The 72,089-nt window shown below is 43.1% G+C and overlaps 1 protein-coding gene across 1 annotated transcript; it reads right to left on the bottom strand.

The window, feature by feature from the left end:
* Positions 1-24,635: 24,635 nt before the first annotated feature.
* On the bottom strand, positions 24,636-70,962 carry Gnl3l (G protein nucleolar 3 like). The gene is made up of 16 exons (XM_048336022.1): positions 70,848-70,962; positions 67,975-68,044; positions 51,957-51,997; positions 50,549-50,656; positions 49,337-49,453; positions 48,236-48,319; positions 47,534-47,669; positions 45,225-45,328; positions 40,558-40,702; positions 37,423-37,510; positions 36,784-36,958; positions 35,105-35,247; positions 34,705-34,841; positions 32,444-32,571; positions 28,708-28,930; positions 24,636-25,002 (listed from the first exon to the last, which is right to left on the bottom strand). Exons 2-16 carry the CDS (start codon positions 67,991-67,993, stop codon positions 24,920-24,922), a joined length of 1,731 nt encoding a protein of 576 aa, XP_048191979.1. The 5' UTR covers positions 67,994-68,044; positions 70,848-70,962; the 3' UTR covers positions 24,636-24,919.
* Between the last annotated feature and the right edge of the window lie 1,127 nt (positions 70,963-72,089).

Here is a 72,089-nt window from a genome sequence, read left to right as displayed (position 1 = left end):
GGAGCAACTAATTGCAAGCAATGGAAAAATTCAGAAATGAAAGGCAGTTCTAAATAAGCTAAAATATCATGTTAAGTTCAGTGCATGTAATATTTTCTTTATTTTGGACATCCAAAGAAGTTTGCAATTTGTATTGAAGAAAAACTATGTTTTCTTTGCCCTCAACCAAATAAATGCTGAATATTTAAAGAATATTAGTTGGTAGTATAACCCTTTCTGTATCCTGCTTGTGGCGCCCACACTGCAGGCACTGCCCTTGCCAGGCCCTCTCCCTGTGACCAGAGCACACTGAATGCCTTATTCTCCATGTGCTGTCCATCAGAGCTAATATTCAGTAGTTGTTCACTATGCCCAGCCTGGTACTCGATACCACATGCAAGATAAGCTGAGTCCATGATAATACTGAAAGCACAGAATTGACAAATTCCAAATATGAAATCCATGAAACATCTAGCAGACTGTTGGAACATAGCAAATACTTATTGGAAACCTTTTATTTATTCAGTTATAGTCCCTGTGTTTCAGAAAGCTGTTACCAAAGATTTTCCCTAGGATTGCAAAGTACTACTGGCTTCTGGGAAAACTCCCTTAGTCTGCATTCCAAAGTAAATGATTTTTCTTCCGTATGTACAGGAAATGCATAGGATGGATGGAAAAACTCAGGAGGAGATAATACAGGAAGATATGAAAAGTCTGGTCTCCAAGTAAGTTCATCTATACTTTTACACTTACTCAGGTTTTTTTTTAAAGTTTTTAGTGGCATTGGGATTTGAACACAGGTAGAAGCACTCTACCACTTGAGTCACAACCCACTTAAACTGTTTAATTATAAGCCAAGCACAGGTGGTTCATGCCTATAATTCTAGCTATTCAGGAGGCTGAGATTTGAAGATCATAGTTTGAAAATAGCCCAGCCAGGAAAGTCTATGAGACTCTTATATCCAGTTACACACATGCGCACACACACACACACACACACACACACACACACACACACCAGAAGTGAAGCTGTGGCTCAAGTAGTAGAATAGTAAGCCTTGAGGGAAAAAACAGCTCAGGGACAACATCCAGGTCCTGAGCTCAAGCCCAGGACAAACACAAAAAATGTTTTATAATTGGGCACTAGTGGCTCATGCCTGTAATCCTAGCTACTCAGGAGGCTGAGATCAGAAGATAATGTTTGTTTGTTTTGGCCAGTCCTGGGGCTTGGACTCAGGGTCTGAGCACTGTCACTGGCAATCTGCCTCTAAGCCACATTTCCAGCCCAGGATCGTGTTTTGAAGTCAGCCCAGGCAGGAAAATCTGTGAGATTCTTATTTTCAATTAAGCGAACACACAGACACACACACACAAACACCTGGAAGTGGAGCTGTGGCTCAAGTGGTAGAACAGTAGCCTTGAGGAAAAAAAAGTTCAAAGACAATGCCCAGGCCCTGAGTTTATGCCCCTCCCACAAAATATTTTAGTATAAAGCGATACATAGAGATATATAGATCTATCTAAACACACACACACACACACAAAGAGAGAGAGAGAGAGAGAGAGAGAGAGAGAGAGAGGTGGGGGGGAGATGTGGCTGTAGAAAATAGTTTTATATGGTCCTCTAAAAAGTTAAACACAGGGATTGGAATGTGGCCTACTGATAGAGTGCTTGCCTTGTATACATGAAGCCCTGAGTTCAATTCCTCAGCACCACATATATAGAAAAAGCCACAAGTGGCACTGTGGCTCAAGAGGTAGGGTGCTAGCCTTGAGCAAAAAGAAGCCAGGGACAGTGCTCAGGCCTTGAGTTCAAGCCCCGGGAAAGGGGAAAAAAAAAGGTAAGCTCATAGTTACAATAAAACCCAGCAATTCTACTCCTAGTTTACCAAAAGGAAATGAAAACTGGATCTCCAGCGCATATTCATGTATTTTCATAGCAGCACTGTTCACAATAGCCAGATGGAAACAAGCCCATATGTCCATAAACAAGTGAAAGGATAGGGGCTGGGAATCTGGCCTAGTGGCAAGAATGCTTGCCTCGTATACATGAAGCCCAGGGTTCGATTCCCCAGTACCACATATATAGAAAACAGCCAGAAGTGGCGCTGTGGCTCAAGTGGCAGAGTGCTAGCCTTGAGCAAAAAGAAGCCAGGGACAGTGCTCAGGCCCTGAGTCCAAGGCCCAGGACTGGCAAAAAAAAAGTGAAAGGATAAAAAAGTCAATATACACACATATAATAGAATATTTTTTAAATTAAATTTTATTGATAAGATGATGTGCAAAGAGGGTATAGTTACATAATAAGGTAGTGAGTACATTTCTTGTCATATCTGTTACACCCTCCTTCATTTTTCTTTCCCTTCCCCAGTTCAGATAAGCATATATACAATATCCAGTGTACCAGAATCATATACAGTGACCACAGGGGGTACGTCAAAGGAAATTCACCTAGTACATTAAACATTGATAACAGTAAACCACTAAAAGGAAGTAAAAACTGAAATATGGAAAAGCATGCATGAATCTCAGTCATCTTTGTAAAAGATACCTCACACAAAAATCCACCATTTCTTTAAAGTATTCAAAACAGATAAAAATTCATAAAGAGAAAATTCACATTGGAGATGATTAGGAGATTAGGGAAGTGGGCAATGAAAGGCTATTTTTTTCAGTAATTGTACTTGGGAGCTGTCCCTTAGTTTTTTTACTCAAAGTCTGTGCTCTACCATTTTAGCCATAGCTCCACTTCCAGCTCCTTTAGCGGCTAATTGTAGATAAGACTTTTCTGCCCAGGCTGGCTTCAAGCCTTAATCCTCAGATCTCAGTTTCTTCAGTAGCTAAGATTGCAGGCATGAGACACACACACACACACACACACACACACACTCACACACACGCACGCAAGCACACACATGCACGCCAGTACTGGGGCTTGAACTTGGGGCTGTCCCTGAGCTTCATTTGCTCAAGGCTAGTGCTCTACCTCTTGAGCCACAGCTCTACTTCTGGCTTTTGGTGGTTAATTGGAGAATATCATTTGCAAGGAAATGGATGGAACCAGAACAAATCATGTTAAGTCAGTTAAATCAAGGTCAGAGAAACATGTTCTCTGATTTGGGAAAGTTAGATCTAAGATGTACTGGGATACAATAAATTATACAGGATTCTAGTTATACACAGTGAGACCAAAAGAGGATATTGCCTTAGGAGAGAACCACAAAGGCACAATGCCCAAGTTCCTCTTCACATTTACATAAAACTATATATATATATTGAAATGAACTCCAAGATAAGGAAAAAAAGACTATTTTTCAGTTTTTAATTTTTGATGATTCTGTCTTTAACTTATGTGTGGTGTATTTGCATGTATATCTTTGGGAGGGTGGGAGAAAAACACAGAACTCAAGGGGAAACGGGTGGAAAAGTGCAGCAGTAGAGCTCACTGGACATTGATGAAAGTGAACTCTATACAATTTGTGGGTGGAGACAGGAGAGAGAGAAGGAACAGAAGACACTGAACGAAAGGAAATGTGCTCATTACCTGACTGTGTAATTGCAATCCCTCAGTACATCACCTCTACAGTAACAAGAAAATAAATTAAATGTCTAAAAAAGAGTCTTCATGGACTTTCCTGCCCAGGCTGACTTTGAACCACTATGCTCAGATTTCAGCCTCCTGAAAACTAGGATTACAGGTGTGTATTACTGGCACTTGGCTCATCATTATTTTTAAACAATTTGAGAGTAGGTTACACATAGTCTCCTTTTATTCCATGAAAACTTCAGGGTATAATTCCCAAGACAAGAAGATTAGCCTATAAAGCTACAGTAGTTAACAAAGTTATAAAATTTAACATGGAGGGGCTGGGAATATGGCCTAGTGGCAAGAGTGCTTGCCCTGTATACATGAAGCCCTGGGTTCGATTCCTCAGCACCACATATATAGAAAACGGCCAGAAGTGGCGCTGTGGCTCAAGTGGCAGAGTGCTAGCCTTGAGCAAAAAGAAGCCAGGGACAGTGCTCAGGCCCTGAGTCCAAGCCCCAGGACTGGCCAAAAAAAATAAAAATTTAACATGGATACAATACTTTTTACTTTTTTGTCACTATTGGGGTTTGAACTCAAGAGTCTCACATATACTAAGCAAATGCTGTACCCCTGAGGCATACCTTTCAGCCTTTTATTTGTGCTGGTTATTTTTAAGATATGTTCTTATTTCCTACCTAATCAACACTTGGACTGAGGTCCTCCTTTTTCTCACTTCCTACCATAGCTGGAATGACTGGTTCATTCTTCCATGTCCAGATTATTGCACTGAAAAGAAATCTTATGGGGGCTGGGAATATGGCCTAGTGGTAGAGTGCTTTCCTCCCATACATAAAGTCCTGGGTTCAATTCCCCAGCACCACATATATAGAAAAAGCCAGAAGTGGCGCTGTGGCTTAAGACCTAGAGTGATAGCCTTGAGCAAAAAGAATCCAGGGACAGTGCTCAGGCCCTGAGTTCAAGCCCCAGGACTGGCAAAAAAAAAAAAGAAATCTTGTGGACTTGTCTTCCCAGAAATACCTGGAATCACAATCTTCACAATCTCAGCCTCCCACACAGCTAAAATGATAGATATGCACCTCCATGGTGGATTAAGGAAAACAGAAATTATACAAGTACATGGAGACAGACAAGGACACTTTTTTTATTGTCTGTTGTTTTGTACAATGGGGCCTGAACTCAGGTCCTCACACTCACACTTGGATTTTTTGCTAAAGGCTAGTGCTGTACCTCCTGAGCCATACCTCCACTTCTGGCTTTTTGGTAGTTAATTGTATATAAGAGCTTCAGGGATGTGTCTTCCCAGGCTGGATTTGAAACATGATCCTCAGATCTATCTAGTGAGCAGTTAAGATTATAGTTATAAGCCACTAGCACCCAGTGATTAGGATACTTTTGGATGAAAAGTGAGCTAGCTATAGAGGAAATCAGACATTTTCAAACTGGTATAACCAAGTGAAAATGGAAAGACATCATACCAGAACACATGGGATATGGCAAAGAGAGTGCTAAAGGGTCCAAATACTCGTGTGTGTGTGCGCGCACGTGTGTGAGAGTGTGTGTGCGTGTGCCAGTCCTGGGCTTACGTTCTGGGCCTGGACACTGTCCTTGAGCTTTTTTGCTCAAGGCTAATGCTCTACATTATACTCACACTGCCAATTCTGTCTCTTTTTGTGTTTTTGGTTTTTTCTTTTTTTGTTTGTTGTAGTTTTAGACATAACAATCTCATGGACTTTCCTGCCTGGGCTGGCTTCAAACCACGATCCTCAGCCTCATCAGTAGCTAGGATTGCAGGCCACTGGCACACAGCTGCTTATGTTTTTTAATGAGAGGAAAAACTTATAGGAGGCAGGGCAAGATGGTAGGTTGGAAACTTCCCCCATATAACTCCATAAATGAGAAAACTCAGGGTAAACAAAGAAAAGATTGTATTCCAAAGAAAGCATGACAGCTGGAAAGCATAGAGAAACAGAAAGGCAACAGAGCAAAGTAGAAGACTCTAATTTGCAGCTTCAACCCTGGCTCCCTAAGGAAAGGGAGGCAAGGCAAAACCACAACCACCAAGTAGGCCAGACAAACCACAGAGATAACAGACTGACAGATCTAGCCACAGGATAAATGTACATTTCTTGCAAGCCTTAAAACCAGTGAGGAGATGAGTGTTAGTGGCCCATACTTGTAATCCCAGCTACTCAGGAGGCCGAGATCTAAGGATTGAGTTTCAAAGCAAGCCCAGGCAAAAACAGTCCATGTGACTCTTATTTCCAATTAATTTGCAAAAGGTCAGAAGTGGTGTATGGCTCAAGTAGTATAGTGCTAGCCTTGAGTGAAAAGCTAAATGAGAACACTTAGGCCCCAAATTCAAGCTCTGGGACTGGCAGAGAAAAAGAAACCAAGGAGCCAGGTGTTGGTGGCTCATACCTATAATCCTAGCTACTCAGGAGACAGAAATTTGAGGATTACTGTTTGAAACCAGGCTGGGCAGGAAAGTCTGTGAGACTCTTAGCTACGATTAACCACCAAAAACCTAGGACTGGAGCTGTGGCTCAAGTGGTAGAGCACCAGGCTTCAACCCAAATGCTCAGACATAGTACTCAGGCCCTGTGTTCAAACCCTAGGACCAGTACAAGAAAAAAGCAAAAACAAAAATTAGTGAGAGAATGTGGTGTGGCAGTAACAACTCCTGTACGTTAAGCTAGTATTGGAGGGAACAAATCCATGTTGTCACTCCCTGTATCTCTGAGCACCATAGCTAGGCTCCATCTTGGAACATGGCCTATTGTTTGAGAGGACACTGTGGGGTCATGAAAACCAGAAAAAAATCCCAGTTCAACAAGTCCAGGGGTGCTGGGAATGTGGCTCAGTGGTAGAATGCTTGCCTAGGATGTATGAAGCCCTGGGTTCAATTCTCAGCACCACATATACAGAAAAAGCCAGAAATGGTGCTGTGGCTCAAGTGGCAGAGTGCTAGCCTTGAGCAAAAAGAAGCCAGGGACAGTGCTCAGGCCCTGAGTCCAATCCCCAGGACTGCCAAAAAAAAAAAAAAAAAAAAAAAAAAGAAAAAAGAAATCCAGAGATGCCTTCTCACAGTGTCTGGGTGGAAGATTGTTATAAGAGGACGCCATGGAGAAAGAGAGGGTCAGACATAGACCCCCTGGGAATATTAAGCAAGAGGGAGCTTGGATAGTGATGAGTACAATTGTCCATGCTCACCCCCAATCGATGGTAAGAAGTAAGCCTGACCAAAGAAGGGCTCTCTTAGGAGAGGAACACAAAGGCCCAATGTTTATGTGCCTCTGATCATATAAAATAGTATTTATCAAAATGAATTCCAGGAAATGGAAGCAAAAGGTTTGTTCTTTGTTTTTGTTTTGTTTCTGTCTTATTTGTTCATTTATCTGTCTTTGGGAGGGGGGGTGGAGAGACAAAGGGTGAAGAAATGCAGCAGTGGTACTCACTAGACAATATGTTGGAAATTAACTATACAACTTGTAAGTGGAGATGGGAGGGAAAAACTGGAAGAAAACAAGGGAAGAGATGACACTGTCCAAAAAGAAATGTACTCATTACCTAACTTATATCACTGTAAGCCCTCTATGTATCACCTTTTTTAAAAATTTTATTTTTATTGTAAAGGTGATGTACAGAAGGGTTATAGTATATATCACCTTTATAATAACAATAAAAATTAAATAAAATTAAGTAAAGAAGTAAGCCTGATTCTGGATAGCCACAGAAATAGAGCTCTCAACTCTTGGCTAGTGGATTGCTTGGCCTCCAGAATCTGCCTCCTGGTAGCTAGCCTCCTGGTTGGTTGCTAGGTAGGACTGAAGGTCCTGAGCCTAGGCCCTGTGAATCACTTGGTTTTTCCCAGCCTCTTCCACCCCAAAGGGTAATTTAACTACAGGTTGGCGACTGAAAGCACAGAGAGCAACAAACAGGGTGATGGGCTCCATTCACTCTCACTCTTCTGTGCAGAAGTCGGTGCTATGTTTGTTACCATGACTTTCTGACACATTCAGGGGATGACACATGACTGGCCCCACATTCCACACGCATACAGCACCAACCTGCACATGAGGAATTCTACAACAATCTAGCTAATTTTCTTCTCTATGAGTAGTGCTGGCGATTGAGAATGGTGCCCTGAGCATGCAGATTAATGTTTGGTTAGTGAACTATACATCCAGTACAGTGTTGAGAAACTGCATTTCAACCTTGCTTCATTATTATTATAACTATTAACCCAAAATGAAAATACAAGCTGCATGCCATTGACTCATGCTTGTAATCTAGCTACTCAAGAAACTGAGATCTGAGGTTCACAGTTCAAAGCCCACCCAGGCAGGAAAGACCATGTGATGCTTATCTCTAATTAAACACCCAAAAAAACCCAGAGGTGGAGCTGTGGCTCAAGTAGTAGAGCGCTAGCCTTGTGTACAAAGACTCAGGAATAGCTCCCAGGCCCTGAGTTCAAGGCCCAGAACTGGCAACAAAAAATTTAAATGCAATATATAAGAAACAGTAGGAGCCAGGTATCAGTGGCTTATGCCTGTAATCCTAGCTATTCAAGAAACTGAGATCTGAGCGAGGAATATGGCCTATTGGTAGAGTGCTTTCCTCACATACATGAAGCTCTGGGCTCGATTCCTCAGCACCACATATATAGAAAAGGCCAGAAGTGGCACTGTGGCTCAAGTGGTAGAATGTTATCCTTGAGCAAAAAGAAGCCAAGGACAGTGTTCAGGCCCTGAGTTCAAGCCCCAGGACTGGCAAAAAGGAAAAAAAAACTGAGATCTGAGGATCGTGGTTCAAAGCCAGCCTGTGCAGGAAAGTCCATGAGACAATGACCTCCAATTAACCACCAGAAAACCAGAAGTGGAGCTATGGCTCAAAGTGGTAGAGTGTTAGCCGTGAGTTGAAAAGCTCAGGGACAGTACCCAGGCCCTGAGTCCAAGCCCCACTACTGACTAAAGGGAAAAAGAAAAGAAACTGTGGGATATAATGAAAGGGGTTCTAAGAGACGTTTATAGCCATGAATGTCTACATTAGATAATTAGAGACATCTCAGATAAATAATCTAATAGTGAATTAAAAGAAAACAAAAACAACTCAATTTCAAAATAAGTAAAAGGAAAAATAGTAAAAATCAGAACCGAAATGAGCAAAATGGATGCTAAAAGAGCAATGCAAAGGATCAATGAAACAAAGAATATTCTCTTCAAAAGAACAAACATTTTAAACCCTGAGCCAAATGAAACAAAAAGCACAAATTATTAAAAATTAGAACTGCAGGAGGGAAAAACTGGGAGAGAGCAAGGGGAAGGAGTGACATTGTTCAAAAAGAAATGTACCTGACATGTAATTGCAACCCCTCTGTGTATCACCTTTATAGGAAGTATTAAGAAATTATTTATTTAAAAATTTTCAAACTGAAAAAAGTGACATTGCATGCAATAGAACTAAAATCCAAAAGACCTTAGAAGTGGAGTTATGTCTCAAGTGGTAAAGAACCAGCTTTGAACAAAAACAAAATCCAAGCAAAATCAAGAAGCTCTGAGTTCAAGCCCAGTACCAGTACAACAAAAGAAAGGAAAAGTAAAAAAGAAATCATTTGGAGAAACACACACACACACACACACACACACACACACACACACACACACACAGTGTAAAATAGCTAAAACAACCCTAAACATAAAGAGCAATACTGGAGGTATCACAATGCCTGATTTCAGTCTACAGAGTCATAGTAATAAAAACAGCATGGCAATGGCATAAAAGCAGACACATAGGCCAGTTAAATAGAAGATTCAGAGATAAGCCTAAGCATGAACTGCCATATAATACTTGAAAAAGGTGGTAGAATGCACAATGGAAAAGGCTTCTTCAATAAATGGTGCTGGGAAAACTGGATATCTACATGTAGAAGACTAAAAATATACTACTATCTCTCACGCTATATAAAAATTAACTTAAAGGCAGGTACTGCTGGCTTATACCTGTATTTCTAGCTACTCAGGAGGCTGAAATCTGAGGAACACATATCAAACCCAACGAGGGCAGGAAAATCCATAAGACTCTCATCTCCAGTTAACCACAAAAAAAGCCAGAAGTACAACAGTGGTTCAAGTGGTAGAGTGCTATCCTTGAGCACAAAAACTCAAGGTCAGTTCCAGACCCTGAGTTCAAGCCCCAGGACTGGCACATTAAAAAATGCCAACTCAAGATAGATCAGATATCTTCATGTAAAACTTGAACTTAAGCTTTGGAACTAACTAGAGAAAAATACAGAGAAAACATTTCAACATATAAGCATAAGCAAAGATTTTCTACATAGGGCTGCATTAGCTAAGGAAATAAGAACAAGATTTGATAAATAGGATTGCACAAAATTAAAATGTTTCTGCATAGCAAAGTGAGCATTCAACAGAGGAAAGAGACAGACTAGCCCACAAAATGAGAAAAAGCCTCTTTGCCAGCCACTCATGTGACAGAGAACCAATATTCAGAATATTTAAGAAACTCAAAAAAGTTTACAAGCCGGGAGCTACTCAGGAGGCTGAGATCTGAGGATCATGCTTCAAAGCCTGTCTGGGCAAGAAAGTCTATAGGACTCTTATCTCCAGTAATCTACTCAGAAAAAGCCAGAAATGGTGCTGTGGCTCAAGTGTTCAAGGGCTAGCCTGAGCAAAAAGAAACCCAGGGACAGTTACCCAAGCTCCTGAGTTCAAGCCCTAAGACCAGCAAAAAAAAAAAGTTTACAATATAATAACAAAAAAGTTGGCAATCCAATCAATAAATTGGCATATGATTGGAACAGAAGTTCTCAAAATAAGAAGCACTATTAGACACTAAATACATGAAAAATGCTCAGTATCTTTAACCATCAAGCCAATGCAAATCAAAATAATACTGAGATTTCATCCCACCTAAGTCATAATGTCTATAATTTAAAAATAACATTCTGGTAAAAATGAGGCGGGAAAGAACTCTTATACATGTTGGTAGGAGATATAAATTAGTACAACCACTATGGAAAACAGTATGGGGGTTCTTTTAAAAGCTACAAATTGAGCTACCATAAACCTGCCATAATATACTTGGCATTTATCTAAAGCATAAAGTCAGCATGTAAGAGAGAACCCTTCATACCCATGCTTATAGATATGCTATTCATAATAGTTAAGTTACAGAATCCGCCTAGGTGGTTGTGGTTCAAAGGCAGCCCTGGCAAATAAATTCAATAGATTCTTATCTCTCTCTCTCTCTCTTTTTTAATCAGTCGTGGGGCTTCAACTCAGGGCCTGGGTCTCTGAGATTCTTTTGCTCAAGGACAGCACTCTACCACTTGAGCCACAGCACCACTTCCAGCTTTCTTCTGAGTAGGTTATTGGAGATCAAGAGTCTCACAGACTTTCTTGCCCCGGCTGGCTTCGAACCACCATCCTCAGATCTCAACCTCCCAAGTAGCTAGGATTACAGGCATGAGCCAAGGGCACCAGGCAAGATTCTTATCTTTAATTAGCCAACAACAGCATCACCTTTGTTCAGAAAAAGTCAAGCATTCAAGGCCCTGAGTTCAAGCCCCAATACCAGCACACATACAAAAAAAAATTAGGTTTCACTTAAGGATTTTTTTTACTGTGTTGTCACCCTTGCTAGAATTCCTTGTACAGGACTTCCATGGGTCACATTTCTCAGGGTCTCCTCTGAGACCCTCTGAGATCTCCTGTTAACATGTGGCTAGAAAAGCTGCAACCACTGGGGTCCATTACATATACAGGTTCTGGCAGTGAACCATTTCAGGCAAAGCAGTTAAAATTTATTGTGTATGTGTTTCGTGTTGAAATCACAAATGATAAGCACCTGACATGCATTCACTCATTGAATTCTATTAGTAAAAAACTCATTTTTTTTTTTTTTTTTTTGCCAGTCCTGGGCCTTGGACTCAGGGCCTGAGCACTGTCCCTGGCTTCTTCCCACTCAAGGCTAGCACTCTGCCACTTGAGCCACAGCGCCGCTTCTGGCCGTTTTCTGTATATGTGGTGCTGGGGAATCGAACCTAGGGCCTCGTGTATCCGAGGCAGGCACTCTTGCCACTAGGCTATATCCCCAGCCCTAAAAATCTCATTTTTAAGATGAGAGAGCTACATCATAGAAAAGCTCAGGAAAATCTCCAGAAGAACAGACAGAGTGAAAGAAACTGTGGGTTTTTTCTGATGCCATTTCTGGGGCTTGAACTCAGGGCTTAGGTGCTCTCCCTGCACATCTTTTCCTCAAGGCTAGCGCTCTACCACTTGAGCCATAGCTCTGCTTCTGGCTTTTGTTTAAGTAGCTTAGTGAGGATGAGTCTTACAGTAGGTTTTCCTGCCTATGCTGGCTTTGAACTATGATCCTCAAATCTCAGTCTCCTGAGTAGCTAGGCAAGAAACTGAGTTTTAACCCAAAAATCATATTACAGAGCTCTGCTGTTTGTCCTACACAACTTAACACTCTTCTCATCTGATTATAAATTGTATTAGTATTAAGCTACTAGTATGCTTCCACCACACACACACACACACACACGCAGGCACGCACACTCTACTACCTGCCTAATGTTATTCTCCTATTTTATTTGATTTCTGGAGGCTCATAAAATCCATGTTTTCCAGGCACTGATGGCTCACACCTATAATCCTAGCTATTCACACAGCTGAGATCTGAGGATCACAGTTCAAAGCTAACACAGACAGGTAAGTCTGTGAGACTCTAACTTCAACTAATCACCAAAATGCTGGAAGTGGAGCTTTGGTTGAAGTGGTAGTGCACTATGAGCATAAAAGCTCAGGGACATGTCAGCAGATGAATAGGTAAAGAAAATGTTGTATACAAACACAATGGAGTATTATTTAGCCTTCATTGTTAAAAAAAGGGAGGTGGGTACTAGTTGGGAGGGTGTTGGGTTAGGAAGGAGGTGAATGATAATAAATAAAATTGAGGCAGATGATTTGTATATATGAGTAGAAGAGCAAAACCTGCTGAAATAGTCTTGGAGTACGGGGAAGGAGGAGAAGGGAGAGTGATAGAGGGTATGAGAGTGATTGGAATATATTATATACAAGAGTACAAATGTCATAATGAACCATGTGACCACCCTAATGTGTGCTAATAAAAAAGAAATAAGAGAAAAAGGAGACTGGGAATGTGGCTTAGTGGTAGAGTGCTTGCCTTGCATGCATGAAGCTCTGGGTTTGATTCCTCAGCACCACATAAACAGAAAAGGCTAGAAGTGGCGTTGTGGCTCAAGTGGTAGAGTGCTAGCCTTGAGCACAAGGAGGCTCAAGGACAGAACCCAGGCCCTGAGTTCGAGCCCCAGTATCAACACAGACACACACTCCAAATTCATTTTCCATTCAAGCCCTTTGAACTTATTTCCTCTGCCTGGAATGCTGTTCTCTCAGATTTGCTGGAATTTCATCCTTCAGGTTTCTACTCAATGTGACCTCTCAATGAGACCTTTACTGACAAGTCTAATTTAAATAGAGCCCCTTCCAGACCTCACTCCTACAGTGACTCTTTTTGTGTGCTGGTCCTGTTGTAGAGCCGACTCCATCTTGATTAGGGAAACATGGTAGGAAATACTTAGGGGGGAATAGAGCTGACTCCATCTTGATTATTAGGTCAACATGACCCCAAAATTCTGCTTCTGTAAATGGCTTAATTTGTTATTTGCTCTACCCCCTGCGTCAACCTCCTACATCTGTGCCATGCTTTTACCTTTATAAACTGCTCAGGGTCATGGTGTTAGCTCCCGAGTCTGCACTGTGTCCCTGGCCGGGTCAGTTCACTTTTTGCTTCCCCAATAAATCCATCTTTTTGCTTGAGACTGTCTCTGAGTGGTGGATTCTTGGAGGGACGGGGAATCCCCTCCCTCAAACCCCATAACATTTCTTACCCCGTAACAGTCCTAGTGCTTGAACTCAGGGCCTGGGTACTGTCCCTGAGCTTTTTTGCTCAGAGCTAGTGCTGTACAACTTCAGCCACAGCACCACTTTGGACTTTTTGGAAATTTATTGGAGAAAAGAGTCTCATGAACTTTCCTCTCCAGAATGACTTTGAACTGAGATCGTCAGATCTTAGCCTTCTGAGTAGCTAGGATTACAGGAATGAGCCACCAATGCCCAGCTCAAATGACTCCTATTCTATTGCCCTAAATGATTCTTAATTATTTCTCCGATTTCCAGCAACAAGATACAATATTTTATTTAGTGTTTCATCCCCCACTAAAATGTATATACCATGAAAAGCAAAAATTTCATCTCTTTTCATGGCTAAAGTATGCCAGGTATATGATGAGTAGGTAGTTAGAAACATTTCCCATCGATTTTTTTTCCTATTTATTTTGGGAATAATTTCAAACATATGTAATTTCAAACATACAAAGTACAGAGATTCCCATATATAGCTTATCCAGAGAGTTCATTTAAGTTTCACCAACAATCAAATATGATAGCCTTGGTCAGGCATCGGTGATTCGTGCCTATAATCCTAGCTACTCAGAAGGCTGAGAATTGAGGATTGTGGTTCAGAGCCAGCTGTGGCAAGAAAGTCTGTCAGACTCGTCTCCAATAAACTACTCAGAAATAGACTGGAAGTGGTACTGTGGCTCAGGGCGGTAGAGTGGTAGCCTTGAGCAAAAAAGCTCAGGGACAGCACCCAGGCCCTAAGTTCAAGCCCCAGGATCACCACCACCACCACCACCAACAATAATAATAATAAATCAATATATGTACATATATAGTAGCCTACGGTTAAAGGTTGAAGTTTTTTGTATTCATCTACATGATTAAATATAGGTAATGTGTATTTGGCATACAGACCATAAAAGTATCATCATACACTTCACAATGAATCATATCGGGAAGCAAATGATGCCAATGTCTAATTGTATATGAAAATTGCAATTCAATATATTATATTTCTATATACACATGTATAGGCACCCTGCTCTAGTCCTGTTTGTTTGTTTTGGGTCTGAGATCCAGACTCAAACTCAAACTCAATACTGACACTTTTGCTCATTGGTCAGCACTGTCAGCTAAGCCATGCCTCCAGCCCCTCTAGTCTTGTTTTGAGTGAGGGAAGGGGTAGTAGGGAGGGATGGATAACAATGTTGAAAGGAGTGACATTGATTGAGATATATTGTAATCATAAACTGCTTGGTTTAATGGCAATTCCTTTGTACAACTACTTAAAGACAATATTTAAAAATAAGAATAAGGGGCTGGGAATATGGCCTACTGGCAAGAGTGCTTGCCTTGTATACATGAAGCCCTAGGTTCCTCAGCACCACATATTTAGAAAATGGCCAGAAGTGGCGCTGTGGCTCAAGTGGCAGAATGCTAGCAAATGCTGGCAAAAAGAAGCCAGGGACAGTGCTCAGGCCCTGAATCCAAGCCCCAGGACTGGCAAAAAAGAAAAAAGGAAAAAAAAGAAGTAACAACCTATTATAGTTACCATAGTCTATAGATTAGAAACAAAATTATAGGTGTTTCTCACACTTCAAAAGGAGAGGTTACTCAAAAATGTGAATCCCAAGACACAAGTAGCATGAAAGAGGTCTTATGGAGTTTGTAGGTCTAATGTATCAAAACTCTCATCTTGAGCTAGAGTTGTGTCCTGAGTTTAAAAATTCTAAGACAAAATAAATAAATAAAGCTTTACCTTGTATTTTTCTCAACATCAGTCCTAGAATGAACCATATTCTCAATGATCCCATTTCCTTTTAGTGAATAATTGGATAATGCAGTTGAGAAAGCAAAATTTGAGTACTGGGTATCTTCATTACTTCTGAATGTTGCTTGATCCCAGACACCTTCAGTAGATAGAGACTGGAGGTAGGTAGGTAGGTAGGTAGGTAGGTAGGTAGGTATGTACATACATACATATGTACATACGTGTGTACATACATAGACAGATGCATAGACACAGACAGACACTGATATATAGGATAGGTAGATGTGTGTCTATAGTCCTATACATAATTTCACATTTATACTTACATATAACCATATATATATATATATATAATCATGAGTTCACACTATTACTAAATTACATGCCACTCTCCTTTTAATGCTTTCCATATTTGTAACTCCCTTCCCTGACAATGAGAAATCAAGAATTTATTACCCTGAAAACATTTTCTTATTTGTTCAGCCCTGTTGTATGTAAGCAATTTCCTAAACACTTAGCATGCTACCTTGCTCCACATCTCTCAATCAGGCCTGTTTCCACTGTGCCACCAGTGTTACTTTTTTGCCTGGGCCCCAGTCCTTCTGAGCTGCCCGCCCGCTCTGTAGTCATCTTCACTCAGTCCCTGATCCCCAATGGGCTACCACCAATCTCTTAATATTTGTTGAATAATAAGAAAAGAAGCTGAACACCAGTTGATGGCTCATGCCTGAAATCCTAGCTACTCAAAAGGCTGAGATCTGATGATTGTGGTCCTAGCCATTCTGGAAAAATTCATGATTCTTATCTCCAACTAATTGCCAAAAAGCCATGGCTGTGGCTAAAATGGTAGCACAACACCCTTGAGAAAAAAAAGCTAAAGAACAGTACCCAGGACCTGAATTCAATCCCCAACACTGGCACACACAAAAAAAGCGAATGCATGAATAAAGTTATCTTGTCACATCACGTCATCCACAAAGCTGCCAACTCTGTTCAAGCCCCAGGACCAGAACATAAGAATCATAAAGGATGCAAAAAAGCAATACAAAATTTGACATCCATTTTTTATTTTTTTTAAAACTCAGAAAAATACATGTTTATGAAAATTCCAATGGTGTGTGTGTGTGTGTGTGTGTGTGTGTGTGTGTGTGTGTGTGTGTGTGTGTGTGTGTGTGTTTGTTGGTATTGTGGCTAAAACTCAGGGCCTGGGTGCTCTGCTTTATTAGCTTTTCCACTGAAGGATGGCCCTCTATTAACTTGAGTCACAGCTCCACTTCCATCTTGTCGGTGATTAATTGAAGATATAAGTTTCATGGACTTTGAGCATGAAGCTGGCTTCAAACTAGAATAATTAGATCAGTCTCCTGAATAGCTGGGATTACAGGCATGAGCCACCAGTGCCTAGCTTTCCAATGGCATTTTTCACAAAAATAGAAAAAAAAACAATCCTCAGGTTCACATGGAAAATGCAATAGACAAATCAATACTAAGAAGAACAAAGAAGCACTGTACTTCCTTACTTCAAAACACATTACAAAAGTGTAGTAATTAAAACAGTATGTTACTGACATAAAAGCAAACACATAGACAAATGGAAAAAATATAGAACGCTCTCAAATAAATCCAAATGAAAATCCAATGGATTTTCAACTGAGTTTGCAAGAACACAAAATAGAGAAAATGTTTCACTAAAAAAGTGATGCTGAGCCCACTGGTTCATGCCTGTAATCCCAGCTATGCAGGAGATATAGCTAGGAGAAACAAAGTCTGAGGGCAATTCCAGAAAGAAAGTGAGACTGGATCTGAAAAACAATGACTTTTAAAAAGCTAAGAGGGTAACAGGTGCTTGTGACTCACACCTGTATTCCTAGCTTCTCAAGAGGCTGAAAACTGAAGTTCTCTTGTTTGCAGCCAGCCTGGGCAGTAAAGTATATGAGACTTTATCTTCAATGACATAAAAAAAGCCAGAAGTGGAGGTATGACTCAAGTGGTAGAGCACTAGCCTTAAGCAACAAAAGATCAGGGGCATTGCTCAGGCCCATAGTTCAAACCCCAGAACCAGTGTGCACACGCACACACACACAGAGCAAAAAGAGCGTGGTTCAAGGGGTGTGGTTTAAGGGGCACAGCACTTGAACAAAAGCCCAAGGCCCTGAGTTCAAATCACAGTACTGCAACAAAAATAAAATATTTTCCACTTGCTCAAGATATTTAAACTGTAGAGTTGTATGAACCCTCCTTTTACCTGATAGGACACTTCACTCCAAGTCGCAAATCAGAAACTTACCCCTCTGTAAAATCTTCCCTTGGAACATTAACCCTTCCTTATCCTAGGCTACCAGAGCTTTTGTGCAAACCTCTGTTGCAATGGTAGAATATTACTGTATGTTTGTCTTTCCATTTAGACCATACCATTGACTCCTTGGAAACAGAGACCTTACCTTTTCAACTTGGCGTTCCAAGCACCTATCCCAGTGCTAGTAACTTCGTAGAGGGTTGATAAACTTGTTGAGTAAAGGAAGAAAAATAAAAATAGGCAAAGTACCTGAATAGACGTGTATGTGTGTGTGTGTGTGTGACAGAGAGAGAGAGAGAGAGAGAGAGAGAGAGAGAGAGAGAGAGAGAGAGAGAATGCACTATGTACACATGTGCTTATCCTAGGGCTAGAACTCAGAGCCTGGGCACTCTACCTTAGCTTTTTCTACTCAGAATTGGCACTGTATCACTTGAGTCACAGCTCTACTTCTGGCCTTTTGGTAGTTAGCTGGACATAAGTCTCAGTCTCACAGACCTTCTTGATTGAGCTGGCTTCAAATCTTGATCCTCCAATCTCCATCTCCTGAGTAGCTGAGAATTGCAGTAGTGAGCCAGCAGTTCCCAGCCTGATAGGCATGTTAACAGGGAAAAAGTACAAATGGCCAACAGGTATTTGAAAAAGTGCTCAACATCATTAATCAAGGAAAGGCCAATCAAAACCATAATGACATAATCACATCACAATGTCAGGGTGGCTGTTATAAAAAAGGCAAAAGATGCCAGGCACTGGTTTCTCATGCCCATAACCCTAGAAGAAGCAGACAGTGATGGCGCTACATGAGAAGTTCTGTGGATTAAACCCATTCATGTGTGAACAGTGCTCCCCACTGTGCTGGGCGCAGAGGACTGTGCTAGGCACAGAGGACTGGGGGTGAAGGGGCAGGAAGCTCTGTGGATTAAACCCGCTAGCTACCCAGGAGGCTTTAGCCATAGGCTGGGCATTCATACCCAGTCTGAGCAGAAAAGATTATGAAAAGTGGTCTCCAAAATAACATGCAAAAGCCAAGCTGAAGGTATGGTTCAAGAGGTAGAGCAACCAAGCAAGAGGAGTACAAGGCCCTGGGTTCAAACCTCAGTACTAGGGGAAAAAGCCAAAGTACAAGCTTTAGATAGGATGCAGAGAAAGAAGAACTCTTAAATACTGCTGACAGGAATATAAATTAATAAAGCAATTATGGAAAAGAATGTGGAGGTTCCTCACAAAAAATAACCAGTTAACCACCAAAAGCCAGAAGTGCAGTTGTGGCTCAAGTGGTAGAGCACTATCCTTAAGCAAAAAGTTCAGAGACAGCATCCAAGCCCTCAGTTCAAGCCCCCAGTACTGGCACACACAAAAAATAGAACAACCACTGCGGCCTTTGTTCACCCTTTGTCAAACCATTTCTTTTTTTTTTTTTTTTGGCCAGTGCTGGGGCTTGGACTCAGGGCCTGAGCACTGTCCCTGGCTTCTTTTTGCTCAAGGCTAGCACTCTACCACTTGAGCCACAGCGCCACTTCTGGCCGTTTTCTGTATATGTGGTGCTGGGGAATTGAACCCAGGGCCTCATGCATAGGAGGCAAGCACTCTTGCCACTAGGCCATATCCCCAGCCCTGTCAAACCATTTCGGTGCACCCCTTACTATCCTCCCCCCCCCATAAAATAGATGAACAAATGAGACAAAAAGAAAAAAGGAAAAAAATAGAACTACCTTGTGATCCAGCAATCCCACTTTGGGGATATATGCTCAATGGAAATATAGTATCTGTTAGTCATAATAGCCAAGATTAAAAAAATCTATATTTCTGTAGCTAGATGAAGAAAATATGGCTGCCATATGTGTATGTGTGTACACAAACAATGAATATCATTCAGTCTTAAAAGAAGAAAAATTTATCATTTGCAACAACTCAGGTAAATGTGGAAGATATGCCATATGCTCGCTGAATGCTAGTAGCTCACCCTTGTAGTCCTAGCTATTTAGGAGGCTAAGATCTGAGGATAATGGTTTGAAGCCAGCCCTGACAGGAAAGTCCATGAGGTTCACCTCCAATTAGCCACCAAAAAGCCAGAAGTGGAGGTGTAGCTCAAGTGGTAGATAGAATGCTAGCCTTGAGTGAAAAGCTAAGGGACAACATACAGGGTCAGAGTTCAAGGCCAGTACCAGCACACACATACATTAAAAAGTTGAACTTTTGCCAGACGCAGGTGGCTCATGACTGTAATTCTAGCTACTCAGGAGGCTGACATCTGAGGATCACAGTTCAAAGCCAGCCCAAGTAGCAAAGTACAAGAGACTCCTATCTCCCATTAAGCACCAAAAAAGCCAGAAGTGGAGCTGTGGCTCAAGTGATAGAGAGCTGGCCTTGAGCAAAAGAGCTCAGGGACAGCCTGGGTTCAAGCCCAGTACCCACATAAAGCATTTAAAAAAAAGAAAGCTAGCTCAGGGACAGTAACCCAGGCCCTGGGTTCAAGCCCCAGGATGGGCAAAAAAAGTCGAACTCTTACAGGCTAGTGATATAAGTAGTGGTAGAGTGCTTACTGAATGTGTGCAAGCCCTAGGGCCTATCTGCAGCACTATATACAATAAAAGCTCTTGGATATAGGTCAAAAGACACAAACTTGGAGTTCAAGTATGAATAATCTCTAGAGATCGAATGTACAACATGGTGGCTTAGTAGCATATACTTGCAATTTGCTAGGAGAGTAGACTCTACATGTTCTTACTACCCACAAATGGTTAACTAAGTAAGATGATGGGTTTTAGTTAGCTTGATACTGGCAATCCTTTCCCAATTCTTCCATTTCTATGACAAAATGCTAGCTAGCATGCTCAAATCTAAGTTCTGCAGCACAAAAAGCTGGCTAGGACACTACTTGCTCATGCCTATAATCCTATCTAATCAGGAAACAGAGATCTGAGGGTTGCAGTTCAAAGCCAGCCTAGGCAGGAAAGTCCATGAGACTCTTATTCACAGAGAGAAAACAAGCTTAACTGTGAATCAAGCATCAAGCTTAAGCAAAAAGCCTTGAGGTCAAGCCCCATTACTAGCATGCACATGTACTCATGTGCCCATTTGCATGCATGCATGTGCGTATGCATGCGAGCGCACACACACAAACACACAAACTTGAAAATGTGGAACTGAAACTTTTATACCCTGATGAGTACATCCAGTGGTAGAGTCACTTTGAAAACACTTCAATGATTCCTAGGAAGATATGAAGATATATCAAAGCACTGAACTGAGGATAGGGCTGGGTCTCAGGGGTAGAGTACTTGCCTAGCATGTATAGTCTTGGGTTCCTTCCCCACCACAACTTTAAGTAAATCATCACACTGTACACCTTGAATATGTAACTTTTATTTTTCAATTTATACCTTGAAAGCTGAAAAAAGATGGTATACTCAAAAGAGAATACTATTCAGCCTTAAAAAAGGAGTTTATGACACAATATTACAATATAGTTGAACTTTTGAAGGAAGTGAAATATGCCAGTCATATAAGGACAAATATGCCAAATAGTATAGTCACTTTGAAAACAGTTTTTAGCAGGTTCTCAAAATACATTGAACACATATCTCAACAATCCAACACTAATTACTCTAGTAAAATGAAACATAGAAAGTCACAAGACTTATGGCAGCTTTATTCAGTGCCCTCAAAAACTGGAAAGAATCCAAATGTCCCCCAACTTGGGAATGAATAAATGTTAATAAGTACATCCAAACTATAGAGCAAGTCTCAGAAATAAGAACTACTGATATGCTTAACAGCATGGATAAACCTCAAACCTATTATTCACAGCAAGTTATCCCCAAAAGTTATATACTGTGTGATTCCACTTACACGCCAAATCCTAAGGTCCACAAACAAACCAGTCCATTGCCAGAGGTGCAGGGGCCTGGATTTGACTCTAAAGTAGCAGGAAATGACATCTGTTGTGAGAAAGCTAAAGAATTGTTTTGTTCTTGTGCTGCTAATTAACACGGCTCTATACATTTACCAAAGCTTACAGAATGAGACTTATCAAAGCCAGTGCTACTGGGGGTGTGGCTCACAAGACAACTTCATTGAAGCAAGCACAAGGCACCAAGGTCAAATTCCATTAACGCAAAAAAAAAAAAAAGGTTCTGAAGCTGGGCACAGCAGCATGCCTGTAGTCCCAGCTACTGGGGAGCCTGAGGCAGGAGACTCCTAAGTTTAAGGCCAGCCTAGGCTACACAAGACTTCACTCCTTAAAAATCAACAATTAAAAACTTAATGATCTAAAACAACCTCATCCATGATTTTAGTTTTATGATATTCACACCAAAGCCAAACCATAAGGACTGATCCTGAGGATGGGGGAGCGGGGGAGAGAGCTGACTCCAAAGGGTAGAGTTTGAGGGGTTGATGAAAACATTCTGTATAAATAGATAACAATGTTGGAGTACTCCTGTGCACATGTCCAAATTCACAGAACTTAAAGAAAGGGTGGCCTTTATGCAACTTTTATCTGAATTTTTAAAAGAAAAATACTAAAGAAATTGTTTTTAGGGAGGGATTCGAGCAGCACTCCAGAGTTTGGCTGAAAAGAAATTAGAGAGGTGCTGATCTGTTCTGTGTCTCCAGCTACATCTTGTCTCTGGGACTTTGTAAACAACAGGAATTTGGAATGAACTGGCCTTACTTTATAGCCACAAAAAATAAAAACTTGGGGGTTGGGCCAGATTGGTGGTGGAGTGCCTGCCTTTTATGTACAATTCCCAACACTGGGGTAAAAACAAAAAGAAACACCAGGGGCTGGGAATGTGGCCTAGTGGTAGAGTGCTCACCTCGTATACATGAAGCCCTGGGTTCGATTCCTCAGCACCACATATATAGAAAACGCCGGAAGTGGCTCTGTGGCTCAAGAGGTAGAGTGCTAGCCTTGAGCAAAAAGAAGCCAGGGACAGGGCTCAGACCCTGAGTCCATGCCCCAGGACTGGCAACAAAAACAAAACAAATAAACAAAAAAAAGAAACACCAACTTGAGATATAGTGAGGAATAGGGGCACACACCTGTAACTCTTAACACTTGGGAGGCAGGGGCAGGAGGATCATGGGTTCAAGGACAGCATAATCTATATAGTGAAATACAGAAGAAGAAAACTTGACATGCTATTGGTAGAATATCTGGAACCTGACATTCTTACCCTGTCATGATTATTTTAGTTCTTGATCCAATTTTTCATCTTGACATTACCATCTATCAGGACACTGATAATGTGACACTGATCGTGTGAAATAAGACACCACTGAAGGAGACTCTAGAAGCATAGCTTTACAAGACACTAGTTTTTCTAAACCAAAACAGAGTAAATGCATTTAAAGGATTTCATAAAGGAGGCTGGTACATTTTGTCCATTTGTTAAGAGGGCAGCACAATGCACCCACCAGAAAACACAGGGTTCCAAATCTAAGTACATTTTGACAATATTCAGAACAGAATCCATTACTGATAGAGCTGTATCAAGGGCTTAAGGAGGTACTAGAAGCCAGCCACTGGTGGCTCTCACCTATAACACTAGCTATTTAGGAGGCTGAGATCTGAGGATCAGAGTTCAAAGCGAGGCTTGATAGGAAAGTATATGAAACTCATATGGAAGGAAGGAAGGAAGGAAGGAAGGAAGGAAGGAAGGAAGGAAGGAAGGAAGGACAAGATTGCTAGCCTTAAGCAAAAAAGCTCAAGAACAACACCAGGCCCCATGTTCAAGCCCCAATACCGGCACCAAAAAATAAAGGAAGCAATAGATTCTCAGAGCTCAGTGGTTTGTGCTCAGTCAATAATCATCTCCTATGGATGCCCCTGAATGCAGAAGGGGTCTGCCCTTCACCACCAGGACATCCTACAGCCAATGGGTTTTCAGTACTTACCACATCTTAGGATCCATCTATGTAGATGAGGGGGTAGGGACTATGAGACTTAACAAGGGCAAAGGCTGGTTTATACACCAGTCCAATTTCCCTGTGGAATTTGGGAGAAGGTGGCAAAGACAGGCAATACAATGTTTACCCCCTTCAAATGTATAAGCTCAAGCAGACACCAGGAACTGAAGCTGTGTACATGAACCAAAAATCCATGGGAAACAGACTATTTCAGTTTGGAAATACCACTGAAATACTCCCTGTGGCCTTGCTTTGTCTGGATCCCAAGTATTACACAAAAGTTTGGGTGTTAAAAGGTTGGTCACAGGGTGGCGCCATTGAGAAGCAAAGAAACTCCCATCAGCTAGAGCCTGATGGAAGACACTAAGGTCACTGGGATCATGCTCTTCTAAGCTCCCAACTCCCTCTTCCTTTTTTGCTTCTAGACCACGAGATGTTTTGCTTCACCACAAGTACCCACTGTAACATGATGCCTAACCACAGGGCCAAACCACTGCAGGCAATCAGGAATTGTGCTGTCATGACAGAAAGCTAACCCAAGGGCCTCTGGTGCTTTCCTAATAGTGTTAAGGATGTTAATTAATTATGTTTTAATGGAGTGGCTTCCAGACACTGTGTAGAGTTGGCTCATACATCCCCAACTCTAGCAGCTTCCTTGAGGATCACGCTGAATAAATGCTACCAGAACCCTCTTGAACCATGGCATTCAAATGGCACTGGATGAGACAAGGGCACACAAAGGTATGGCCAAGCAAGTCACTTGATTTAAAATGATTCCTCCAAATGCATACAAGTGACAAGCAAGTTAGGACTTGTCCCTAAGGTATCCAATGCCCCACCTATAGGCACCTTGTTTTCTATTGTCAACAACAACAAAATGAGGCCTTTAACATTTCAGCACAAGCTATCCTGGTCTGGTTTCTTCACCCTATCTCCAGACCTTTCCAGAGACAGAAAATTCATCATTGATGCACCCAATCCCTACTTACCACCCAGGTGAGACCTCTAGACTTGGGAAGGACACATGGCCAGGAGCCCACTGAAGGAATTTCTTGGTGCTCAGATCTCTTGTGGAATGGTAAAAAAAAATCCTTCTTCTGGGGATGCCCAGAACAACAAGCAGTCTAACCTCGTTAGTTGTACATTCAGCTGTCCAACATGGTTTGGTGGGAAGCCCTCATATCAGGGATAGGAGATGGGGAATATAATTGTTGGCACCCAGTCTCTGTTGATATTTAAACTCCTCTTGGAAAAGAGTAGGGATTAAATACAGGGTATTGGATTTGGCAGCTCTAGCCTCTTGGAACTCTTTACCACAGAAAATGGAGGGAACCGTGGGGAGGAGAAGATAAAGGGTGTGAAGATATTCTTCTAATATACAGGTACTCCCGGGAGAACCAATCTATCTGTATTCTCCCATCCCACAGGAATCCATGATTGGAGAGGAGGGGAGGGACATCAGCAAATCAATCTCTAGCACTGTCATCACCATTGCCAGAAAGGTCGAGGGCTGTCATCATAGAATCGGACAACTTGCTGGCGATTTTATCTGCAGAGGAAGAAATAAAGAAATCTTTTGGTATCTGGCTTGCCAGTACAAGGCCTGTCAGAGCTTGTCTGTATCTGGCTTCACTTGCACAAAGCTCTCAATGTGGCTCACATACCCCTAAAAGATTAATTACTTAATAAAACAACGGGTAGCTGGGCTCACTCCTGTAATCCTAGCTACTTAGGAGGTTGAGATCTGAAAAGGATCATGGTTGAAAGCCAGCCAGAACAGGTAAATCCATGAGACTCTCCTAGCCAATTAATCAACAGAAAGACAGAGTGGTGGGGCACTGATGACTCACGTCTGTAATTGTAGCTACTCAGGAGGCTGAGATATGGAGATTGAGGTTCAAAGCCAGCCCAGGCAGGTAAGTCTGTAAGAGTATCTCTAATAAACTACTCAGAAAAAAGCTGGAAATGGTGCTGTGGCTCAAGTGGTAGAGCACTAGCCTTGAGAAAAAAACCTCAGGCACAGCACCTAGGCCCTGGGCTCAAGCCCCAGGACTGGCACACAAAAATAATTGGAAATGTGGTTCAAGTGGAAGAACCTTAGCCTTGAACAAGAAATCTTAGTCAAAGCCCAAGCTCAGCACAAAAAAAACAACAACAATAAAAACAAAACAAAGCAAAACCATGAGCCAGCACAGGTGGCTCACACCTGGCTCACAACCAGAGGGGGGGGGGAACACAGCTGTAATCCTAGCTATTAAAAAAATGGAGCTGTGGCTTAAAGTAGAATGCTAACCGTGAGCAAAAAAGCTTAGGGACAATGCCCAGGCCCAGAGTTCAAACCCCATGACTGATTGAAAAAAAAAGAGAGAAATAAACTTGGTGGGCTAGTATAAGAAGCCACAGTTCACCCTCATAGGAACATCCATTTCTTTGTGAAGTGATCACTCCATCAGAGCTTCTATGTCAGGATTTCAGACTGTAAGTCTTGAAGTATTTTTCTGTCTTCCAAGTAACAAAAAACAGCAGTTCGTGGGGGTGGGGGGTGTGCCGGGCCTCATGCTCTTGCTTAAATTTTCTGCTTAATGCTTATGTTCTACTACTGAGGCACACCTCCAGTCCAGACTTTTTGCCAGTTAACTGTAGATGAGTCTCTTAAATTTGTCTGCCCAGGATGGCTTTGAACTGTAATCCTCAAATCTCAGCCTCTTGATTAGCGAGATTATAGGTGTGATGTACTAGCACTCAGTAACAGCAATTTTCTTCTACTGTATGAACTTAGCACTCCACCATTACCCCTGAAACTTCTCATAACAAAAAGGCAGCTCAGCAGCTCTGGAGCTTCCCTGCTCACCATTCAAACCTCCCTTCCTCCAGAAATACCTCCTGTTCCTCAGGATTCTGAGACTTCACCTTCTCCAGGAAGCCTTTTTGATGACTTCCATCTAGCCACCTCTCAGTTCCCTGGGAATCAGACTTCCTCACAGCACTTGCTGTATTTCAGAGTGATCATGCTGCACTTTTAATGTCTTTTATCTCCATTCTACTTCCTAAGGAGAGACTAGGAGTTCAAGGGCAATGCATCTCTAGATTCCTGAGACTCAGAGTAGAACCAGGCCATAAGTGAATGTTTATGAAATACTGCCTAGTTAAAATGGGGCTAGCCAGGTGCCAATGGATCATGCCTATAATTCTAGCTACTCAGGAGGATCAGTTCAGAGCATCGTGGTTTGAAGCCAGCCTAAGCAGAAATGCCAAGAGATTCTTATCTCCAACTAGCCACCAAAAAGCCAGAAGTGGAAGTGTGGTTAAAGTGGTAGAGCTCTAGACTTGACTGAAAAAGCAAAGGGACTAGCCTAGCACCTGTGGCTCCTGCCTATAATCCTAGCTAAGATCTAAGAATGATGGTTTGAAGCCAGTCTGTGAGACCCTTATCTCCAATTAACCACCCCAAAAAAGCCAGAAAAGGTGCTGTGGCTCAAATGGTAGAGCTCTACCCTTGCATTGAAAAAGCTCAGGGACATTGCCAGGCCCTGAGTTCAAACTGCAGTACAACACCAAAAAATAAAAAACAAGGCTGAAGTATGAATAAATATGTGGATTAATGCCTGCAATCTTCTTTTGAATATGGGGTTTAATGACTACAACCCTGTTTACTTACTTAACAAAATGAGCCTAACACTTTTGCAATGAGTGAAGAGTCATACAGTTAGCCTTCAGAATCCATAGGATATTTGAGACAAAACAAGTCCACCATCAATATGCAATAGTGTAGTGTTTGCATATACAATACCTGCCTCCTCCTGTATTCATCTCAAAGTTACTTAAATACTTAATACAATGTAAATAGTTGTCATATTGTGTTGTTTAGGGAATGATGACGGCAAGCAGAGTTTATATGAGCTCAGTACAGATGTAATTTTTTTCAATTTTTCTTTTGGGTTGGTGCTAACACTTGTACTAAGGGTCAGGGACTGTCCCTTGGCTTTTGCAATCAAGGCTGACTCTACCACTTGAGGCACACCTCCACTTATGGCTTTTTTTGATTAACTGGAGGTAAGAATAACATGGACTTTCTTGCCCAAGATGGTTTTGAAACAAGATCCTCAGAACTCATAAGTAGCAGGGCTGGGAATATGGCCTAGTGGCAAGAGTGCTTGCCTCATATACATGAAGCCCTGGGTTCGATTCTCAGCACCACATATATAGAAAAGGCCAGAAGAGGTGCTGTGGCTCAAGTGGCAGAGTGCTAGCCTTGAGCAAAAAGAAGCCAGGGACAGTGCTCAGGCCCTGAATCCAAGGGCCAGGACTGGCCAAAAAAAAAGAACTCATAAGTAGCTAGGATTATAGGCATGAGCCACTGGCACCTGGGTCCTTTTCTCAAATACTTTTAAGATTGTGTGGATACAGAAGCAACAGATATGGAGGGCCCACTATATATTGCATGAAGCCTGCCTGGGCATCAGAGTCTGTGAGACTCTTATCTCTATTTAGCCACCAAAAAGCCAGAAGTTGAGCTGTAGCTCAAGTAGTAGAGTACTAGCTTTGAATAAAAACGCTCATAACTATCACCTAGGCCCTGAGACCAATCCCTAAGACTGGTACAAAAAAGTTATATATGGCCTTAAAACTACCTAACACATAGAAATCACCTGATAAATGACACTATATGACATACACATTAGGCCTGTGGTTCTCCAACTGTAGTCTCCAGAAATCTGTAGGGGGTTTTGTTGTGATTTTTGTATTTTAAGTTATTAAAAAAATACTGCTACATCCTCACTGAGCTACATCTTTGGCCCTTGAAATCTGATAGTCAACAGACTCTTTTCATGATTTTAATGAAATCCACAGCTTAAGAAGCCTTGTTAGCTGGGCACCATGCCCAGGGCTCACGCCTGTAATCCTAGCTACTCAGGAGGCTGAGATGTAAGAATCTCAGTTCAAAGCCAGCCCAGGCAGGAAAGTCCATGGGACTTCTATCTCCAATTAGCCACCAGAAAACCATAAGTGGTGCAGTGGCTCAAGTGGTAGAGTGCTAGACTTGAGCTGAAAAGCTCAGAGACGGCACCCAGGCCCAGAGTACAGGACCCACAACCAACAAAAAATAAAAATCAATCAATCAATAAGAACCCCTTGTTAGTAATGGAGCCTTCTAACCCATCCCTAACCTGGAGTTGGACACATAGATACTCCCTGAGGAGTCCCCAATCTAATCCTAGGCAGGCAGAAGGGGTGGGGGATCACGCAATCCCACCTGTACGCTTCTGCATCTTCTTCTTATTCTTCAGGGCAGATGCCAGAGCCTGGCCCTGTTGTAGAGAGTCTGTCTCCATGATTCTTTGCAGCAAAGGGCGGCGGTCCACCGAGTGAACATCTATCACACCGTTGTTCTTGGTGGCATACTGGTCCACATTGCGTTTAGCCCATCCTATCTGATGACGGTTTGGATTGGTGCAATAGCCAGTGAGTTCTCCAATCTGGGAAGGAAGAGTATATGTTGAAATTCTGACCTCCAGAAAACCTCCAAGGACTCCTACAGAGCAGGCATGGACAGGCTTGGAAGAGGGAGCCTCGGGCCACTGAGAACTCAGTTCTAATTTGGGTTCCACCAGCTGCTTAGGTAGCCTCAGTCTGAGTCTGCTACTCTTATCAAATGAAATGGATCATGGGTAGTTGACATGACTTCTGCAAGAATACAACTTAAAAGGAGGATGACTCTATTAATGACAATTGGTATTATAATGATCCTTTGCTTCAAGGTTTCTTTTGGGGGGGGGGTACTGGGACTTCAACTCAGGGCCTAGGCACTGTCCCTGAGCTTTTGTGCTCAGGCTAGCACTCTACCACTTGAGCCACAGGTCCACTTCTAACTTTTTGCTTGTTAATTGGAGATAAGAGTAACATGGACTTTCCTGCCCAGGTGAGCTTCAAATATCAGCCTCCTGAGTGGCTAGGATTACAGGCATGAGCCACCAATGCCCACCTCAAGAAATGGTCATTTTCTTATCAACCCTGTCATTACCACAATCCTAGAATGAGCTTCCAATACTCAGCTCACCTGGATATCTTGTCCCATGTTTTCTGATGACATTGTGATTTGAACTCAGGACCTCATACTTCCTAGGCTCAACCAATTGACCCATGCCTCCAGCCTTCTTTATTTTTCTGGTAGGGTCTTGTGGGGTTTTTTTTGTTGTTGTTGGGCTGGTCTTTGACTGCAATTCTCCTGTCTCTACTTCCTGTACAGCTGAGATTATAGGCCTGTCCCTACTATGTCTGGCTTGTTTGTTGAGACAGGAGTCTCACTAACTTTTTGCCTGGTCTGTTCTGGAACCACAATCATCCTGGTCTATGCCCTTCAAGTAGTTGGGATCACAGTCATGAGCCTGAGCCTAACCAAGCCCAACTATCCCATAGGGTTATTTATTATTATTTTTTTTTGCCAGTCCTGGGGCTTGGACTCAGGGCCTGAGCACTGTCACTGGCTTTTCACTCAAGGCTAACATACCACCACTTGAGCCACAGCGCCACTTCTGGCCTTTTCTGTTTCTGTGGTGCTGAGGAATCGAACCCAGGGCTTCATGCATGCAAGGCAAGTACTCTACCACTAAGCCACATTCCGAGCCCCGAACTATTTTTTAAAATGCACTTTTAAAGACTGACAAGTTACTTATTTTCTTTATGTTTCACACATACTGTGGTTTGAACACAGGGCCTCATAGTCTTGCTCACAGCTTTCACTTTACCACTTTAGCACCCAGTCTAGCATTTTGCTGATTATGGAGACGGGAGTCTCATAGATTAATGTCCCAGGCTGGTTTGGAATTGTGTTCCTTCAGGTCTTATCCTCTTGAGTAGCTAGGATTGCAAATATGAGCAATCAGTGCTCAGTGCAGGTAATTATTTTAATTAAATTAGTAGCAGGCTATTCACATTGTTCTGTACTTTATTGCACCTACAGATTCCTCTTGGATATGTTCTGTGTGGTTACTTGGGGAGCTGTCCTTTGTTTTTTGTGGCTAGATAATATCTGGGATTGTTTCTTAAGCTAGGAAGAGAGGAGATCAAGCTTGTATATTAGAACAATTACTCAGAAGAAAGGTACTGGAGTGGGGGCAGGGAGTCCAGGAAGGAAACTGGCCTCTACTCAGTCCTTAAAAGAAGATATCCATTGAACTTGGGCAGCGGCAGGAATTATATTATTCCTGTCCTTATATAGTTTTGGAGATTTCCTTATTGCTTAAAGGGAATCTTTTTAAATTGCTTTAAAGTTATCTTCAAGGCTAATATTTTTACCAAGCCGGTATGTCTCAGAGCAGACAATATTTCCCAAACACGTAAGTAGTTCTGTCTTCTTTTCCTACAAGCTCCTGACTTGGTCCAGGGCCCTTAGCAAGGCCACCACATGGTACAACTCCAAGAGACTTTATTTAGGTTTCCTGTTTTGTGAACAGTGCCTCTGCCACCAACCACAGAGTTGTAGTTTTGCTCAGACCCACACCCACCTTGCTTCCCTTTCTTTCCCCTGCTCTAGTGTAGTGGGTGGTCTGGAAGCAGACTGCTTGGGTTCTAGTTTATTCTACAGCTGGCTTAGCTATGTGATCACAAGTATCTTGTTTGTCATAGCATTTTTTTTGTCCTGATACTGGGACTTACACTCATAAAGTAGGTACTATCCCTTAGCTTTTTCATGCAAAGATAGTGCTCTGCCAATGGAACCATACCTCCACTTCTGGCCTTCTGCTTGTTTACTGGGCATAAGAATCTTACAGACTTTCCTACCCCAGCTGGCTTTGAACCACAATCTTCAGATCTCAGTGTCCTGAATAGCTAGGATTATATGTATGAGACACTGGTCCACAGCCTGTCATATCATTCTTACAAGGATTAATTAATTAATACATGTGTACAGAGGAGTTAATACAGTCACATAATGCTTAGTAACAGGGATTTTGATATGAGAGATGAATTGTTAGATGGTTTTGTTGCTGTGTCAATACCCTAGAGTGTACTTGCACAAAATAAGGTAAGTTATAGCAAGCAGTATCTTTCATGAGACTGCCACATGGTCTATTGTTGCCTGAATCATGTTTACATGGTACATGACTATATATGTGGGTGTGTGTACATGCTTAGAGAAAAGTAAGCTTTCTGTGTCTTTTCAGTGTTTAGTCAGGAGTGCCCCTCCCTATCAGTGATATGTTGACCACCACCATCACCCCCAGCCTCTCAATCACCAATTCTTTCTAATGGCAGACAACATCCATCTGATTTGTGAGGTAGATTGCTATATACTTCTTGTCTGGATTGCTGATTTCTCTGTCTCCAGCACTGCCCCACCCAGGGCTAGGCATAAAATAGGTGTCAGAAAATAATTTGCTGAGTTGAATAAGACCTTGAAGCAAAAATAGGCACCAGTGGTTCACATCTGGAATTCTAGCTACTCAGGAGACTGAGATCTGAGGATCATGGTTTGAGGCCAGACAGACAGGAAAGCCCTTCAGACTCTTATCTCCAATTAACTACCAAAAGATAGAAGTGGAGCTGTGGCTCAAGTGGTAGAGCACTCACTGGCCTAAAGAAAAAAAAGGTCAGGGAAAATACTTGGGCCTTGAATTCATATCCCAGGACCACACACAACAGAAAAATCTCAAGAGATTCAGAAGGGAGAAGCCACGGGGCTTGGTGCCTAATAACAGTATGTGAAGTCTTGGATACTAGTCAGGGAAAGGAAGAGTTAATTTGGAACTTGAACAACTGTATGACTAGACTGACTTGTTCTATGGGCTGGAACCGAGGCTGGGAAGCTGCTAAACATAAAGATCCTCTTTGGCCCTGTCATTGTTTGACAAAAGATACATTCAACCACCCCCATGCTGATAAAGAGTATGGGAACTAATCACTCCTCATGAGGGCAAAGTGGAAGGGACTGACTTCCTTTCAGAACCCTGAGTACAGGAGAGTGCTACAAAGAAGAAGTGAACAGGTACCTTATATACGGTGGTTTTATTTTCCATAGCATCTGCTATTTTCACCATTGGAGAATGAAGCCACTTGACATCCATTTCAAGCGGGTCTGTATCACCCAACAGCTCATCAGATTCTCCAGTGGCCAAACCTTTAACACAAGCAACATCATTGTCACCTGGTGGCCAAATCTTTACCACAACATTGTCAGGAAGCTGGCTCCTCCCTGCTGTAATCCCCTGATCAGTCAGGCCTCAGCAAAAAGATCCTCAGAGAAGTCATATGGGCTGCAGGTGGGAGGGGGTCTTTTGTTCCTATTTCAAGACTACAGGAGATTAAAAACATGAGTTTGGCCTCAAATGCCAGTGGCTCATGCCTGTAATCCTAGCTACTCAGGAGGTTGAGATCTGAGGACTGCAGTTCAAAGCCAGTCCTGGCAGAAAAGTCTATTGAGACTCTAATCTCTAATAAACTACTCAGAAAAGGCTGAACAGTGTTATGGCTCAAGTGGTAAAGTGCACAAATAAGCTCAGGCACAGCACTCAGGACCTGAATTTAAGCCCCAGGACTGGCAAACAAAAATAAACTTCGGCAAGGGGTATAACTTGTCCAAAGCCATATGCAGAATAAACTAGAAAGCAAGTGGAGGATGAAAAAGACTAGTCCTCAAGAGAAACAGAAAGCAGAAGCCAGGCTGGCCAGGCCATTCTCAACCACCCCTGAGCAGCATAACCAAGGGCCCAAGGACCAATGGGCAACATTCTTAGGCAGAAGTCACGTGCCAAAGCTGTAGAGGGGAATGTACAAAGAGAATAAATTTCTTCAATAATTTCTGAAAGTTATCTCTCTGTATATGTCAACAAATAGTCACCCTAGTATCAGCTACCATTAAGTGAGCATTTATTTACTGTAATGCTGGGCTCTGCTGTTCTTTTACTTTTCCCTTTGTGGTGCTGAGGATCAAACCCAGGGCTGTGTAAATGCTAAGCACAATCTGCATCATTGAGCTGTTTCTCATGCCTCTCTACCATGGTAACAAGTCTCCCGACTACCTTATGGAATGGGTGCTATTGCTCCCATTTTAGAAATGATGTCATTAAGACAGGGAAAAGGAAAATGACTTATTAAACACAGCCAATAAGAAACAAAACCTGGATTTGAATGCAGACAGTCCAAATTTTTAACCAGTCAGCTATTCTGAGCTAGCAGTTTTAGACAAGGAGGCACAAGGGCTGCTTCCATGGATACCTCTGCCTGCCACTCTTTATGTATCTTGGGGGAAGGAGGGTCCTAGGGCTTGAACTCAGGCCCTGGGTTCTGTCCCTGACCTTTTGGTAAAAGGTAGTGCTCTACTACTTGAGCTACAGCTCCATTTCTGGCTTTTGTTGGTATTTTAGTGGACAAAGAGTCTCACAGACTTTAATGCCCATGCTGACTTCAAACGGTCATCCTCAAATCTAAGCCTCCTGAGAAGCTAGGATTATAGGCATGAGCCTATAAAAAGTTTGGCTGTTTACATATTTTTTTGACCAACGGGAATGAAAAGGAGTTTGTGGATGTGGAAGAAGTGTGGCTCAAGTGGTAAAGTGTCAGCCTTGAGTGGAAAATCTTAGAGACAGTGCTTAGGCCCTGAGTTCAAGCCACAAAACCAGCACACACACAAAATTTCACCAAAAGGAAAATCTAGAAATATATTTGAAATGGTTCTAAAAACCCTAGGGCAACAGTAGAGAGAATATTTGTGCGCATGCATGCCCATCAATCCTAGGGATTGAACTCAGGGCCTGGATGTTATTGCTCAGCTTTTTGCTCAAGGTTAGCACTCGACCACATGAGTCACAGCTACTCCACTTCCAGCGGGGATTTTTTGCTGGTTAAATGGAGATAAGAGTTTCATAGACTTTTCTGCCTTGGCTGGCTTCAAACCACAATCCTCAAATCTCAGCCTCCTGAGTAGCTAGGATTACAGACAGGAGCCACTGGTGGCTGGCTATTTACTTCTTGTTTTCTGATGTAGACAAGCAGTGATAGAGACTCCTTTTTTCTAGAGCACCTTAAGCCATACCAGATACTTTGCCAATTCTTTCTTATCTATCAAAAGCTTATACCCATCAGTACCAACAAGTAATCCCATGGCCTAGATTAGAATTCTCTACCTCAAAAGAGATTCAATTAAGCTTAGAGTTGGTTAATCTAATCAAAAGCTAAAGAAAGTGGAGATAAAATGTTGCTCTACAGTCAGGTCTAAGACAAACTCAAGTTTTCCCCACCCATCCACACTTACATTCCATGGTGTCTTCATTGGCATGCTCAGTATCCTCAATATCAAAGACCTCAGTCATCTCCTTAACAATCTCAGCACTGAGATGGGCAGGCAGAGTATGGGTAGGTGGTGGTGGTATATAGAAACTGATGTTCCCACTGCATTGGGAGAAGAGGGGATTTGTAGTGATGTAACTGAGAGAAAAAATAACCAATCAAAGAGAGAATGAATTTGCAAGCCAAAAACCAGACACATAAGAAAAGCCAGACAGCACTGGGCATAAAATCCAGAGCAAGACATGTTGTAATTCTGTCCCGTACCCTGGGACTCAGGAAATTGGATAGCCCTTTGAGCTGCAGTGAACAGAGATGAGCTATAAAAGCCAGACTCCCAGCAAGCCTCATGTTTAGCTACTCCTCACCTCACCCAGTCAGCCAGGACAGCTTTAGCCGCCTGTTCCTGACTGTATATGCCTCCCTTCTTCTTCTTTCCCAAACGGTGGGCCACAGCAGTCAGAAAGTGTTCGGTAGTTTGGAATCCTGAGACACCATAATAGTTGGAGATCTGGTGAAAGGAAGAGACAAGATGTCACACTGAAGAACAGAATGCTGCCAGGCATGGTGACACACACTTGTAATCCCAGCTACTCAGGTGGTAGAGAATCGAAGATCGTGATTCAAATACAGTACAGGAAAGTTAGGGAAACTGCCTCAGAAAGAAGCTGAGTGTGGTGGTATATGCCTGTAATCCCAGTTACTCAGGAGACAGAGGTGGTCTGCCAATGCATTATCAGCAAGGATGAGGCCCTTAAGTTCAATCTCCAGTACCACCAAAAAGGGGAGAAGAAAAAAAAAGTAGAAGGGCTGAGAATGTGGCTTAGTGGTAGAGTGCTTGGCTAGCATGCATGAAGCCCTGGGTTTGATTCCTCAGCACCACACAAACAGAAAATGCCAGAAATGTGTGGCTCAGGTGGTTGAGTGCTAGCCTTGAGCAAAAAGAAACCAGGGACAGTGCTCAGGTCCTGAGTTCAAGTGTAAGGCCTGGAAGAAAAAAAGAAAAAAAGTAGAGTGTCCTGGGAGCAGTTAAGATTGGAAGTTCAGGGATGGGAATATGGCCTAGTGGCAAGAGTGCTTGCTTTGTATACATGAAGCCCTGGGTTCAATTCCTCAGCATCACATATATAGAAAAAGCCAGAAGTGGCGCTGTGGCTCAAGTGCCAGAGTGCTAGTCTTGAGCAAAAAGAAGCCAGGGACAGTGCTCAGGCCTTGATTCCAAGCCCAGGACTTGCAAAAAAAAAAAAAAAAGATTGGAGGTTCATCCCTGATATGTGGATTTGGGAGTGGGGGGTTGAACAGTAGAGATCATATCTATAGAATAACAAACTTCTTTTCAAATGGTATTTCCACATGTTTTGGTCAGTGACTTTACATTATGTCTCTAAAACCAATTTCTAAATAAACATAAAAAGGTCTAGGATAGACCTATCAGAGTATCACAAATGCTCAATAGTTATGTAAATATGATTATATAAGATGAGGCTAAGCAAAATGAACTCCAAGAGATGGAAACAGGAGGATTTTATTGTTGTCATTATGTTTAATGTACTAGGTGAATTTCCTCTGGCGTACCCCTTGTGGTCACTGTATATGATTTTGGTACACTGGATATTGTGTATATGCTTATTTGAGCTAGGGAAGGGAAAGAAAAATGAGGAAGAGTATAACAAATATGACAAGAAATGTACTCACTACCTTATTTTGTAACTGTACCCCCTCTGTACATCACCTTGACAATCAACTTTTTTTTTAAAGATTGAGGTTCAGTCAGGTGCCAGCAGTTCATGCCTGTAGTCCAACTTGCTCAGTAGGCTGAGATCTGAGGATCACAATTTAAAGCCAGCCCAGGCAGAGAAGTCATTAAACCACTTACCTTGAATTAGCCAGCAAACAAATGCCAGAAATGGAGCTGTGGCTCCAGTGGTACAGCACTAGCCTTGAGCACAAAAGCTCAGGGACAGCACCCAGGCCTTGAGTTCAAGCCTCAGACAAAAAAAAAGGGAGAGAGACTGGGGGTACACCAGACACGATCCCTTCTGCATACCTCCTCCAGATTGCAGCGCTGCAGGATGGTTTCCACCGGAGTCACAGGGTCGGCCAGCTTCTGTACCTGGATGCAATTGCGCAGGATGGTGCCCACTTCTGAGGTGGGTCCTGGGACGATGCCTGGTGCATCCAGCAGTCTGATGAACTTGTCCAAGTGAACCTCCTGCATGAATCTGGGATAAAAGAAAGGCAGTCTGGCTGTGTCTGGCATCTTGTCCCAAAGATTGAGTGTGGGTAGGTTGGGGGAAGGCAAAGGAGTTGGGGAAGGAAACAAGGTGGAAAGATAGAGGCTGTGTACAGCCTTCCAAACCTCCAACAGATCCTAATAGCTAACTTCTGCTGTTGGAAACTGAGATGCAGGATTTGGGGCAAGTTTCTGATTCTCTGGGCCTCAGCTGCTTCATCTGGGCAATGCAAGCTACTCATGGGGAATCTAAGCTTGCAGTGGTTAGGAAGCTTCAAGCTGCTCATAAGAAAGCACTCATCTGGGAGCCAAGAACACATCTAACAGGCCTTACCCATGAAGGCCCAGAGAATGGTCCCAAACTAGGATATGGACAGGAGACCGAAGGCATGGGATTTGGGGATAACAGTAATACAAATGCGTTACAGAGTGGAGGAGCAGCCAGGTGCTTACTTGGTGATCCCAGGAACAGCTCCCACACTGCATGCACGGCTGCGCTTCAGACTATTGATCAGACTGCTTTTTCCAACATTTGGAAGGCCTGCAAAGTAGCAGCAGATGGCTCAGGACAGAAAGAACCCTCTGGAACATTCAGGCCTGCCTATGTGAGGGAGGTCCTGGCAGAGGCAGTGACCAGGTCAGGGACAAACCAAAAATAGAGCCTGGCTTCCTGCCTTCCTACCCCACTCCCTGACCAAGTAAGTCCCTACAGAGCCTTTCTAGCTCTCTCTGGGTTTTTTGCTTTATGAGCATGCTTGCTCTCTAGATGGAACCCCTCACCTCCCACCCACAAGGGGCCATGCAGAAATGCACCATGTAAGGTCTTGCAGACATGATCCAACAGAAGAAGTTGGACTTGCAGAATGTAGGAAAGAGGGCCATCTGTTCGGGTGCATGCTTTCTCAGGAGAAAGGCTTCATCTCCAGATATCCATCTCTCTATGCAACTGTCTTTGCCTATATGGTGTGTATGTGTATTGGGAAACCTATAAGCTGCTCTCAGCCAGTGAATAGGTTCTCTTTTCCTGGGTCTCTCTTTCTCACTGTTCTCACTGTGTGCATAAATTTACCATTGTGTACCACTCTCACTTATGTTCGTAAAGCATCCCAGGAAGTTTCTGGGCCCCTCCCGCCTTGGAGTGTCTCTTGGTCATTCTCTGTTTTCTTTTCCTTTTTTGGATCTCTCCCATTCAGTCTATTTCTCCAGCAAATCTGTTTCTCTGCATTGTCTGTCTCTAAGCATCCCGTTCTTGTTCTGGCCATTGTCCTTTATATCTAATACTACAGACTCCTGCAATTATTCTTGTGCCAGTACCGTGCCAGTATGAAGGCCTCATGCTCTTGTTCAGATCCTCTACCCTTTGCTCAAAGCCAGCACCCTACAATTTCCACCACACCTCTACTTCCAACATTTGGCTGATTAATTGGAAATAGGAGTCTCTAAATTTTTTCTGCCAAGATTGGCTTTAAACTGTGATCTTCAGCCTCCTGAGTAGCTAGGATTATAGGCATGAGCCACTGGTGCCTGGCTTCCACTCCAGCAATTCTGCCTCTCTTTTTAATTCCCTCTTAAAAAACTCTTGTCAGGGGGCTGGGAATATGGCCTAGTGGCAAAGAGTGCTTGCCTCCTACAAATGAAGCTCTTGGTTCGATTCCCCAGCACCACATATATGGAAAACGGCCAGAAGGGGCGCTGTGGCTCAGGTGGCAGAGTGCTAGCCTTGAGCAGGAAGAAGCCAGGGATGGTGCTCAGGCCCTGAGTCCAAGGCCCAGGACTGGCAAAAAAAAAAAACCTCTTGTCAGTATCTTTCTGGGCCCACTCCTCCCTCTTGTTTCCATGCACTGGCCCCTGAGCTTGTTCCCATGAGGCTCCTTTCCTCTATTTCTTGTGTGTGTGTGTTTGCACATGCATGGATGTGTGCGTGTGCATACATGTTCAACTCAGGGCCTTGAACTTTCACTTAGATGGCACTCTACTACTTGAGCCATGCCTTCACTTTCAGTTTTTTGCTAGTTAAGTGGAGATAAGGGTCTCATGTACTTTCCCGCCCAGGATGGCTTTGAACCTTGATCCTCAGATCTCTCAGCCTCTTGAATAGGTAGGATTATACATGAACCATCAATTCTCAGCTTCTCATCTTTTTTTTTAAACTGGTCTATGGCTAGAACTCAAACTTAGTACGTGACGCTTTTGCTCACTAGGTAGTGCTTTACCAACTGAGCCACACCTCCAACACCTTTTCCTCCTTTTTTATGTCTCCGTTTCCCTCTCTGTCTCAAGCTCTCTCTATATAGACATTTATCTGTCTCATCACAGATATGTCTGCATATTTGTCTCTCTCTGTGACTTAGGGCTGTGTCAGAGGGTCATAGGTATGTCTCTTTGTGGCTTTTTCCCCCCTAGGGCAGCAGAGCTGAGGAGGGGAAATTTTGGTCTGTATGTATTTTGCCTCTATCCGTATCTCTAGAAGCACCTCCTCCAAGTCTATGCCTGAGTCCACATGTGGGGATGTAAATAAATGTACTTAGGTTCCCATGCCTATGGGTGTGTCTCTGAATCTGTCCCCATCCCTATGGCTAGGTTTTACTTAAGGTACTCATGTCTACAAGTCCACATACCTGATATGTCTCTACCCTTCTCACATCCCCTCTAAAGGTCTCCTTATATAGACATGTTTCAATGTCCCTTTTGGCATTTCTTTGAGGCTGTGCATGTGTGTGTCTGTTTCTCTTTTCCTCATTCTCAGGCTGCATACCTCTGTCATTTAAATTTATCTCTACTTTCCACTCCTGACCAACTCTGCCATCTAGCTCCTGAGTCTTTTTCTGTCTTCCTCTGTGTCTGGCAGAACCTATACATTCTCAGTATCCCATTCTCCAATGTATCTCTTGGTACCACTTTCTTTGATCATCTGTCCCTGCCTCTCTCAATTTCCCTGTTTGTTCTAGTGAGCCCTCTTGTGATACTAAGGGTTTGAGCCTCGGCTCTGCCTTGTCTTACACAGGGATAAGCTCCACAAGTTCTCTTTCCCTTCACTGGATATCAATATTCTCATCTATAAAAGGGCAGGTAGTCATGATTCCTTCCCACAGCTCTGACAAGAGGAGATGGGACCACTTCCAAGCCTGGTACCACACAATTGGTCACTCAATATATAGTGGGAATGTAAGAGTGCCTCCCAGCCAGGCGATGGGGAGTCAGGCCTATAGTCCTAGCTATTTAGGAGGCTGATATCTGAGAGTCATGTTTCAAAGTCAGCCCAAGCAGGAAAGTACCTGAGACTCTTATCTCTGATTAACCACCAGAAAACTACAAATGGTGCTGTGGCTCAAGTGGTAGAGCCTTAGCATTCAGCAAAAGAGGTCAGGGACAGCACCCAGGCCCTGAGTTCAAGCCCCATGACCAACAAAAAAACAAAAATGTGCCTCCCCTATGCCCAGTTACCCAAACTATAAATCCCAAACCCTTCCTGAACCACTCTATTCCTCCTCATAAAGGGAACACACGGTTAGTTCCTAGGTCCCCTTCTCTCAAGGAATTCCTTGTCATAAGGAGCCCAGGTTCCATGACTGTTTCACCAAGCCTTACCCACAACACCCACACGGATGTGGGTGCGCACTTCACCCAGGCGACAATAGTTCCCCAGAATCCTCATGAGGTTTTCAGCCCCGAAGCAGGCTTTGCTCTTCAGCAGTGACTCAGAGGCCTGAGACACTGGCACACTGCACTGGCTCTAGAAGACAAAGGAGAACACAGAACAGAATCAGGTGTGAGAGGCCATCAGAACCCAGATTTCCAACCTACAAAGGAACATTCAGTACCTTCTGAAGATTACTGAGCTCCACAGTTTGAACAGAAAGCCTGGACTGGGAGTATAATTTAGAGGTAGAGTGCTTGCCTAGCATGCATGAAAGCCCTGGGTCTGATTCCTCAGCACCACATAAACAGAAAAACCAAGAAGTGGCACTATGGCTCAAGTGGTAGAGTGCTAGCCTTGAGCAAAAAGAAGCCAAGGACAGTGCTCAGGCCCTGAGTTTAAGCTCCAGAACTGGCAAAAAAAGAGAGCTGAACAAAAACCCTCTCACATAGCCCTGAATAGTGCTTCTAGATTCCCCTCCATTGTCTTTGTATCTCCAGTTTCCTCTTTTCCCTGCTCCTTCTTCACATGTTTACCACCCTCACTCCCTCCCTCTTTAAAAAATATTTTAGTTATTTAAGGATGATGTACAGAGGAGTTATAGTTACATAAGTCAAGTAATGAGTACATTTCTTTTGGGACAGTGTAACCCCTTCCCTCGATCTCTTCGTTTTTCCATCCCATCCCCACCCACAACAATTTTCAATATAGTGTCTACTAAATACCACTGCTGCATTTGTTTTCCCTTTGCCCCTCTATTTCTAGGCTTGCCTTTCCTTTTTCTTTTCTTTCTCTCTTTCCTTCCTTCCTTCCTTCCTTCCTTCCTTCCTTCCTTCCTTCCTTCCTTCCTTCCTTCCTTCTTTCCTTCCTCCCTTCCTTTCATGCCACTACTGGGGCTTGAACTCAGGGCCTTAGACTCTCCATCAGCATTTTTTTCTAGCAGCTGGTGTTCTACAAGTTGAAACATGCCTCTACTTATGAACTTCTGCTAGTGTTTTTTCACTTTAATATTAAGAGAAAGTTATAGGTCTAACATAATATGCATAAGAACATATGTACAATGCCTTTATCTGCTGGTTAACTTGAAGTAAGAGTTTCTCCGATTTGTCTGCACAGGCTGGCACTGCACCACAATCCCCATATCACAAACTCCCAAGTAGCTAGAATTACAGCATGAGCCACCAGCTATCAATTCTTGAGTGACAACCAGCTCTTATGATCCACATAAGAGGCAACATGACACCTTAGTTCTAAGTAGACAAAATTTACATTCCAGCTTTACTTCTCACAGGGCATATTCTTGATAAAGCCTGCTTCCGTTCTCCCAGACTCAGTGCCCTCAAGTACATACCAGTGATATCCCTCTTCCTGCCCATGTAAAGGTAAGATGGTGCCTGGACTACAACCACTTCAACCTCTATTTCTATTCCTGATGCGATCTCTTCTTCCCAGAACGCCCTTCCTCATCTTGCACTTCCCTTACTGGTTACCAGAGCATAGTTACTAATATCACAAAATTGAGAGTAACCTAAAAGGGCATACATTTAGCTGAGTACAATGCTGTGTGCTTGTCATTATAAGCTACATGAAAGGTTGAGATTGGAAGCATGAAGATTCCAGAACAAGCTGGGTCACGGTGGCTCATGCCTATAATCCTGGCTACTCAAGAGGCAAAGATCTGAGGATCACAGTTTGAATCTAACTCGGGCAAGGAAGTCCATGAGACTCTCATCTCCAAGAAACTACTCAGGAAAAGTCCAGAAGTGGCACTCCAGCTGAAGTGGTAGACCACTAGCCTGTAGCAGAAGCTTAGGGACAGTACCCAAGCCCTGAGTTCAAGCCCCAGGACCAGCCCCCCACTCCGGAAAAAAAATAGATACTAGAATAGGGAGAAAAGCCTGTAAGAGTCCATTTCAATGGAGGGAAGCTAGATGCAATGGCATGTGCCAGCCACCAAAGCAACAATGTGAAGTATAGACAGATCACAGACTAGGTGTGCACCCAGGCAGGAAGTAAGACCTTTCCTTAAAAATAACCAGTGAAAAACAGGGCTACAGGTGTGGCTCAGCAGTAGAGCATTTTCCTTACAAGCATGAGCTCCTGAGTTCAAACCCTATTACTACCAAAAAAAGGGCATAACCTTAAGGTAGAATACAAACAGAAAACAGTGGTTCAAAAAGGATGTTTAAGGGGAAAAGGGTGGGAGGAAAGGTGAACAAATGCAGTCATTATATCCAAACTTGTGAGTAGGGACAAAAGAGGAAAAATGAAGGGGAACAAAGGAAGGGGTGACATTGGCAAGAAGCATTGTACTCCTAACCTGACTTATGGTATTACAACCCCTTTGTACAACTACTTAATAATAATTTAAAAAATTAAAAACAAGGGCTGGGGAGATAGCCTAGTGGCAAGAGTGCCTGCCTCGGATACACGAGGCCCTAGGTTCGATTCCCCAGCACCACATATACAGAAAAACGGCCAGAAGCGGCGCTGTGGCTCAAGTGGCGGAGTGCTAGCCTTGAGCGGGAAGAAGCCAGGGACAGTGCTCAGGCCCTGAGTCCAAGGCCCAGGACTGGCCAAAAAAAAAAAAAAAATTAAAAACAAAAACAAGAAAGCATATTTATCATCAAAAAGAACAAAAAATGGGATGGTGTGTGAAACTCAAACAGAACACACTTGCCTAGCATGTGCAAAAGCCATGTGTTTATTATCGCTAGCACTGCAGAAAGGGCAAAAATTTATAAATGAGATATCATGTTTCTCAGAGCTTTAAATGGTAATGCTATTTAAATAAATTTAATGTAGACTGATCCTGTTAATATAGGATTTCAGTTTGGATAACTTTGATTTGAGAGAAAAATCACATGCCAGGCGCTGGGAATGTGGCTTAGTGGTAGAGTGCTTGCCTCGAAAATCACATGCCACTAGTAATAAAAATGGGTGTGTCTACAGAAAAAATAAAGTGTAGTACCATCATGTAATGGCAAGGATATAGAGAAAGAGACCGTCTCGGGGGCTGGGAATATGGTCTAGTGGTAAGAGTGTTTGCCTCACATACATGAAGCCCTGGGTTGGATTCCTCAGCACCACATAAACAGAAAAAGCCAAAAGTGGTGCTGTGGCTCAAGTGGTAGAGTGGTAGCCATGAGCAGAAAGAAGCCAGGGACAGTGGCTCAGGCCCTGAGTCCAAGCCCCAGGACTGGCAAAAAAAAAAAAGAGACCGTCTCAACACATTCATTTGTCCCACTGGCCCGGAGGGTAAATTGTATAGCCATTATGAAGAGCAATTGTCAGTGTCTACCACTCCATTTCCACACCAACACTTGCTCACATGCCAAGAAGCCATCCTTGACAATACCATCTGTGGACACACTGGTTATAATGATGAAAACCTGAGCCAGGAACCAGTGGCTCCTGCCCATAATCCTAGCTGATATCTGAGAATCAAGGTTCAAAGCCAACCAGGGCAGACAAATCTAGGAGACTCTTTTTTCTAACCAGAAAAAAGCTATAAATGGAGATGTAGTTCAAGTGGTACAGCACCAACTATGGGCAGAGAAAAACTGAGGAAGAGAGCAAAGCCTAGAGTTCAAGCCCCCATACCAGCAAAATCAATCCAATCAATAAGAAACAGCAGTAAGGTGTTACTACTACTGAGCCTGCCTCCTATCTGGAAAATGCATTTCTATATTAATGATGTCATTAGGAGGTACTATAATGTTTTGAATATTTTAATTATCTTTAAATAGTTGTATAACCACATATATAAAAAAACCCAGAAGTGGCATTGTGGCTCAAGTGGTAGAGTGCTAGCATTGAGCAAAAAGAAGCCAGGGACAGTGCTCACACCCTGAGTCCAAGCCCCAGGACTGGCAAAAAACAAAAACCAAATAAATAGTTGTATAAAAGAAGGTTCCATTAAACAAAGCAGTTTATGAATACAGTGTCTTGATCAATGTCACCCCTTTCAATAATCTCATCCACCCTTCCCAACCCACCCCTTCCCTCATTCTCCTAAACGTTTTAGGATATGTATTGAATTTTTTGCCATTTAACAAAGAAGCTTATGTATCTTTTTTATACTAGGGTCTTTAAATCCATTGCTTCATGTTTGCTAGGCTGACACTCTAGCACTTAAGCCATCCTACCAGCCCTGTTTCTTGATGGTTATTGTGGAAATAGTATCTATTGAACTCTTCTGTCTAGGCTAACCTCAAACTGCCTGGGTTGGCTTAAATGGCCATGTTCAGATCTCAATCTCCTGAGTAGCTAGAATTACAGGCATGAGCCACTGGTACCCAGCAACTATGACTTGTTTCAAAGAGAAAAATTAATGAAAATATCTTTTTGAAAAGTGAACAAGCAGTTAAACTGTATTTTCCAAATCTACAGAAGGATTTATTAACGTTACAGCTGAAAAGGAAAAAAATGTGTCCTGAAGAGCAATTCAAAATGAAACTACAATTAAGAAACCACTCAGAGCAAAACCTCAGAGTTAAAGGCCCAATTCAATTACTAAAGGTTTGAAGGGCCCAGTCCAAGTGATAAATAACTAACTCCCCAACCCTGGCCTCAGACTATAATGAAGAAGGCTAGATGCCCCTGACCCCAGGCTTACCAGGTTTTTGACCTGATGCTGGGTGCTGGCCTTGAAAGCTACAGTTGGCAGCTCATTGTGAAGGTAATCCAGCCACTTCTCCACAACTTCCTTGGGGACCAGGTCTGGGAAAGACAGGAACAGATGGAACTTAAAGGAGGACATCATCTCCATGGCTAACTCCAAAAATGCACCCACCCCATACCCAAGGCTATTCCCACCTCCTGCCACTAAGTTGTTCCACTAATCCTGTTGATCTTGGTCCCCTCTCCAGGTTTGAGTTATATAGTATATAGTACAGTCTGCTCTGAGGTCAGCTGACCTTCCCTGATGGGGGTATAGTCCCTTGAGGAAAACGGACAAACTCGCTATTTGTTCCTAGGCATCATCCTTCTAAGTGAGGATACCAGAGGCCTCCCAAAGATTGCATTTCCCATCCTCTCTCTGGACCTAGGTTGGACCAAATGTCAAGAATAAACAATAGAACTAGAGATCATCATGTTAAATGCAGTAAGACAGACTGAGCAAGACAAATATCAAATGTGCTTGCTCTCTGTATCTTAAATGTGAATGACAGGAATATAAAACAAATTGTTTGGGAATGGGTACCAGCCAGAAAGGGGGAAGGACAAAAGGAGAGGTTATAGGGGGATAAACAAGATTGAAATAGTTTACACATATGTGTGAAAATAGAACAATGAAACCTGTTGGACTTGCTTTTGGTTTTGTTGTGGGGTGTTTCTTTTTGGGGGGGTGCTGACCTTAGGGCTTGAACTCATGTCCTGGGTGGTGTCCTTGAGCTTCTTTGTTTGCCAGTCCTGGGACTTGAACTCAGGGCCTGGCCACTGTCCCTAAGCTTCTGTGCTCAAGGCTTAGGCTCTACGACTTGAGCCACAATGCCACTTCTAACTTTTTGGTGATTAATTGAATATAATAGTCTCTGGAGTTCGTCTTTCCAGGCTGGCTTTGAATTCTGCAATCCTCAGATCTCAACCTCCTGAGCAGTTAGGATCATAGGTATGAGTCACCCTCACCCAGAGCTAAATTTATTCACACAAAATTATATTGTGGGGACTGGGGATATGGCCTAGTGGCAAGAGTGCTTGCCTCACATACATGAAGCCCTGGGTTCAATTCCCCAGCACCACATATATAGAAAACGGCCAGAAGGGGTGCTGTGGCTCAAGTGGCAGAGTGCTAGCCTTGAGCAAAAGGAAGCCAGGGACAGTGCTCAGGCCCTGAGTTCAAGGCCCAGGACTGGCAAAAAAAAATTATATTGTGCATATAACACATTAAACAAAAAAGGGGGAGGGACTAAGCCAGGCATGTGTGGCTCATGTCTGTAATCCTAACTATTCAGGAGGCTGAGATCTGAGACTCATGGTTCAAAGCCAACTCAAGCAGAAAAGTGAACATAATTCTATGTCCAATTAACCATCAAGGACCCAGAAGTGGAAATATGGCTCGAGTAAAAAGAGCACTAGCCATGAGCAAAACACCAAGCAAGTGTATGAGACCCTGAATTCAAGCCCTAGTACTAACACCCCCAAAAAGAAAGACAGTTGGGTACTGATGGCTCATCTGTATAATCCTAGCTACTTAGGAGCCTGAGATCCGAGAATCTGCTCAAAGCCAGCCCAGGCAGGAAAGTTCTGTGAGACTTTTGTCTCCAATTAACTACCAAGAAGCTGGAAGTAGAGCTATAGTTCAGTGACAAAGTGCTAGCCTTGAGCAAAAAAGCTTAGGGACAGTGCCCAGATCCAGAGTTCAAGCCACAGGACTAGCACAAAAATAAAGACTATATGACAAGACCATAGCAAGAATGGCTATAACTGACAAACTGGTTGTGGACCAAGCACTTTATCATTAATTCAACAAACCTCTAAGTCTCAGACATTCATGGTTCATTTCATAGTTACAGAACTAGAAGCTCTTAGAAGTGACATGACTTGTCCAACAGCTCGAAGAGAATAGCACAGGTGGCTAAGACCCAGACCTCAGGAACTCCTATAAGCTCTTCTGCCCTAATTTTGGGCTCTAGTTTGGGGGAAGGGCATTGTCTCATGCCCTGTCCAATTGCAGAAATAACTCAAAATGGCAAGAAAAGTATCCCAAACGGAAGATAGGTTTGGACTCCCTCCTCACTTTGTGCTACATTCTATGTGTCTTTAGATTACATTCCTGCCTTTGAAAATTCAAACAAGAATTCTTACCTTGTATGACTAGACTTAGGGCCCCTCAAGTTGCTAGGTCATACTATCTGATCCAAGCTAGTCTTTCAAGAAGTTCTAATCTCCTCCTTACCTTACCCAATTCTGCCAAACACCTACCAATCTTGTTCAAGACTAAGACCAGCTTCTTGTTGCCTTCTGCCCTCAGGACAGTCTCCTCCATTTGGAAACACCGACAGCCTAATGGGTCTCTGGCATCTAGGACTTCCAGAATCACATCAGAATATTCTACCACCTGCAGGCCAAAGAACAAGGGAGGGGTGGAAGGTAGGAAACAGACTGTGTAGTAGCCACTTGAGCCCATGAAAGAAAAGGTCTCAATCTCAGTAAGGAGGAAAAAAAACAGAAATGAAGAGGAAATGAACATGGATTGGGCAAGGGACCAGTGGCTCAACCTGAAGTCCTAGCTACTCAGAGATTAAGATCTAAGGATCAGAGTTCAAAGACAGCCAGGGCAGGAAAGTCTCTTACCTCCAATTAGCCACCAAAAAGCCAGAAATTGAAGTATGGCTCAGATGACAGAGCACCATCCTTGAGCTGAAAAAGCTCAGAGATGGAGACTAGGCCTTGGGTTCAAGCCCAAGAAAGAGAAGAAAAGAAAGAAAGCGAAGGAGGAAGAAAGAAAGAATGGGAAAGAAAGAAAGAGGGAGGGAGGCAGGGAGGGAGGGAGGGAGGGAGGGAGGGAGGGAGGGAGGGAGGGAGGGAGGCAGGGAGGGAGGGAGGCAGGGAGGGAGGGAGGGAGGGAGGGAGGGAATGCATTGGTGCCTCTCACAAAGGAAATTAAGGAATGGGTCCCTGTACCTTACGGAATTCCTTGTAATAAGCCTTGCGTGTGGCTTCATCATCCAGCTGAGGAAACATATTTAATTCCTGCAAAACTTCCTCCTAAAAGAGAAAGAAGAAAAATGGGGGGGGGGGTGAGGAGAGTGGGAAATAAACAGGGAGGAGAAAGGAAAAAAGGGAAGGGGAGGAAAGAATGAGAGGAGGAGGGGAGAGGGAGTCTCAGGAGGGAGAGAAAGGGGGAGGGAAGAGGGAAAGCAGGAGAGCAGAGGCGGGTAAAGTGAGAAGGGGAAGGAAGAGGGAGAGTGGGAGGGGAAAGAGGAAGGGGAATTCAGGGAGGGGAGTTGGGGGGGCAGGAAGAAAAAGAGGGAGAGGGAGAGGGAGGGAGGGAGGGAGGGAGGGAGGGAGGGAGGGAGGGAGGGAAGAGAAGAGAAACACAAAGTGAGCAAACCCTGGCTTTGAAAAGCACAGAAGGCTGGGAATGCCTTGTGAGTCTCAGCCCACCTAAATGTAATTCTGAGGAACCAAAAATGCTGGGAAGTGGAGCAAGTGTAGATAGACACACATGGTTCTGGCGTGTGCCAGTGTGCATGCATGTGTGAATTTGAGCACCAGCCAGAAGCTTGAGTGTGCCCGGGCTCATATATAAGGGAGGGAATTTGAGAGAAGGGTTGTGAGAAAAACAATCTATGGCAAGCATAGGACGTGGGGAGGCAATATCTGCACTGGAATTCAGAGGAGCAAGCCTGAGCTGGCAGGTACATATTCTATGTGTAAGACCAGAACAGATGCCAGACAGGCAGCAAGAGGGCCCAGAAGGAAGTTGAAACCCTCACAGGAGCCTCCCTTCCCCCACCCCTCTCTCTCCCCCTTTATGCTCTCCTGAATCGCTTCTCCCACACACTGCCACTTTCCAATCTTTGGGGTTCAAAGCATTCTTCAGGAATGTGCTGTCACAAGTAAGACTCCCTGTCATCCCCCCTCCTCAAATCCCCCTGCTTTCTTTCCTCTCTTCACTCATTCTCCCCCCTCCACACACCAACCCCACATCCTTTCTTTTCCTTCAGCGGAATAGTAAACCCACACTGTTCATTCCCACTCAGGGCCAAAGGCTATTCTTACCTTGCGTTCGAACTCCTCCTGGCGTTTCAGGACATCCTGACAGTAGCTCTCCATGGTTCTGTATCTGTGTCTCTCTTGCTCCCGAGCTGCTTGCTGCTTCTCCCTCATCTCCTCAACCTAACAAGTAAACACATTGGGACTAGAACTGACTGGGTCTGTGGCGGGAGGGATGGGTGACAGATGGAAGAAACAGCACGGACAAATCAAAGGTGGAAAAGGAGAAAGCAGGACTGTAGAAGATGGTAGTTGAGAAGAAAAAGACAGATAAAGTGATGGAGAGTAGCAGAGAGAAAAAAAATATATATATATATAAACATACATAAATGTATGTGAGAGCTGAGCACTAGTGGCTCATGCTTGTAATCCTAGCTACTCAGGAAGCTGAGATCTGAGGATCACAATTCCAATCCAGCCCAGGCAGGAAACTCTGTCAATCTCCACTAAAATTACAAAAAAAAAAAAAACAACTGGAAGTAGAACTGTGGCTCAGGTGGTAGAACATTAGCCCTGAGCAAAAAAGCTCATGGACAGTGTCCAAGCCCTGAGTTCAAACCCCAGGATCAGGAACCAAAAGAAAAGTCAGAAGTGGAAGTGTGGCTCAAATTGTACAGAGTCAGCTTTGAGCAAAAAAAAACCCAGAGTTCAAGCCACAGTATCAGTATAAAAAAGGGGGTGGTATATGAAGCACAGAGAGAATGTATTACAGGCACAGGGAACTACTTAATATCAGATGTGGAAAAAAAAGCCAAGGTCTTTCAGATGTGCCATCATTCTGAAAGCAGGAAGAGGAAGCCAGGTATAGTTGTACATACTTGTAGTCCCCATGACTCAGAAGATTGAGTCAGAAGGATTGTTGGAGCCCAGAATTTAAGGCCAGACTAAACAACATAATGAGACGCTGCCTCAACAAATAAAGAAAAACAGGAAGAGGAAAGAACAGCAAAAGAGACTAGAAAAGGTCTGTGATGGAGCATGAGATGACAAGTTAAAAATCATTATGCCTCAAGGAAAGCAAAATCCAATGCAATGAATGAGGGAAAGGGAATGTCCCAAAATGGAGATACTCAATCCATTATCAAGGATCCCTTCACTTCAACCCTCCACAAAGAGCCTCCAGTATCCTACCAACTCTGGTCTCAACCCTTCTAGCAAACACTTCTGCAGACCTAGCATTCAAGCTAGACTCCCCAGCTTCCAAGGTAAAAGGCTTACCCTTTTCTTCTTTAACTCAGCCTCCCGACTGCTATGATCATTGCCATGAACGAGCTGGAAGGCCGAAGCCCCTCTGGAGGTTGCTTTCTTCCCATTTTGCTTTGTAGGCTGGTTACCATGCAAGAGAGGAAAAGCAAGCAGAGCTGATAAACCTGTGAAAATCAGAGTAGTACCAGAGGAGCAGAGGAGCCAGGGAAGTAGTCATGGGGGATGAGGAAGGAGTGGACAAAAATGGTCCTATCCCTGCTGTCTGTCCTAGGAAGAGAGATGCCTGTCCTCCCCAGCCAAGTAGAACCTAAATAGTCCAAGAAAGGGTGGAGGGACAAAACACACACAAGGGTGGCTGGGAAGGCTTCAGAAAGAGACAGAAAATACTTTCTTGACACACAGAGATCCTGAAATGTGGTCATTGGACCACATTGGGAACTTGTTAGAAATAAAAATTATTAGTTTGCGGATGTGGCTCAGTTGGTAGAACACTTGCTCAGCATCCAAGGAGGCCTGGGTTCCATCTCCAGCCCAGAAAAGAAAAGTAAGGATGGGGGCTGGGAATGTGGCTTAGTAGTAGAGTGCTTACCTAGCATGCATGAAGCCATGGGTTCAATTCCTCAGTACCACATAAACAGAAAAAATCAGAGGTGGCATTGAGAAAAAAAAAAAAGAAACTCAGGGAAGTGCCCAGGCCTTGAGTTCAAGCTCCAAGACTGACAAAAAAAGAAGGATGATGATAATCCCTACAAGCTGGGTGCCAGTGGCCCACACCTGCAATACTAGTTACTCACTCAGGAGGCTGAACCCATGGTTCAAAGCCAGCACAGGCAGGAAAGTTGGTGAGACTCTTATCCCCTATTAACCAGCAAAAAGCCAGAAATGGAGCTATGGCTCAAGCTTTGAGTGAAAATATCTAAGGGATAGAGCCTAGGCCCTGAGTTCAAACCTCACCACTGACATTAAAAAATCCCTTGCCGGGAGCCAGTGGCTCACGCCTTAATCCTAGCTAGTCAGGAGGCTGAGATCTGAGGATTGTGGTTCAAAGCCAGCCTCAGTAAAAAGACTGAGACTCTTATCTGCAATTTACCACCAAAAAAATAGAGTGGCACTGTGGCTCAAGTGGTAGAGCACTAACCTTGAGCTGAAGACCTCAGGGACAGTGCCCAGGCCCAGAGTTCAAGCCCCATGACACAAAAAAAGGAAAAGAAAAGAAAAATCCAAGTTAAATCAAGCACAAAGTAGTATATGTATGGCTTGTGACAGAAATTTAATACATGCTGCTCTCTGCTGAAGCCTCCCAGAAAAAGTCAGCTGTGTTCATCCTAGTATGGTATTCTGTCCAGTCACCCAATATCTTCTGGCCTGTCCTCCAGGAATGGGCATACATCACTGGTATGGTAAGGTAGACCCAACTTACCTTCTTACAGACTTTGGATCCTTTACCTGGCTTTTTATTTTCTGCAAAATAAAAGAAAGAGCCATCATCTACCTATCCAATGTTGCTGACAGCCTAGTCAAGCCCAGGACATACTGTGAGAACCTAAGATGCCTCAAATACCATGTCTATCTTGATCAAATACAGACAAGAGACACAAATGAAAGTGCTAGGTATATGTGTTTGCTGAGTTATTTCAAAGCAAACACAAAAAATTCAGAAGAGAATTATACAGAGTGGCCTTAATGGGTGCCTGGGAGTCCTTCTCCATCCTCAGCCCCAAATGCCTACTTGCAGCATCTCAACAATTTCAGGGCTAGGGATGAGGTAAGGGGGCTAGCATCAACAGGAAGGTGATGTGTGAAATCCTAGCAGGGCAAGGCCTGGGGATGGCCCTCAGCTTAGGCAGAAACAGCTATCCTTGAAAGAAGGGGTGGATTGGGAGGGATGGGGGAGAATGATGAAAGGGGTGACACTGATTGAGATTCGTTGTATTTATATACTACTTCACTGAATGGCAACTCCTTTGTAAAACAACCTAGAGATACGTATAAAATTATATCCATATAATTAAATATAATATCTCTATATAATTTTATATATATTGTTGTACCTATATTATATATTAATGTATAACAGAATGCATTAGTATATATAATTATGTATATGTATACACACACCACACCACACACACACACACACACACACACACACACACACACACACACACGAACTATCCCTTGCTGTTGATCCAATTTCAGTTCACTGTCTCCAACAGCATATGACCTACTCAGCTCAACTGCTGCCTCCCTCAGATACCATCGTGCCTTAACAAAGCCCAGGAACTTAACAGGCCTCCCCTGGCTTCAAAGAAAAGTTCCATCTGTCATCCCCTTCACAGCTGGCCTCAGAGGGGAAGAATAGTTTCCCTTAATACTCCCCACCTTCAAGGGGCTAAAGGAATTCCTAGAGGGGGAGTAGGTTCTAGAAGGTCAGGATACACACAAACAAATACAAGAGCAGCTTGAAACACACACACACACACACACACACACACACACACAGCAGGCTGCATAAACACATTGGGTAGGTCATACTGAAGCAAAGTTAACACAGGAAATAGAACTTAAATACTGTGGCAAATCCTTGAGGAAATTCAAGAAGATACTTCAAAGCAACTGTGGAGGAAAGATCCCCAAAAAATTACAGCTGTACTTTCAGAGATCATTTCTATAGTATATTACTTTAGAAGTTATTCTGAATGTGTACAGTACAGTCTGATAAAATTAAAGACCCCAAAAGTTGATACTGAATAAAAATGCAATAGATGTAGTTGAAAAATAAAACATAGGGCTGGGAATATGGCCTAGTGGTAGAGTGCTTGCCTCATAAACATGAAGCCCTGGGTTTGATTCCTCAGCATCAATATATAAAAATCCAGAAGTGGTGCTGTGGCTCAAGTGGCAGAGTGCTAGCCTTGAGCAAAAAGAAGCCAGGGACAGTGATCAGGCTGAGTCCAAGCCCCAGGACTGGCAAAAAACAGGACACTGCTAAGTAAAATAATATGCTAGAGAACCAAAGGAGGGAGTTTATTTAAAAGAAAAAGCCAGGGCTGGGGATATGGCCTAGTGGCAAGAGTGCTTGCCTCGTATATACGAGGCCCTGGGTTCGATTCCCCAGCACCACATATACAGAAAATGGCCAGAAGTGGCGCTGTGGCTCAAGTGGCAGAGTGCTAGCCTTGAGCAAAAAGAAGCCAGGGACAGTGCTCAGGCCCTGAGTCCAAGCCCCAGGACTGGCAAAAAAAAAAAAAAAAGCCAAAGAAATACAATTATGAATGATAACATAACATTTAAACCCGGAAAAGCTAAGAATCTAAACAATAAGAATTATGCAAAGAAAAAAAGGCAGAAATGAGTCAGACACTGGTAGCTCACACTTGTAATCCTACGTTCTCACAAGGAGGAGATCTGAGGATCCCAGTCTAAAGCCAGCCAGGGCAGAAAAGCCAATGTGACTCTCTTTACTCCAACTAATCAGAAAAAATGCTAGAAGTGGAAGTGTGGACCAAGTGATAAAGCACCAACCTTGAGTGAAAAAGCCAAGCAAGAGAACATGAGGCCCTGAGGTTAAGGCTCAATGTCAGTACAAACAGAAAGGTATAAATGAAGTGATTTTGCTAAATGATAAGTCCTTTATATTAATGAAGACATGATTGAGGTTTCAGATAGAAAAGACCAAGATTAACAACGCTGGTCTGGGGACAATACTCAGTGGCAGGCCATGTGCTTAGCATGTGCAAGGCCTTAGGTTCAATCCCGGGGAGGGGAGGGGAGGGGAGGGGAGGGGAGGGGAGGGGAGGGGAGGGGGAGCAAGGGGTAGAGAGAGAGAAAGGATGCCAGTGGCTCTTATCTGTAATGCTAGCTATTCAGGAAGGTGAGTTCAGAGGACTAAGGTTCAAAGGAACTTTGGAGAAAAAAGAAAACGCCAACTAGAAGTATGGCAAACTGATTGAGAGGTGCAGAGTTCAAGTCCCGTCACCAACACCAGTACGCATACACACACAGGAACATGTGCACATGTGAACACACACACACAAACACATCTGCACTCCATAGAAAAGAGAACCAATTATAAGCTTCCACACAAGACCTTCCAACAAAAGAAAACCAAGCAGCCTTCTGAAAGCTACAACCTAGAACACATAAGACAAAAGAAAAATCACTACAAATTGAGTTTCTTATCCTTCACACTTGGGAACAGAAATGTCTTTGATTTTTAGCCAGGTGCTGTTGGCTCACACCTATAATCCTAGCTACTCAGGAGGCTTTGATCTGAGGATCGTGGTTCAAAGCCAGCCTGGGAAGAAAAATCTGTGACTGTTAACTCAAGTAACAGAGCACCTATCTTGAGTGAAAAAGCCAAGCAAGAGCACCAGAACATGATTTCAAACCTCAGTACAAGCATTTTTTAAGGCTCGTATTTGGGATATTTTGAGATTCTGGTCATATATACAGAATGATGTATCTTGAAGAGATGAATTTATGTTTCACACATACACTTATACACATAATCTGAAGGTTATTCTATATAACATTCTCAGTAATTTTGTGCATGAGACAAAAGTTCACAGTGTAGACTTTTCCACTTGTAGCACCATGCTGGCACTTTCAAAAGTTTCAGATTTTGAAGCACTGGTTAGGGATGTTCAGTTTGAACAAAGTTCTAAGAAAAGGGAACATGTTGCATGCCAAATTCCCTAATTAACTAATAGGTCAATCCTATGTGAAAATAAAACACTTCTTTTTCTTTTTTTCTTCTTTTGCCAGTCCTGGGGCTTCAACTCAGGGCCTGAGCACTGTCCCTGAGCTTCTTTATGCTCAAGGTTAGCACTCTACCACTCAAGCCAAGCACCACTCTGCCTTGTTCTGTTTATGTGGTACTGAGGAATAGAACCCAGGGCTTCATGCATGCTAAGCAACTACTCTACCTCTAAGCCTCATTCCCAACCCCATAAAAGACTTTTTCAAATGTACAAAGATTAACACCTTTGCTCCTTTCTGGTAATACCACAGACAGGAAAAAGTAGGGCTAAGGATGTTGCTCAATGGTAGAGCATGTGGTTGACATGCAGAAGGACCTAGTTTCAATCCCTGACACTAAAAATAATAGCGATGATTAAAACAAAACAAAAAATAATAAAGAGAACTGGGAACCAGTGGTTTGGGTCTATAATTCTACTGAGGAAGCTGAGATATGAAGATCCCAAATTAAATCCAACTCAAGAAGAAACATTTGAGAGTTTTATCTCCAATTAACCATCAAGAAACTGGAAGTGGAGGTATAGCTTTAGTGCTATAGTGCCAGCCATCCTTGAATTAAAAACCCAAGTGAAGCCAAGGGAGCCAAGTGGCTCATGCCTATAAATCTAGCTACTCAGGAGGCTGTGATATGAGGATCCGCAGGAAAGGCCTTTCTCTTGTCTCCAATTAACCACCAGAAAACAGGTAGTGGCACTGTGGCTCAAGTGGTAGAGCATTATTACCCTTGAGCTGAAGAGCTCAGGGACAGCACCCAGGCCCAGAGTTCAAGCCATGTGGCTGACCAAAAAAAAAAAAAGCTAAGTGAGAGCAAGAGTCCTGAGTTCAAGCCCCAGTCCCAGTGTGCACACATGCACAGGTGTGTACACGTACACACACACACACACACACACACACACACACACACGGCTGGCCCACCAGTGACTCCTAGCTACTCAGAAAGCTGAAATTTGAGGATAGAAGTTTGAAGCCAGCCTGGGCAGAAAAGCCTGTGAGATTCTTACCTCCAATTAATCACCAAAAAGCCAGAAGTAGATGTATGGCTCAAGTAGTAAATTGCCAGCCTTGAGGGGAGAGAGTCAAGCAAGAACATAGAACCTTGAGTTTAAGTACTTTAAATTCATTACAAAGAAAAAGGAAACAGAAAGGAGTCTTAAATTCCAGGAAATATATCAGAAGGGACTGGCTGAAAACTAAAGCACCAATTTCAAAAAGTTCCAAGAACAAAGTGACAGACACTGCAAAAGCAAAAGCATGAAGGCAGGCTAAAGGTTCCACTCTGGAAGAAGTGAAAAATAGCTGTTATTTAATATAATACAGAAATGTAGATTTAATTATATGACACAGAATGCAATTTCTAATGTAACTTTAACTACTGGTAGAGGATTATTTTAAAACTTCACCAGTTTAGCAAAAATGAATAAAAATAAACAAGAATAACAGGAAAAAATAGAAATTTAACCAGACATTTTGTAGAAATCTGACCAAACATACTGTGTCATAATGAACGTGAATGTGTACTTCTCTGTTTTTAAAAAAATAAAGCCGACACCAGGGGCTCACACCTGTATCCTAGCTACTCAGGAGGCTGAGATTGGAGGATCACGGTTCAAAGCCAGCCCAGGCAGACAAGTCCCTGCGACACTCTCATCTCCAACTAAGCCTCAAAAACTGGAAGTGGAGCTGCAGCTCAAAGTGGTAGAGTCCAGGCTCTGAGTTCAAGCTCCATGATGGACAAAAGTAACTAACTAAATAAATAAATACCAACAAACCCAAGTTTCTTTTCCAAAATACTCATGTTTCCACACAAAAACAATGTGAAAAATCACAAGAAAAAAGAAAGGTCTGGCCATTTTATTCAACAATTTCCATCTGCTGAACTTGCCTGGAAAACTGAGCCCCTGCACTGGACACAGACACACAATGAAAGAAAATACATCACTCAGAGGGGGGAGGGAAAAGAGCATCTGTTTCAGAGGAGAGAAGAAGGGAGAGGAAAGGAGTGGAAGAGGGCAGGGTGGAGTCAGGCATTGCTCACAGCAATGGAGCTTCAGCTCATTAGATTTCCAAAAGCTTGAGAGAGCAAATACCTACCATTGCACATTCGTGTGTGTGCGTGCACTGATACAGGGCTTGAACTAAGGACTGGCTTTGAACCTCAGTCCTCAGATCTCAGCCTCTGAGTAGATAGGCTTACAGGAGCTTAATCCACCAATACCAAGCTCGAGAATCCCCCCTCCCGCCAAACACACATCTAGACTCAATATCTGACACTTTCATTCATTGCCTGGCCCTCTATCACCTGAACCACGCCTCCAATGCCATGAATTATTTTTCAATTTCCGGAGTTCAAGCCCCAGTGCCAGCTATGAGTAAATAAGTAAATCTCCCATATCTCAATGTCTACATCCACCACTGCCCAACTTCACCAACTCACACATCAATACTCAAAGGCAGATCTCTCCATTAGCTCATTCACTCCTCATTTCCACTGCACTCTTGCACAAAGCCACAATTCCCCTCCAGCAGATAAGCAGAGCAGGCTGCTTCCAGGAATTATAACCCATTCTAACAAAGAGAGTTGCAATCTTGTTATTCTGAGACATGATCCTACTATTTAGTCCAAAATGGTCTCAGACTCAGAATTCTCCAGCCTCAGCCTCCAGAGTGCTGGGATTAGAGGTTTGTGTCACCATGCTGGGTGGTTTTAAGATTTTAATGTGATAAAACATCTCCCCTTTTAATAACTTTTCAATAATGCTCAACAACTATAAAACTGTACTGGGAGCACTGGAAGTATAATTCAGTGGTAGAACATTTGCTTAATACACAACAAGGCCCTAGGTTCAATCCCCAGCACCACACACACACAAAAAAATGTATTTCAGGGGCTGGGGATATGGCCTAGTGGTAGAGTGCTTGTCTCACATACATGAAGCACTTGGTTTGATTCCTCAGCACCACATATATAGAAAAAGCCAGAAGTGACACTGTGGCTCAAGTGGTAGAGTGCTAGCCTTGAGCAAAAAGAAGTCAGGGACAGTGCTCAGGCCCTGAGTTCAATCCCCAGAACTAGCAGAAAGTTTTTTTAACATACTTTGTAAGCTTAACAGATTTAATCATTATTACTAATTATTAAATTAATGAATTCCAGGTTAGGCACGGGTGGCTCATTTTCTATAATTCTAAACTACTCGGGGTCTGAGATCTGAGTAGAGGTTCAAAGCCAGCCCTGGAAGTATAAAGTTATTGAGACTCTTATCTCCAATTAAGCAGCAAGAAGCTGAAAGTTGTGGGGTTTTTTCTTCTAATGTAAGTATATAGTATTATGAGGGGAGGTTAGTACTTTTTTTATATTCTTGTTTTGCAGAGTTAGGGATCAAATCCAGGACCTTGCACACACTAAGCAAGTAGCCTACTGCTGAGAACTCACATAGTCCTTTTTTAAAAAAAAATTTTTAACTACTGTGAGTCACATGATTCCAAAATCACAAGTATATTTTCAGGTTGGGTATATAGCTCAGCAGCACAGTTCTTTGCCCAGCACAAGATGCTGGCTTCAGAACCCAGCACTATAAAAAATAAAACAGTGTATTTTGAAATGTCTCACCACCTATGCTAGTACACTACAATCCCTTAAGGCCATGAGAATCCATGTTCTTTTCGTTATCAAACACAAATTTATATTCTTATTCTTCCCTCTCATTCTCTCCCATAAAAGGTAATACAGTGCAGTCCAGTTGGCAACTTGCTTTTTTTCACTTAAGAAATCCTGGAAACCTTTCCATGTAATGATCTTTCCATACAATACAATGTTTCCAAATCACCTTTCCATATACAACTTCCTCATTTTTTAAACTGCCATGATTCTTATATGCATATATGTAGCCTACTTAGTTGAAACAGCTAATTCTTGTCTTTTTTATACCAATATCACTATTTTTATCATCTGTTACTAGACGTCACTAAATAAAGTATTAATTATTTAATTATTTAATTTTAATGATTGTTTGCTTTTGGTATTAACATAGCTTTGTTTCTTGATTTTAATAATTACACAAAGCAATTGTATTGATTTTTTTTTCTTCACTAAACCCTACAGACAGGAAAACCATTCACAAACAATACAGATGATGTATAATTCTCATCTAGTCTACAGGACCACACTGCCTTTTTTTTTCTTTTTGGATCGTCCTGGGGCTTGAACTCTGGGCCTGATCTCTTCAGCTCAAACCAAAGTGCCAGTTCCGGTTTTCTGAGTGGTTTATTGGAGATAGGAGTCTCACAGACTTTTCTTCCCAGGCTGGCTTTGGACTGCAATCCTCAGCTCTCAGCTTCCTGTGTAGCTAAGATTAAAGGCATGAACCACTGGTGCCAGCCACACTTCCTTCCAGTATTGGAGCTTGAACTCAGGGCCTCACAATTTCCTTTGTCTTTTATGCTGAAGGGAGGTGCTCTACCAATTGAGCCACAGTGCTACTTCCAGTTTTTTGTCGCTAATTGATGGTATGAGTCTGATAGACCTTCCTGCTCAGTTGACTTCAATTGCTGATCTTCAGATCTCAGCCTCCTAAGCAGTTAGGATTACAGGCACAAATGACTGGTCACCAGCCTAAGGCCACATTTTCTGGACCGTGTCAGGATAAAGATAAGGAAGCTCATCAAGTGGTAGGGTGCCAGCACTTAGTGAAACGGCCAAGCAAGGGCACAAGGCCCTGAGTTTAAGCCACAGTACCAACACACACACACACATACACATACACACGGAAGCCCATAATTAAGACCTGTCCTTACATCCAGTTTTCCCTTAGCATCTGTGTGTCACATGTATTTTTTTTCTAGGCTATAGGCATCTTGGTGAAAGAAAAGGAACTGTATTAGCAGTACTAACTCATATATACTAGTGCCTAGAACACAAATACTGAAAATGATGCCTGGTCATGCTGAGTCCTTGGAACACAATGATATATCAGATACGAATAAAAAGCTAACAGTGGAGTGGTAGAGAACCTCAATTGAACAGTGATAATAACTCAGTTCAGATAGATGCACTGAAGGGATGCCAAGGAAGTGTAACAAGAGAGATTCCCAGGGCAAGCAATGTGGAAGTAGAAATCTAAAAAGAAAGAGTTATCCAGCTGAAGAATGAAGAATGAAGGAGAGGGAGAGACTTCTAAAGGCAAAAAGAACAGCAACTAGCCTACAGTGTCTGTTTCCAAGTTAAGAAAAGTCCATCTAGCTGTAGTGGGTTTGCCCAAAATGGACAACACCCTGAATGCTACAAAAATAAAATAAAGTTGTTGGGCTGGGAATGTGGCTTAGTGGTAGAGTGCTTGCCTAGCATGCATGAAGCCCTGGGTTTGATTCCTCAGCACCACATAAACAGAAAAAAATAGAAGTGGTGCTGTGGCTCAGTGATAGAGTGCCAGCCTTGAGCTAAAGAAGCCAGGCATAGTGCTCAGGCCCTGAGTCCCAAGTCCCCGGACTGTCAAAAAATAAAAATTTAAAATTTTTTTAAATGTAAAAAGTTGTTGTATTTAAAAAGAAAAGGAAAATCCAGCTGGACAATGGCACATCATACCTATAATCCTAGCTACTCAGGAGACTGAGATCTAAGGACCAGGGTTCAAAGCCAGCCAGGGCAGGAAGGGCTGTGAAACTCATCTCTAATTAACTACCAAAAAGCCAGAAATAGAGCTGTGGCTCAAGTGTTTGAGTGCTAGCCTTGAGCAACAAAGCTCAAGAAGAGTGCCCAGGCTCTGAGTTCAAGAACCAAGACCAGTACACACAAAAAAGAAAAAGATCCAGTGGAGTGCTGGTAGCTCATACCTATAATTCTAGCATTCAGGATGTAAGGACAGGTCTAATTCTGGAGGCCAAGTCTAACTCTCCAGAGGCTGAGATGTAAGGATCCTGGTTCAAAGCTAGCCTGGATAAGAAAGTCTATAAGACTCTTATCTCCAGTTAACCAGCAAAAAGCCAGAAGAGGAGCTGTGTCTCAAGTGGCATAGCACTAGCCTAGAGGGGAAAAAAAGCCAAGCAAGAGTGTGAGGCCTTGAGTTCAAGTCCCAATACTAACACACAAAAAAGAGAGAATGAGAACCTAAAGCTCAGAAGTAGCAATTTGGTAACAGGCTAGTGTACACAGGGGCTAAATTTCAAAGAGAAATAAAGAGATTATGGTTTTTTTGTCGGTCCCAGAGCTTGAACTCTGGGCTTGGGTGTTGTTCCTGGGCTACTTTTTTTGGTCACAGCTAACACTCTACCAATTGAGCCACAGCACAACTTCTGGCTTTTTCTGTGATTAATAGTACATAAGAGTCTCCCCAACTTTCCCACCCAGCCTGGCTTCAAAGGGCAATCCCCAGATCTTAGCCTCCTGATTAGCTAGGATTATAGGAGTGAGCCAGATTGCATTTTTAAAGGGTAGATGAATTCCATATCTACAGGAGTCCACATGGACTCAACCAACCATAAATCAAAAATGCTGAAAACAGCCAGGCAGCAGTGACTCACATCTGCAATCCTAGCTATGCAGAAGGATCATAGTTCCAAGTCATGCTGTGCAGAGAAGTCCCTGATACTCTTATCTCCAATTAAACACACACACACACACACACACACACACACACACACACACACACACACAAAGCTGGAAGTGGGGCTGGGAATATGGCCTAGTGGTAAAAGCGCTCGCCTCATATACATGAAGCCCTGGGTTCGATTCCTCAGCACCACATACACAGAAAAAGCCAGAAGTGGCGCTGTGGCTCAAGTGGTAGAGGGCTAGCCTTGAGCAAAAAGAAGCCAGAGACAGTGTTCAGGCCCTGAGTCTCAAGCGGCAGGAATGGCAAAAACAAAAATAGCTGGAAGTGGAGCTTTGGCTTAAGTGGTAGAGTGAACAAAAAAGCTTAGGCACAGTGTTCATATCTTGAAACCCTGAGTTTAACCCCCAGGACCAGCATACACACATACACACACACACACACACACACACACACACACACACACTCCTCTATAGTGAGCATTACTTGTCATTGTTTCCAAACAACTATTTACATATGATTTACATTGTATTAAATATAATAAGTTAGCTGAGCGCTGGTGGCTCATGCCTGTAATCCTAGCTACAGAAGGGGCTGAAGAAGGGGCTGAGATCTGAAGACTGTGATTCAAAACCAGCCCAGGCAGGAAAGTCCATGAGACTCTTGATCTCCAATTAATCACAGAAAAAGCCACAAGTGGCACTGTGGCTCAAGTGGTAGAGCACTAGTGTTGTGCTAGAGAGCTCAGGGACAGCACCCAGGCACAGAGTTCAAGCCCCAGGACTGGCAAAATAAATAAATATAATACACTAATCAAGAGATTATTAAAAATATAAGGTAGAGGGCTGGGGATATGGCCTAGTGGCAAGAGTGCCTGCCTCGGATACACGAGGCCCTAGGTTCGATTCCCCAGCACCACATATACAGAAAACCGCCAGAAGCGGTGCTGTGGCTCAAGCGGCAGAGTGCTAGCCTTGAGCGAGAAGAAGCCAGGGACAGTGCTCAGGCCCTGAGTCCAAGGCCCAGGACTGGCAAAAAAAAAAAATATATAAGGTAGAACATGTGTATGCTACATACAAATATGCCATTTTATAGAAGGTACTTAAACACAAACCGTAAGGCAACCTCCTAAGGATACAGAGAGAAGTATATACTTCAGACAGCACTTGCAGTGTCCAGACACTGTTCTAAGCATTTTACCTCTTTTAACTCATTAAATCCTCAAAATTGCAGCTATTCAGAAGGTTAGTGCTAGAGGATGGCTTGAGCTCCGATGTTTAAGACCAGACTAGACAATACTCACACCTGTAATCCTAGTACTCAGGAGACTGAGAACTGAAGAGCCCTGTTCCAAGCCAGCCAGGGTAGGAAATTCCATGAGACACTTACCTCCAACTCAACACCAAAAAACCAGAACTGAAGCCATGGCTCAGGTGATAGAGCACTAGCCTTGAACAAAAAAGCTCAAGGACAGAGCCCAGGCACCGAGTTCAAGGCCTATAACAAGTATACACAAAAAAATATATCCTTATAACAATGCCACAAGGGCCAGGCACTGGGGGGCTCATACCTATAATCTTAGCTACTCAGGAAGCTGATAACTACAGGAACTTAGTTCAAAGCCAGCCACTGAAGAAAAGCCCTCAAGATTCCATCTCCAATTAACCAACAAAATTTTGGATTGGCAGTATGGCTCAAGCAGTAGGACACCAGATGTAATCAAGAAAGCCTGGCGAAAGCAGAAAAAAAATGCTGGAAGTAGAGTTATGGATCAAGTTGTAGAGAGCCAGCCCTAAGTGAAAAAGCTAAGGAACAATGCCCTGGTCCTGAATTTAAGCCCCAGTTCTGGCAGTAAAACAACTGGAGGAGGGAGGGGTGACACTGTCCAAAAAGAAATGTACTCATTACTTGACGTATGTAACTATAACCACTTTTTATATCACCTTTATAACAACAATTTTTAAAATATGCACATCAAAAAAATCAATTGGTGGCTGGAAATGTGGCTTAGTAGTAGCATTCTTGCCTAGCATGCATGAAACCCTGGGTTTAATTCCTCAGTACCACATAAACAGAAAAAGCCAGAAGTGGAGCTATGGCTCAAGTGGTAGAATACTAGCTAGCCTTGAACAAAAGAAGCTCAGGGACAGTACCCAGGCCCTGAGTTCAAGCCCAGGACTGGCAAAAAAGAAAAAGAAAAAAAATCAATTGGAGAAGAAAAATAGAAAAATTAAAACTTTAATTCTGGGGCTGGGGATATAGCCTAGTGGCAAGAGTGCCTGCCCCGGATACACGAGGCCCTAGGTTCGATTCCCCAGCACCACATATACAGAAAACGGCCAGAAGCGGCACTGTGGCTCAAGTGGCAGAGTGCTAGCCTTGAGCGGGAAGAAGCCAGGGACAGTGCTCAGGCCCTGAGTCCAAGGCCCACGACTGGCCAAAAAAAAAAAAAAAAAAACTTTAATTCTGGTTAAATAAAATCAAATCATAAGTATTTTTGTAAGTCCTGGGGCTTGAACTCAGGGCCTATATAATGTTCCTGAGCTTCTTTTACTCAACACTAGTACTCTACCACTTAAGCCACAGCACCACTTCCAGCTTTTTCTGTTTATGTGGTACTGAGGAATGGAACCCAGGGCTTCATGCATGCTAGGCAAGCACTGTACCTCTAAGCCACCTTCCCAGCCCCTCATAAGTATTTTTTAAAATACAGAACATACAAGGAACTCAAGAAACTAAATCCCTTTTCAGGAGGCTGAGATCTGAGGACTGCATTTCAAAGCCAGCCTGGGCAGGAAAGTCCATGACACTATTATCACCAATAAAACTACCCCTCCCTGCAAAAAACAATAGCCAGAAGTAGAGCTGTGGTACAAGTGATAGAGTTCTAGCCTTGAATAAAAGAAGTGCAGGGCCAGCACCCAAGCCCTGTGTTAAATAAAGCCCTGGGACCAGCACACAAAAAAAGAAAGAAAAGAAACTAAATCCCTCCCCCAAATCAGTAACTCAATAAATAGGCAAAGGAGCGAAATAAAAATTTCTCAGAAGAGTCAAGAATAGCCAAAAACACATGAGGAAATGCTCAACATGCTGAGATTCAAACCTAGTGTGGCTCCAGAGTACAGCTGGTAACAACCTAAACAGATAAAGAAAATGGTATGGCTACTCAGGGGGCTGAGATGAGGACTGAGGTTCAAAGCTAGTGGTGAAACACTTATATCCAATTAACAACCATAAAGGAAATGCAAATCAAAACACCACCAAGATTCTATCTCATCCCAGTAAGATTGGCCAGAACCCAGAATTCAAATACTTAACAATACCAGTAGGGATTTGGGGGAAAAGGAACCGTATTCCACTGTTAAGTGGGAAAGTAAACTATAACTACTATGGCTTGGAGACTCCTCAGAACTAAACATAGAACTACCCTATGATCCAGCCATACCAATCTTGGGCATCTATCCAGATTATTATAATTCAGGATACAGCACATACATGTTAATTGCTATACCACTCACAACAGCCAAGTTATGGAAACAGCCAAGATGCCCTACAATGGATAAGTAGATCAAGAAAATGTGGCACATATGCATAATGGAATTTTACTTATCTATCAGAATATTACATCATCTGCAGAGAAATGTAAGGACCTAGAAAAAATTAAGTCAAGCTCAAGTAACAAATGGCATATGCTTTTCTCTTATATATGTAAGTTAGAACTAAAATACAAACACAGCTGGGTGCTGGTGGCTCACACCTATAACCCTAGCTATTAAGGAAGCTGAAATCTGAGGATCACAGAGTTCAAAGCCAGCCTGGGCAGGAAAGTCTATGAGACTCATCTCCAGTTCTCCACCAGAAAACTGGAAGTGTTGGTGTGGCTCAAAGTTGTAGAGCACTAGCCTTGAACAAGAACTCAGGGACAGCACCCAGGCCCCAAATTCAAGCCACATGGCTAAGTAAAATAAAATACAAACATATAAATAAGGTATACAGATGCATATGCATATATACACCAACAAATTGACTAAAGGATGGTATACAAGTCCAATAGTGTAACTCCTTTGAACAACTAACCAGTGGCTCATGCCTACAATCCTAGCTACTCAAGAGGCTGAGAGCTAAGGATCAAGGTTCAAAGCCAGCCGTGGCAGGAAAGTCTCAGAGAAGTTTACCTCCAATTTGTAAGTTTCACCAGAAAGAAAACCTTCCAGAAGAGTTTATTGGGGGGAGAGCAAACTGCCAGCCCACACATGATGGAGGGGTGGGGAGACAGAGGGGAAGGAAGAAGAGAAAAAGAGAGAGTAAGAGAGAAAAGGAAAGAGAGCAAGGACTCGTGTTGGGCCAGGTAGATTAGATGTGACCTCAAAGAAGGGGGAGGTATCTGCCTCCAGGTGTTCCAGTTACCTAGGTAACATAGGTACTGGGCAAAGACTTCAACAGGTGGGGGGCATCTGCATGGAGCCCTCCCAGGGGTGGCTCTTATACAATTAACCACCAAAAAGCCTAAAGTGGAGCTGTGACTCAAAATGATAGAGGGCTAGCCTTGAGCAAAAAAAAAAAAAAAAAAAAAACCTCAAGGACAAACCCAGGCCCTGAATTCAAGCCTCTTGAGGCACGCACACACCCACACCCCCCCCACACACAAATAAATAAATAAAAGGAAGCTGAAATATGTTTAAGGGGAGGGGCAACAAGATGGGTGGGGGCAAATGAATGGAGGGAGAAAGAATGAGCCAATACAATCATTTTAGTCAATATATATTATGTAAAACCGAACTATGTAACTTGAGGGTAGAGATGGGATGGGATGGGTTAAGATGGGGGAGAACAATGGAAGGGGTGACACTGATCACTCATAACCTAACTTCTGGAATTGAATCCCCTTTGTATAACTACTTACTAAAAATTAATAAATACTTTTAATGCTACTATGTAGATTCTGTAATTGATTGCCTTTCTTTTATAACCAAGAAAAATGGAGTTGTTTGCCCATAGACACACAGCTGTACGTGGAAGAGCAGAAATTCAAACCTAGTGTGGCTCTAGAGTTTAACTAGTACAACTTATGGTACCAACAATAAAGAAAAATGGTATGGCTGACTACTCAGGAGGCTGAGATCTAATGATCAAGGATCAAAGCCAGCCCATGCAGGAAATTTCCCACGATTCTCATCTCCAATTAACTACCAAATAGCTGAAAGTGTAGGGATGGCCCAAGTGGTAGAACACAAGCCTTGAGCAAAGAAAGCTAAAGAAGCTAGGTGCCAGTGGCTGACGCCTGTAATCTTAGTTACCTAGAAGACTAACATCTGAGGATCAAGGTTTGAAGCCAGCCTAGGACTGAAGCCAGCTCAGGCAGGAAAATCTGTGAGACTCTTATCTCCAGTTCATCAACAAGAAAGTCAGAAGTGGAGCTGTGGCTTAAGTGGTAGAGCACTAGTCCTGAGTGGAAAAAAAAATAAAAATTAGGCTGGGAATATGGCCTAGTGGTAAAGTGCTCGCTTCGTATACATGAAACCCTGGGTTCGATTCCTCAGCACCATATATATAGAAAAAAGCTGGAAGTGGTGCTGTGGCTCAAGAGGTAGAGTGCTAGCCTTGAGCAAAAAGAAGCCAGGGACAGTGCTCAGGCCCTGAGTCCACACCCCAGGACTGGCAACAAAAACAAAACAAATAAACCAAAAAATAAAAATTAGGGAGCGTTCCCAGGTCCTCAGTTCAAGAAAAAAAAAAGTTATGCTAACTTAGTACCTAGTATTTACTGCTATTTACCTCAAATCAAATCACTTGTTGCTGAGCCTCAATTTCTCCTCTGTAAAATGGAAGTATCAATAAGGAAAGCATTACTTTTCAAGGAAGTCATGAAGAAAGCAACAATACCCTAAGTAAAAGACCCAGACTGAGATCTAGAATATATTGAGCAATTTCTAAACATTATTATGAGCCAAGTAGAATGGTACATTGCTATAATCCCAGCACTTGGGAGACTGCAACAGAAGGATCACAAATACAAGGTCAGCCTAGGCTAATAGTAGGACTCTAACTCAAAAAGTCAAAAAAAAGCCCTTGTGAAATACTATTAATATTCATTAAAAGTAAAGAATCAGGAAGAGGTGAAAAAAAGCAACTCACTGTGTCTGAGCTTCACCATGATGGTCAGATCAGCTTGAATACAGGTATGCTCAAATATGCTACCTTCTTCCTGTGGGGATAGAAGCAAGAAATCTGAAGACAAACTCAGGAACCCCAGGGCCCTTTTAAATCCCCTAAAAGCTGGGCACCAGAGGCTCACACCTACAATCCTAGCTACTTAGGAGGCTGAGATCTGAGGATCGCAGTTAGAAGCCAACCCAGGGAGTAAAGTCCATAAGACTCTTATCTCTATCAAAAAGTCTGATGTGGGGCTGTATCTCAAGTTGTAGAACACTAACCTTGAGCCAAATGAAGCACAAAGACAGTGCCCAGGCTCCAATTTCAAGCCCCAGGAGCAACACAAATCAATCAACAAATAAATGAACCCCCTAAAAGCAAAATAAAATGTCAAAGAACATGATGAGGAAGCCCTAAAATTAGCTAAACTGGAGAAGGGTTCACTGGAGCTAGAGCCTGATATGGCTGATACATAGATGAAAAACAGTGTCATATCACCCAAAGAGGGTGCCTCTGAACCATTCTTTAGTATTCTGTGGCTCAATGCACTGAATGGGGTGCTTGATCCTTATTCTGCTATCATTTAATGTTATGTCCTAAATAAGGAATTGGAGCTGGGATTTGGGAACTCACACCTGTAATCCCAGCTACTCAGGAGGCTCAGAACTAAGGACTAAGGTTCAAAGCTGGACCAAGCAGAAAAGTCTTACCTCCAATTAACTACCAGAGTAGAGCTGTAGCTCAAAGTGGTAGAGTGCTAGGCATGAGCACAAAATCTCAGGGACAGCACCAGACCCTGAGTATAAGCCCTGGGACCGACAAGAAGTAGTAATAAAGAATTGTTAGTAAATCCATCCACATTAAGGGGAGACTCTTCATGGGGTAGGGTGATAATAGTGTCTCTTTTCCCAAGTAAGGGACTGGGTGTTCCATCTACCCTGCGAAGAGGCGGGAATATACCACAAATATATGCTGAATAGGCCTTAGAACAAGGTATTTTACCTGCATGTCTATGTGTATTGAGGTTAATATAAAATCTTAGAGAGAGGAAAAATCTATGCAACTGGGTGGGATTTGACATCTGTCCCTCTGCTCTGAGGTATAGAGAACTGAGAAAAACAGCACTAGCTGTGTACCTCTCTGATGTGTGTGAGAGAGCCACAGGACCACATGTCTCAATTGTTGGGAGGGGAAGGATGGGAAAGGGGATTCTAGGTTTCTACACAAGAGTGGGCTATGGGATGGGACTGTTCTGCCTGATCAGGTGATGAGGTGACATTTGTTTCATACAAATAGAGAAACTGCACATCTTTAAATGAGTAGGATCCGGGCTGGAAATACGGCCTAGTGGCAAGAGAGCTTGCCTAGTATACATGAAGCCCTGGGTTTGATTCCTCAGCACCACATATATAGGAAACAGCCAGAAGTGGCGCTGTGGCCCAAGTGGCAGAGTGCTAGCCTTGAGCAAAAAGAAGCCAGGGACAGTGCTCAGGCCCTGAGTCCAAGGCCCAGGACTGGCAAAAAAATAAAAATAAAAAATAAATAAATGAGTAGGATCTATACCTTGCTTGGGGGAAGAGGGAGACTGTTCTGATGCTTTCTGTGGATAGTGGGCTGGAATAATATGTGTATCTCTTTTTTTCTTTGTACTTTTTTTAGTCCATGACTCACTACATAGCCCAGACTTGCATGGAACTTGTTAGGTAGCCCAAGCTAGCCTCGAACTTCAGATTCTCCTGCCTCAGCCTCCCAAATGCTAAGATTCATGTTATGCACCACCACATTTGGCAAAATATTTTATGTGGGTTGAAGTCAGGAGCACACTAACAGTACAAGGAATAGAGCCTCTGGTTCTTTACACAGGTAGGCAGGAGGACACTTAAGGCAATGCAGTTATAAATTTGTATGATTTGCTCCTACATAGGAGGGGAGGAGTCTATCATTTTATCCTGGGTAAGGAGAAACAAATCTGTATGTTGAATAAGGAGGGAACAATATGGTAATCAGTGATTCTACTGCTTCTCATTTACAGGGGAGTTGAATCTCTTCCCCAGTGAAGGCTCTCCCATGGTTCATAGAGTGATAAGTCCTTGGAGGGTATAGTCTGTGTCTGCTTCTAAAGAATAATTCACTCTAGCCAAGGAGGAGGTAGATCTGAGTGGTTCTCAGTAAACTGAAGTCTGTGACTCTAATCACTTGGGGGAGGGAGAGCTGATCAAATGTGGGGGCAAGGTTTCCTTCAATTGGATACTAGGCAGGAGTGGGGAAGACATGGGGAGAGCTCTAATTCTCCCTCTACATCAGAAAAGAAGCTTTCCTTCCTTTAGGTATTATGTATGTTTCTGAGCTCCTATGTATTTTTGAGAGCTGAGGTGTTAATAGCAAAACCCATCCTGAGCTCGATGTGGATCTGTGTGTCTTAAACTAGACAGGTCTACGCAGCTAAGTAGTGTGCAACGACGTCGCCACATCTTCAATGAATAGATACCTGTCACACTGGAAGGAGTAACGCGAAATGGAGCATCTCCGCTCTGCGAGGTGGAAGGCAATAAACCCTTTCTTTTCCACACAAGTGTGATCTGTACATCTCTACAGTATGTCCGGGAAATATATCTTCCTACGTAGGGTATGAGTGCAGGTTCCCCCACCCCGCGCGAGTGTAGTTCCGCGCATCTCCACGTGTGGAGCCATTTCTACCTCTCTTCTGGGCCCTGTTACCCTGGAAAGGACCCAGCTATCTACCTCTCTTATTTCAGGCTGGAGGGCGTATCTGGACCGTCTCAAAACGACTATTCTAACTAAGCCGCTAGCTGGGTGAGCGCTCATCAGGATAAAAGAGCCGAGCGATCTCTTACCTGCACTTCCGGCGTGGATCTGAGAGGACTGGATAGCTCACCAACGCAGACTGAGGAGGTGCACACACGCTGCTAGACTCCGACTTCCGGATCCTTGTCTTGCGGCACACAGCTCCGCCCACTGTGCGTCCTGCGCCCAGGCGGGGATTCGGATTGACAGCTCTCGCCGGCCGATCCCTTCCTAGCTCCCACGCCGGCCCCGCCTCCTGGCTGCGGGACGAGTTCAAGAAACCGCGGAGGTGGGGAGAAGGAAGGTGGGAAAGTGGTGAGAGGGAGGCGTGTATGTGCCTGTGTGGGCAATTAGCCTGCTCGGCTCGTAAGATGAAATCTCTGTAGGCCTCTGTCTGACACTAAGTATGCACGTTCCCAAATCTTAATGGCCAAACGAGCACTGTGTCTACAAGCAGACGAGGGTGGGGTTTGGTGTCTTTGTCTGCCTGGAAGATGGCGACGGGCAGGGCGTGAGAAAATGGCTGCCTGGGTCACATGTCTAGCCGAGTATTTCCTCACCTGGTTAGCGGTTCCCAATGAACTTCCCGACTCTCGGTTCCCCCAGGCTTGAGAACTACTCTAAACACTAGTGGCAGTAGCTCAGATCCTTGGCCAAGACCAGCTAGAGGTGAAATCGGCACAACTGGAAACCTTGCTCACCCGTATTTTCCTTCCCCCACCTCCTCCCCAAATTCCAGGGGCCGGGTCTACAAAAGGAGACAAATTTCTCTCTGAAATGGAAGCAAGTAGGATTTCTTTGGAAACTATCTCAAGGAGCCCCTGATGTGTCCGGAGAATGAGACATATCTCTTAAAACTAAATATTAGTCTGAAAATAAACTTCTCGATAACTTAATTCTAGCCCTTTTCCTCTAGCATAAACCTTAGGGTAGGGAACAGAGTAGGTGGCGCTAAACCCTGAGGGTGTGGTCTCCCCGCGCTGTGAGGGACTCCCTCTTCCCTCCAGCCTTTTATTCACACTGGACTCTACCCCCTATATCAGTAGGGCGCTTTTAATGTCTCGCCCTGGTGAGACCCTCGATATTCCTCTGAGCCCCAGACTGACCCAGGCCATCCTCACCTTTCCCCCTGCATTTGCAAATAAATTCTTTGTGTTTCTCTAAGACCGTCTTCCTGGACCCCGTTCCATAAGAAAGCCAGAACACCTTACCTCCTACAGCTGCCTAGAATATAACCACTCCACCTGTGGTTGTTTATGTTGCTGTATTTCCACAGGTGAGGACTCCTGAGA

The sequence above is a fragment of the Perognathus longimembris genome, chromosome 28, assembly GCF_023159225.1.
Source record: "Perognathus longimembris pacificus isolate PPM17 chromosome 28, ASM2315922v1, whole genome shotgun sequence".
Classification (NCBI taxonomy): Eukaryota; Metazoa; Chordata; class Mammalia; order Rodentia; family Heteromyidae; genus Perognathus; species Perognathus longimembris.
The sequence above is the reverse complement of the archived record's forward strand: the minus strand, read 5'-3'. Positions and strand labels throughout refer to the sequence as shown.

Excerpts from the sequence above, each read along its gene's own strand:
- Gnl3l (XM_048336022.1), bottom strand. Across the intron at positions 47,670-48,235 it reads ATTACAAGGAATTCCGTAAG|GTGGTAGAATATTCTGATGT; the intron begins GTACAGGGACCC and ends TTTGGCCTGCAG. Across the intron at positions 35,248-36,783 it reads AGCGCTGCAATCTGGAGGAG|ATCTCCAACTATTATGGTGT; the intron begins GTATGCAGAAGG and ends TCCTTTCACCAG.